The sequence below is a fragment of the Mercenaria mercenaria genome, chromosome 3, assembly GCF_021730395.1.
Source record: "Mercenaria mercenaria strain notata chromosome 3, MADL_Memer_1, whole genome shotgun sequence".
Lineage (NCBI taxonomy): Eukaryota > Metazoa > Mollusca > Bivalvia > Venerida > Veneridae > Mercenaria > Mercenaria mercenaria.
Window position 1 is genome coordinate 2,617,369 of NC_069363.1, and position 72,089 is coordinate 2,689,457.

At 36.7% G+C, this 72,089-nt stretch overlaps 1 long non-coding RNA gene across 1 annotated transcript; it reads left to right on the forward strand.

The window, feature by feature from the left end:
- Positions 1 to 1,168: 1,168 nt before the first annotated feature.
- Positions 1,169 to 42,014, forward strand: LOC128546089 (uncharacterized). Its single transcript, XR_008370075.1, has 7 exons — positions 1,169 to 1,306; positions 1,550 to 1,692; positions 6,767 to 6,869; positions 24,287 to 24,389; positions 35,268 to 35,427; positions 38,508 to 38,686; positions 40,768 to 42,014. It is a non-coding gene; the product is annotated as an uncharacterized LOC128546089 (long non-coding RNA).
- Positions 42,015 to 72,089: the final 30,075 nt, after the last annotated feature.

Consider the following 72,089-nt stretch of genomic DNA (forward strand, 5'->3'; position numbering starts at 1 on the left):
CCACGTAGCTCAAAAAGTAGTTGTTTATAGATTCATTAAACCTTGCATGTGTCTTAATCTTGATACGAACTTGCACACCTCCTATTTTTCTTTGGTTCTTGCCCCTTTTTTTTTTAGAGTTATGGCCCTGAAATAGTCAAAAATGACATTTTCACCTTGTGAACGGCATCCTAGTAAAAAAAGTACTTTCATATAAATTGATGAACCTTGCATGAGTATATTATCAAGATATGAAACTTTGCGCCCTCTTTTTTTTATTGGTGGTTCCACCAATCTATTTTTAAACTTTTGGCCTGAATAGTAATTAAAAAAAATGCACATTTTCACCTAAGTTGTGCCTAGATCAAAACGTATTTGATGTAAATTCATGAAACTTGCTTGGTCCTTATCATTGATGTGACCTTGCACATTTGGCATTCTTTTGAGAATTTTTTAGCGTTTATTACGAGTTATGGCCCCTGAATTAGCCAAATTGTGGATTTTTGTTTGTGATGCTCAAAATAAGTATATGGTATAGAAAAATGGATTCCAATTTCATAATGTTTTTTTTTTTGAGGCTATACCCCATTAAGACTGCAAACATTTGATTGATTTACCTCTTATTGTGACAAATGTACCAGTGGAGGGGGCAACACCCTGTGTCCTACAGACACATTATAGTTGACTTTGCTCATGACTTTTTGACCTTTGTTTGCCTATACCAGTGTGGCCATTAGGGAGACATGCGTATTCTACAAAAGCATCGTCTAGTATTACCTTGGAGTTGCTCAAGTAATGTATGGTTTTCATGAAAGGGGATAATATTACTGTTCTTTAAACATATAAAAATGTATGTAAAATGGCTAAAATAGATATTGTATGAACATATATTGTATTTAGGTATTCATATCTTACATTGTATACCTATGGTTATGCACTTTACAGAAGTATGGATTTGATAGGAGTATTTGACAAGCCATTTTTTCAGTTGTATGGGATTAATTTTTGATATGAACTCCCTTGGATATGTAAAACTTAACCAAATTATTAAGAGTTTCAAGCAAAATACTGTTCTATTAAGATATAAAGAGCATATATTGGAAATATAAAAACTGACAGATACAGACGATTTTTAAAGTCAGGGATAAGTCTTTTTACAGTTGATGAGTGAAACTTCTGCTAATCAGCCTTGACCTAGTGAGAATTGGTGTTGTTGTCGTGGCAATGGAAATGAGGAAGAATTTTATAGGTCAGATCGTGATCGAGCACATTGAGAAAACTCCAGAAGGCTATAACAAAAATGGTTGAAGATGGGGTCAAAACTAAGGTAACATCATGCTTACTTATTTTGGGTATATAAATGTGTACAAGAGGGACTGGTGACAGTTGTCCCCCTGCCTCCATTTTTATGGGAAAATAAACATCCATGTAAACCTTGATAGAGAACAGTGTTATTAAAGACCACAATCATGTGACTGAATTACTATGAAAAGAAGTGCTAAAACACAAACAGAACTATTGACAGTACTGGTGATTTTTATCTTTTTTATGTATTTTGGTATGTTTATAGGGTACATTTGCTTTGAATCAGTTGCCATCTATCAGAGAAAAGGCCATTCTACTGGTTAAACTGATGGTACATATAGAGAAAAGATTCAGTGATGATCAGGAACTAAATGCACAAATTCTAAAACTTGTCATCTACATCTACAGGTAATAAATATACTTACGAAACACATCTTTCCTTCACATGCAACTTTTCAGTGTACAAAGGACAAAGTTCTGTTTTTCTCTCAGCCATGTTTATTATACCCCCACAAAACGAAGTTTGAGGGGGGTATGTAGGAGTGAGCTTGGCGGTCGGTCCGTTGGTTTTTGTGGTTTCCGGATGATAACTTATGAAAGGCTTGACCGATATGAATAATTTTTGGTACACAGATGTAACATCAGAAAATACAGGTCAAGTTCGAATTTGAGGTCAATAGGTCAAAGGTCAAGGTCACAGTGACCTTGAACAGTTGAACGGTTCGCCGGAGATAATTTGAGAATGCGTGGGCCTATGATCATATATTTTGGTCACAGGTGTAAACATCATGAAAATACAGGTCAAGTTCGCAACTTTGGGGGTCTGTTGGTCAAAGGTCAGGTCATAGTGACTCGGAACAGTTTAAATGGTTTCCGGATGATAACTTGAGAATGCTTGGGCTAGGGTAATAAATTTGGTACGCAAGTGTAACATCATGGAAATACATGTCAGTTCGACTTTGAGGTCCTTTAGGTCAAAGGTCAAGGTCACAGTGTGTAGGAACAGTTAAATGGGTTTCCGGATGATTAACTTGAAAACGCTTGGGCTAGGATCATAAGTTTGGTACACAGGTGTAAACATCCATGAAATACAGGTCAAGTTTTACATTGCGGTCAAAGGGTCAATTGTCACAGTGACTCGTAATATTAAAACAGTTTTCCAGTTGATAAAACTTGTAGAGCACTTTGGTCTAGGAATCATAAAAATTTTGTACATGGTGTAACATGGTAAAATACAGGTCAGGTTTGACTTTGAGGCGAGTAGATCAAAGGTCAAGGTCATAATAACACAAACAGTTAAATGGTTTCCAGTTGTTAACTTGAGACGCTTGGGCTAGGATCTGAAAATCTGATAGTAAGGTTGGTTATGGTTAGCAGATGACTCCTAATGATTTTGAGCCGGTCAGTAGGTCACAGGTTAAGGTCACTGTGGACTTGGAACATTTTAAAACGGATTTTTTGGACAATAACTTCGAAACGCTTGGACTAGGATCACGAAACTTAATAGGGAGGTTTGATCATGATCCAGCAGATTGACCTGTATTGATTTAGGTTCCAAAGGTCAATTGTCAAGAGTAAACCCTGAACATTTCAAACCTTTTCAGAAAAATAACTTGAGACGCTTGGGGCTTGTGGATCTTGAAACTTCATAGGGAGGGTATGATCATGAACAGAGTTGACCTCTATTGATTTTGAGGTCATTATGGTCATAAGGGTCAAGCAAGTTCAGCTTTGACACTGGCTTAGTTCTGTGCAAGACATTTGTGGGGGTTTAATTTGTTCATTGCGGGTGACAAACTCTAGTTTATGACTGGTTTGTGTGAGAGCACAAGTCCGTACAAATATATATATTACATTAGAGACATTTTTGTTATGGATTTGGTTAATCTTTGTATGTATTTTGCATTTATGAAATGGCTTGCCATTAACAGTCAAACTATGCCCGGTCCATGCAATACTTTTGACTATTGACTGTTATGTCAGGCATATTATTTGTTTTTATTCATGGACATCAGAAGGTAAATTTATATTACTTTTTTTATTAGTTTTGTTTCTTGGAAATTTTGGTTTTACTGAAGATGGTCAGTAGCGACACTATTGACTGATGAGTATTATAAGGCGTCCTTTAGTAATTAATGTGTATAGCTTGTCTCTGTTCAAACACTCTTGCGCTAAAATGCGTCATGTAACATGCAGTTACGTTCAAAGCTTTTTGTTGTGGACGAAGAAAGAGCGCTTCTATATTTTATCTACTGTTTTAGATTAATGGTAGGGCTGGGACGATTTCGTAATTTTGAAACTGGTTAATCATTTGTATGAAATCGAATCAAACCGGTTAATCGGCCCCCATATTGAAAATGCTGTTTTCTTTCCTGATGACTGTATCAGGGTATTTCCAGCAGCCGACTACATTAGGAACTTACGGACATTATCGTTTGCAAGTAGTGTGATAATTAATAAGTCGTATTTTGGTGTATTTCATTTTAAATTTATCATGACAGGCAAATCAGAGACTATTGATTATGTTGATTGATGTGTTTTAGCGGAAATATAATGCAGGTCTATGGGCTGGTCAATGAAATGTATAAAGATAAGATACGATTCGTGATGTTTATTGTTTGAGAGCGATTACCGGTTTTGCAAATTTGAATCCGATTTCACTTACTAATCGAATCAGATCCGTTTAACGGAGTAATCATCCCAGTCCTAATTATGGCCATATTAGAATTGAAATAATTTATAGCAAAGAGTGTTTTAACACTATTTATACACTTGGGCGTTAATACATTGTACAAATAATTTCACTCGGGCTGTGCCCTCGTGCAATTATTACGCCTGACGTACAACTGCGCATCGTGCATAAATAGTGTTAAAGCACACTTTTGCTGTTAATTATTTCTTAAATATATTTATTATGCATACTGTTAAAGACTAAAGATAAGCTATCTCGTTTTTACTTTACATTATTATTGAGTTACATTGTAATGTATGTTGATTTCAGTTCATGTTAATTATTGTTTAATCAAAATGCCTTAGTTGTTTTGTAAGCATTATGGGAGACATACGTTCACTTTTTATTATGCCCCCCTTTGAAAAAGGAGGGGTATATTGTTTTGCAAATGTCGGTCAGTCGGTCGGCCGGTCGGAATGTAGACCTATCCGTTTCCGGATGATAACTCAAGAACGCTTGGGCCTAGGATCATGAAAGTTGATAGGGAGGTTGGTCATCACCAGCAGATGACCCCTCTTGATTTTGAGGTCTGTATGTCAAAGGTCAAGGACGCAGTGACCCTGAATATTAAAACGGTTTCCGGATGATAACTCAAGAACTCTTGGGCCTAGGATCATGAAAGTTGATAGGGAGGTTGTTAATGACCAGCAGATGACCCCTATTGATTTTGAGGTCAGTATATTAAAGGTCAAGGTCACAGTGACCCTGAACAGTAAAACAGTTTCCGGATGATAACTCAAGAACGCTTAGGCCTAGGGTCACGAAAGTTAATAGGGAGGTTGGTCATGACCAGCAGGTGACCCCTATTGATTTTGAGGTCAGTATGTCAAAGGTCAAGGTCACAGTGACCAGGAACAGTAAAATGGTTTCCAGGCAATAACTCAAGAACGCTTGGGCCTAGTGTCAGGAAAATTGATAGTTAGGTTGGCCATGACCAGCAGATGACCCCTATTGATTTTGAGGTCATTAGGTCAAAGGTCAAGGTCACATTGGCCAGGAACAATTAAATGGTTTCTGATCTTCTTGTCCAAAACCATAGGGCCTAGGGCTTTGATATTTGGTATGTAGCAAAATCTAGTGGTTCTCTACCAGGATTGTTCAGATTATTTCCCTGGGGTCAAATATGGCCCCAGGCCTAGGGTCACATGGTTTATATAGACTTATATAGGAAAAAACTTTGAAAAACCTCTTGTCCAAAACCACAGGGCCTAGGGCTTTGATATTTTGTCTATGAAATCATCTAGTGATCCTCTACTAAGATTATTGAAATTATTCCCCTAGGGTCAAATATGGCTCCGCCCTGGGGGTCACATGGTTTACATATACTCATATAGGGAAAAACTTTGAAAATCTTCTTGTCCAAACCACAAAGTCTAAGGCTTTGGCATTTTGTAATGTAGCATCATTTAGTGGTTCTCTACCAAGTTTGTTCAAGTTATCCCTCTTGGGTCAAATATGACCCTGCCTCAGAGGTCAAATGGTTCATATAGACTTATATAGGGAAAAACTTAGAATCTTCATGTCCATAACTTACATCATTCAAATTTGGACCACATGTATAGTTTTGAGTGGCAAGATGAACCGTGACATGAGTTGAACTTGATCTTGACCTAGTGACCTACTTTCACATTTCTGTACCTACAGCCATCAAATCCTAGAGACCTACTAACTTTCACATTTCTGTACCTACAGCCTTCAAATTTGGACCACATGCATAGGTTTGTGTACTGAAAAAAACTTTGACCTTGTTATTGACCTAGTGACCTACTTTCACATTTTTGAAGGTACAGGCTTCAAATTTGGACCACATGCATAGTTTTTGTTCCAAAATAAAATTTGACCTTGATTTTGACCTAGTGACCTACTTTTACATTTCTCAAGCTACAGCCTTCAAATTTGAACCACAAGCGTAGTATTGTGTACTGAAATGAACTTTGATCTTGAGATTGACCTAGTGACCTACTTTCATATTTCTGAAGGTATAGGCTTCAAATTTGGACCACTTGCATAGTTTTGTGTTCCGAAATAAAATTTTACCTTGATTTTGACCTAGTGACCTACTTTCACATTTCTCAAGCTACAGCCTTCAAATTTGAACCACATGCATAGTTTTGTGTACCGAAATGAACTTTGATCTTGAGATTGACCTAGTGACCTACTTTCACATTTTTGAAGGTACAGGCTTCAAATTTTGACTGCATGCATATTTTTGTGTTCTGAATTGAAATTTTACATTGATTTTTATCTATTACCTACTTTCACATTTCTCAAGCTACAGCCTCCAAATTTGAAGCACATGCATAGTTCTGTCTACCAAAATTAACTTTACCTTGAAATTGATCTAGTGACCTGCTTTCACATTTCTCAAGCCACAGCTTTCAAATTTGGACCACATACACATTGTTTTGTACCTAAATGAAATTTGACCTTGATTTTGACCTTGAGCTAGTCTTGAAATTTGGAACATTCAAAAATGGCTCAGTGGATGGCTCCAAGATCAATCTGTAATCTCTTGTTAGGTTAATGGTTAAAGGTCAAGGTCAGATTAAACCAGAATGTAGAACTTCTGTTTACAGTGAGCATACAATTTCTGTTCCTTGTGCAATTACTGATTGCATCAAGGGGGGCATTTCGTGTTTGACAAGCTCTTGTTATTCTTTGACATAAAGTTTTTGGTATGATTTTAATATATGTAAATGCCCTCATTCTCAAGATTGTATAGATTTGAACGGTATTTTGTATACTTTTCAGGGACGAAGGCCCAAGTGGGACAGAGTTGACAACAAAATTAGAACAGGCTTTCCTGGCCGGTCTCAGATGATGGCAACCAGTCATCCGAGGGAAATTTGTAGAGGTGAGTTTAATAATTTATATATTGGTCATAAGATAATGGATTTTGAATCATGCTGTATAAGTATGCTGCTTTGCAGAATAGCAGAATGATACGGTCTTAGTTGATTTTGACTAAAATACCATGTCCTTCTGAAATGCCTGGCAAAAAGTAAAACTTGTTCATGTTATGTCATTTACTTGTCAGGATAAACCAAGTTAGGGTTCGAGACCCAATATGAATAACACTCTTAAAGGTTAATACATTTTAATCTGCATGATACAAGTGCAACTACAATACTGAATACTTGACAATGGAACATGCCTATTATATAACACAGTAACAATAACTCAATGTCCTAATAGTGTTGCTGATACAGCGTTGTTGTGTCCCTTGGTATGTATATAATCCAGTTACACAACACCCCTTTTCCAAAGTCTGAAAGTTACTGTCGATCTTTAACTCGAGGTTTGTCTGTAACATCATGGTAAAACATAATTGAAATGTCACATCATACATTCCACTGTTATTGCTAACCTAAGCTAAATTAAATCAATAATTGTAAACTGCCTAAAACAATTACAAGTTTAAACGATTTGGCGGTTTGGAAATTCTCCAGACCTTGTAACAACACTATTTGAACTTTTAGCATTTGATGTGTTTTGATTAGGAGACAGTTGCGACTCTGATTGTTCGTTAGACACTGGTAACTGGAATGGGATATCAATTTCTTTATCAAAGCTTACTGTTTTGTTCAGTTTAACTAAATGTCTACGATTTCTTGAAATAATACTTTTAGGAGTTTCTACAACAAATGATCTTGGTCGTAAATCTTCTTTTATTATTTTACCCTCAATATTCATGCCTTTCACAAATACCCCATCCCCTTGCTTCAGTGGAGGAAGGTACTGAGCGTGTCTAGACCTGTCGTAATTTTCTTTTGAGTAATTACGGTAATTCTTTTCTTTCTGCTGTATCTCTCTAGAATTTACCGGTTTCGGATCAAGCTTTTGTGGCGCTTGAGGGAGTGTAGGTTTAATCTGACGCCCGAATAACAATTGACTTGGCGAAAGCCCATTTTGCAACGGAGTAGCCCGATATGTTAACAAAGCGAGATACGGATCATCACACGCGTTCAGCAGACGTTTGACAGTCTGTACAGCACGTTCAGCTTCTGAATTACCCATAGGGTACCTCGGACTTGAGGTTATGTGCTCGATACCGTAATCAGCACAAAACTTGTTGAAAGTATCCGAAGCATATTGCGGACCTCCGTCTGTGACTATAGTGTTGCATAGTCCATGACGTGACAAGATTGATTTAAGATGCGCAACAACAGTCGCAGACGACAGTGAACTGAGTTTAGCTATTTCAATGTAGCGAGAATAATAATCTATCACCAGCAAATATGTGCAACCGCGCCACTGAAACAAATCTGAACCTAACTTAGACCAACACCTGTCTGGAAAAGGTGTAGCAATCAATGGCTCTCTTTTTTCGTTTTGCATTTTAGTGCAAGTATCACACCCTTTAACAAGATTTTCAATGTCTTTGCTTATTCCTCGCCACCAAACAGATTCTTTTGCCCTTGATCTACATTTATTGATCCCTTGGTGGGCGTCATGTAACCTAGCCAAAATATCTGTTTTCAATTCAGATGGAATAATAAGCCTGTCATTTCTCATTAACAACCCATTGTTTACAGTAATTTCACCTTGAAATTTCCAATATAATTTTGAAATTTCACATGACTCTGATTCAGGCCACCCATTTTGAGTAAATTCAATTAATTTTTGACAGACATAGTCTGACATTTGCTTTGACCTTATTTCCTGCAGTCTTTTGTCTGTGGCTGGCAAACTTTTAAGTACTAAATCAACATACATTTGAGTTTCAGTGCAGTTTTTGCCTATTCTCCAATGTCAAACTGTCACACGTTGGATGTCTACTAAGTAGGTCAGGTATGATTAACTCTTTACCAGGCATATGTGAAATTGTGTACGAAAATTGCATGAGTCTCAGTCTGAAACGTTGTATTCGTACTGGTAATTCACTCAAGTCCTTTTGTCCCAGAAGTGGTACTAATGGTTTATGGTCAGTAACTATAGTAAAGGATTTCCCTATTAAGAAGTCCTTATGCTTTTCACATCCATATGTGACCCCTAGAGCTTCTTTCTCTATGGTTGAATACTTTTGTTCTGTTGGAGTTAAAGCCCTTGAAGCATATGAAACTGGCTTGAATTCACATTGTCTTGTTTCTGGAGCACTACACAACCAATTGCGTAATTGGAGCTGTCCGTCATGACAGTAGTCTCTCTGTTTGGGTCATACAGTGCAAGAACAGGTGTTTCTGTCAAAATACACTTGATCGTATCAAATGCTTCCTGTTGGTCACTACCCCAGTAAAATTGATTTTTACTACTCAGCAAATCTCTAATTGGCTTTGAATACTCAGCTAGAAGTGGGGAAAACTTTCCTAGCTGTGTGACCATGTCCATGAAACTTCGAACGCTGTGCACATCCTTAGGAGGTGCCAAGTCCCTAATAGCCTTGACTTTGTCAGGGTCTACAGCTATGCCATCTTGGCCAACCATATGTCCAACAAACTTTACCTGAGTTTTCTTGAACACACATTTGTCTTGGTTAAGAGTCAAGTTTGCTTGTTCTAGCCTAGTTAAGACAGTCTCTAGTCTTGAGTCATGCTCTTCACTTGTCCGTCCATAAACTAGAATATCGTCAGTCTGGCATAAAACACCGTCTATGCCTTCAAGGATTTGCGACATTTGCTTCTGAAAATATTCAGAACTGCTGCTAAGCCCCATAGGCAGTCGTTTAAATGCGAACACTATCAAATGGCGTTATGAATGTTTGTGAGTAACTGACTCTCTGGTGCAAGATTTATTTGCCAAAACCCGACTATGGCGTCCAGCTTGCTGAAATACTTTGCACCCGCCATCCGACCCAAACTTTGATCTATAATGGGCAAGGGATAATTTTCACAGCGTACATTTTTATTCAACTGTGTAAGGTCAACACATATTGTAACGTTTGAATCGCTTTTTGGTACACAGACTATGCCTGCACACCAGTCAGTGCTTTGATCGACTTGAAAATGACGCCCGACTTTTCCATTCTTTCAAGTTCAGCTTTTACTTTTGGAAGCAATGGAATAGGTACACGCCGCGGGTACTGCTAGAGCAATGGTTTCGCCCCTTCATTAAGGGAAATACGGTATTCTCCATCTAACTGTCTTAGCTCCCTAAACAAATCTAGGATGGGTGCGCTTAACATGAATCTACAGAAGTAACTTCATCAATGTTAAGCTTGACCAAATTTAAACCGATAATTGCCGGTCTACCCAATAGACTACGATCAATGCCACGCACAACATATATTTCTTCTACTGAGTACTTGTTTTGGCTTGATAACGTTTCGGTAAAAGAACCAAATAGGTTTTTGTTTGTTTTCTTTAATTTTGGACTTCCTAGAGATAAGTATACAGTTTCAGGTATCACCGTAACATCAGCCCCAGTGTCTATCTTAAAACAGACTAACAAATGTCTCACCTTTAGTTTGGCTCTCCATTGACCATCTCCTGTTTCTATTGTTCCCAGATAATCACTTTTTTCTGCGAGTTCATTTAGTGTTTTAGTTCTGCAGCACACAGAGAAATGACCATCTTTCCACATTTGAGACAGTTTTTCCCTTTTGCGGGGCATTTTCCCTGAATATGCGTCCGGTTACACCTAGTACATTGATTTTGTCTTTTAGGCATCGGAGTCCTACGTTGTTTCTTTTTTGTTGGATTTTGCTTCGGCGCCCGATATTCTCCCAAAGACTGTTTTGGTCTGGCTCCGCGGCTGGACCTCGTCCGCTGACCCTCGCTCTTTATCGTGCTGATCTTTGACCTGTCGTTTTACGATTTCACTTTGTCTAGCCATTTGAACTGCCTTTTCAAGTGTGAGTTCTGATTCTAATTGCATTTCTCAGATAAATTTGTATTAGTCTGCCTATATATCCAAAAAAGAGGCTAGAAATTGCCTTTGATGGCATTTTTTTGTTAATGCCGACAGCCACATTCATTGTTAACTTTATAAAAAATGGAAACTTTTCAGGGGGGCTGTTGCCTTCTAAGGGTCATAGAAAGGTCACTGCACAAGGTCAAAGGTCAATAAGTGCATTTTTGTTATTAACTTCAGATTTTTCGCCATTTTTGCTACATTCTAATACAAAACTTGTCATTTTTTGGTGATAATCATGAATCTGAGAAGTAAATAAATTACTTCAAATAGATTTATTGCATTTGAGACTGGCAAAATTCAAAACGACTAAGGTTATTTCTATAGAATAAGCTTAAATTTTCGTACGTTCTGATAGTTTGTTCATTATGGAAATTATCTTTCTCATGTTTCTAAAACTTCCGTTTTCAGGCTAACAATTTTCCATAAAGGCTGGTTGGTTACCTGTATGATTGTCTGTATGAACAGTACAGGTGAAAGAAATCTATGGCGCGTATTTTATAAAGACTAGTACAGTCAAACTTCGTTTGCTCGAATTCGGATTATCCAATTATCTAATTTGGGTCAAACTCAGTGGTCAGGTCTATATAATGTATATTTCACGTTTGCTTCTACTACTAATATCTTGAACACATTTTGCTTGTCCCATCGAGCTCTAGCAAACATATTTTGACTGTACTAACTGTTGAAGATCTAAAGTTTCCTTCGGAAGCATAGAACTCAAGGACGTAAAAATAGCAAACTCGGTTTGATTAAGTCTGGTTTGTGAGATGTGCAAGCTTTATCTAAAATGATCTATGCTGTCAATCAAAACTCTGTTCCAGTGGTGTACGCTTGTGCTATAGCTAATTTCTTGAATGTGTGGGCGTTTAGAAATACTACCTATGTATCATATGTGTAAATATTAATATTAGATAACGCAAATGTTATGTTTTTTTGTGTGTGTTTAATTTTTTATATATTTTTTCATTCCATTAACATGGAAATGGTACTTTTCATATTTTTGAATCAGGCAAAAAAATATTTCTTTGCACGTTAACATTAGGCTATTATTATAGAATATGGTAACCGCTCTTCAAGTGTTTCCACTATCTACAATTTTGTAACTATTTGTTTATGTTTGTTCTATAGATGTCATAACTTCAAAAAAGGCTTAATAATTGTCAGTGAATTTGAAAGTAAATCGAATGTTATTAGTATGATCTTTATGACTGTGAATATAGGAGCAAAGCATGTTTGTTTTCCTGTTACAACACCTGTAGATTTCCGAGTGACTGGTTGGTGATAGAACCGAGTAGAGCAAGCTTACAAATGTATCACAAAGGAATCTACTGATGTTATAAGATAAACAAATGTGAGCTTACGCTATTGTAGCCTTAAACGTGTAAAAATAAATGTATTGTCAATTAGATTCGGTGCGGAATGCTAGAATGAACTACCCTTACATAGAAATAACTTCTAACCCTTATATAAAAAATGAATATACCCCATAACACTTCGCAAGCTATACGTCTTAGCCTGGCATATTCAATCGGCATTATATGTTTATCATAAACCCATCGTTTTGAATTTCAGATCTCTTCTTCATGCTCTTTTCATCCTGCAGGAAGTTATTTTTACGCATTGTATATCTCTTGGTAACTATCGAACCACCATCATTTTGAATAGCTGAACCAGCAACTGTCAGTAATCATGAACATATCGGAGGGAGGGTATAACTTCAATATTTCAATGAGTGAGCCTCAATGTTACTATTATAAAAGATTCTAAATCAACCTTCTGATGTTTTTATACCTTTATTTTTACATTTTTATTTGTAAAATATCTGAATGACTAATGTTTCAGTGTCAAGACACAAGCTTTGTTTTCACAATGTTATCAAGGACATCCTGTCTGAATCCAAGTGTCAGATCTGTAAATTGTTACAATTGTTACTCCCAAATAAATGTCACAGAATGAATGCAACTTGGTGCTGGTCTGTATGCGATAGGTACTGCCATCTGCGGGATTAATCAATTTTGTCTTTAATGTGGTGTCATTAATAACGTCACAAACTTGATAAAAAATTGACATGTTCATATTGAAAATATAGACGGATGTTCGATTAGAACTAAACAGAGTTGAACATTCAGAATATAATAATTTGAATTTCATTGAATTAATAGGATCAAAGTGTACTACGGTGATTTGGAAATTCCTAATTATGTGACTTTTAATTTAATGGTTACCTTATTGTTACCCGTACAGTTTAATGAATTTACATCAGGCTATGATCGTTTTTATGTTATATTATAATAAGATAATCATTTAACATTGTGTAAAACATTCATTCAAATCTGTCAAAATTTGGCGATGAAGGGAATAAAGTGTGGAGTTAGAAAAGTTGTTGAGTATATTATTAATATACGCACTATTTTGCTACCTTTAATAACATAGAAGTCTTTTTTAAAAGTTTAGTTTTGCCCTTGACATGTCTGTGACCTTGAAATAACATTGAAATAACCCTTGGATACGACAGTTCTAAAAATATTTCTCTACTTCATCCACATATAAAGATTAGCAAAAAAGTCAAGTAATACACACTGCCATCGTATGCCACTTTTCCCAGATATATATAATTCTATATAATAGTATATATATTGTATATATATATTTTATATATTTTCATCAGTTTTATTTATTAAATACTAAAGGGCATTGAGACACAATATTTAAACCAATTTAGATGGCATATGAAAATAAAACGAATGCATAGCGGCATAGTTTATTTGTAAATGCACTTATTTGACCTTTGACCCCATTGTACTGTAATTAGGAACCCTAGAAGGCGACAGCCCCTTTTAAATTTCATGTTCGATCCTAAGGCACACTTTTATACTAATATCCGAGCATTAACAAAAAATGCCATCAGAAGTCACATTTTCTCAATATATTGGCAGACTATATCTAATATTCCAATCACAATTTTGTCCCTTATTTGCTCATTTTTGGTGTCTCCTGGAAATGCACAATTTTCTGACAATTCGTAAAGTGTTCGTATGAATGACTCAACGGTCTCTCCTTGATTTTGTCGTCTTGAATGAAATTTTGCACGTTCATGTATAACATTTTTCTTTGGATTGAAATGTTTATCAAATTCGTCCAAGAATTTTTCAAATTTCTTGCTATCATCAGCTGATAGATTGAAGGATTTCAACAGATTGACTGCATTTTGACCCATTGTATAAATTAATGTAGCCACCTGGATCTCTCCATCATCCTTATGCAGTTTTGATGCAGTTCGATAGAATGAAAATCTTTGTTTCCACTCATTCCATTTGCTCGGATTCGTAAAATCGAAATTTTCTGGAGGTGATAATTTCGCCATTATTCCAACAATTTAATGTTGCACTCTGTTATAAACAATTTAATGTTAATCCATATTAATTTACAATTTAATGTAAGTCCACTTTGCGTCAGTTTTTAACTTCTGACACCATGTTATGTCATTTACTTGTCAGGATAAACCAAGTTAGGGTTCGAGACCCAATATGAATAACACTCTTAAAGGTTAATACATTTTAATCTGCATGATACAAGTGCAACTACAATACTGAATACTTGACAATGGAACATGCCTATTATATAACACAGTAACAATAACTCAATGTCCTAATAGTGTTGCTGATACAGCGTTGTTGTGTCCCTTGGCATGTATATAATCCAGTTACACAACAGTTCATTTAGACTAAGAATGAATAGGCTGAAGTTGAATGAAGTAAGAAAAGATTTATGGACTAAAAATGATAGTTGAGATAACATAAATTTTGACTGTGATTTGTTACTCGACTGTTTATTTTATGAAACTGTCATACTGTTGAGTAGGGAAAAAGTAGAAATTATCTTTACAAACCTTTCTTTGCATATCTGTTGTTACCATACAACAAAGAAGTTGACTTTTATTCTCTCTTTTTATTGACCTGCCATTGATTAACAGGCACTGACCGACTTTTCTGTCATACAGACTTGCCCTGCTGTTTTTAATCCCCCGCCGTGGCGGAGGGATTATAGGAATGGTCTGCGTCCGTCCTTCCGTCCGTCCGTCCTTCCGTCCGTAACAAATTCGTGTCCGGTCCATATCTCCTAAACCCCTTGAAGGATTTTCATGAAACTTGGGTCAAATGATCACCTCATCAAGACGATGTGCAGAACCCATGAGTCAGCCTTGTCAGTTCAAGGTCAAGGTCACAACTTACAGTCAAAGATTTGAACCTTCCATTTTGTGTCCGCTCTATATCTCCTAAACCCCTTGAAGGAATTTTATAAAACTTGGGTCAAATGATCACCTCATCAAGACGATGTGCAGAACCCATGAGTCAGCCATGCCGGCTCAAGGTCAAGGTCACAACTGAAGGTCAAAGGTTTGAGCCTTCAATTTTGTGTCCGCTCTATATCTCTTAAACCCCTTGAAGGAATTTTATAAAACTTGGGTCAAATGATCAACTCATCAAGACGATGTGCAGAACCCATGAGTCAGTCATGCTGGCTCTAGGTCAAGGTCACAACTTACAGTCAAAGATTTGAACCTTCCATTTTGTGTCCGCTCTATATCTCCTAAACCCCTTGAAGGATTTTCATCAAACTTGGGTCAAATGATCACCTCATCAAGGCGATGTGCAGAACTTATGAGTCAGCCATGTCGGCTCAAGGTCAAGGTCACAACTGAAGGTCAAAGGTTTGAGCCTTCCATTTCGTGTCCGCTCTATATCTCCTAAACCCCTTGAAGGAATTTTATAAAACTTGGGTCAAATGATTACCTCATCAGAACAATGTGCAGAAATTATGAGTCAACCATGCCAGCTCAAGGTCAAGGTCACAACATAGGGTCGAAGGTTTGAGCCTTCCATTTGGTGTCCACTCTGTATCTCCTTAACCCCTTGAAGGATTTTCATCAAACTTTGGTCAAATGATCTCCTCATCAAGAACTCATGAGTCAGCCATGTCAACTCAAGGTCAAGGTCACAACTGAAGGTCAAAGGTTTCAGCTCTGTATCTCCTAAACTCCTTGAAGGATTTTCATGAAACTTTGGTCAAATGATCACCTCATCAAGACGTTGTGCAGATTTCATGAGTCAGCCATGTCAGTTCAAGGTCAAGGTCACAGCTAAAATCAAAGGTTTTACCCTTTCACTATCCATAGCAGTGGTGGGGGATTTAGCTGTCTTTCAGACTGCCTTGTTTAAATTTGAAATGGCATTAATTTTGCATTTATATATTAAATGTTCATTACATGGAGATAACGTGTTGTTTTTCTTGGTTTTTTTTCTTGTTAATTAAAAGTAACAGACTTTTGGGTGAAACTTTATAAAATACATGTTTCTTATCTGTGAAATGCATTTGAGACCACTGGGATGAAGGGGCTATTGGAATCATTAGGTCAATGTCACTATTTGAAGAGAATTTTCTTTCAAACATTACAAGCATAAATGGTTATGACACAGCCCTATTTCTTAACAGATCTTACCATCACACTTGCACCAGATTTTAATTCTTCATAAAATCATTTGGATCGATGCAGAAATGAAAGTACAAACGTGGGAATCATTTTTTTTTTATTGATCAAGGCATTATAACTCTGACTCTGCTAGACTTTTTAGTCTGATTTGCCTTATAATCACTTCTGATCTATTTCTTAAGATCATTTCATATTGTATATAAATATGATTAGGATTCCTATAGATATCAAGATACATGTAATGTACTAGATCTAACAAGGTGATATGTAACAAATTGTGTTAACCTGAAGGGCCAATAACTCTTGACTTACAGTATACATGTGTAGCCCAGAATCAAACTTGGCTGAGATTTTAAGATTACATGTATTTTATTTTGTTATGTATGTATATAGATGAAATAGGAATAAATTAACTAAATTATTTGCCCTATATATTTCCAGAAGGTAGTTAGTTACCTGTGATAAACACACAATGGTGTAAATTAATGAAAGATCCAAGTAATAGAGTTTTAGATGCACAGAAACATACCGTAGAAGTGGTAAAGTTAGCAAGGTGGAAATTTTGGCAAATTGTAAAATTTTGCTAATATTTGTAATTAAAATTATAATGTACCATAACAATGTGCTACCATTACATAAGTCAGGAAATCAGAAATTTACTAAAATTTGCGCACGCTAAACATGGATTTCGAAATTCGCTAACATTTTGACACTCAGAAATACAAGGTCGTTCAATAAATAATGCTACTCCATGTGTAGTTCCTTAACCGGTGGTTATTTTTCAATTCGGTTTTCAGCACATTGTAAAGCAATTTTTTGAGAACAAAGTAACATCAGAATAAAAAAATCATTAAAGCCAAATTATAAAAATAATTATTTGAATGAGGTGTACACGCTGATTTACTGGAGCATATCAAAAAAATAATTATAACAGGTTTGACCTGGGCATCCAGGTCTCAGAATAATAGAATAACTTTTAAAATCTCAAAATTCTATCATTTTGTTATGAGATACAGCAATTTGTGATGAGTTTGAGTTTGTTTTTAAATACCTATTACATTTTACAAGACAACTAAAACACATCTTAACTCGAGGTTAATTCCATCTGGAATGAGTCTCGAGAGCAATTAATCTTAAGCTGTAAGAACTTAGTTTCACAATCGAGAATAAAGAAATAAGTATAAACTTAAAGTACAAGAATTTCTTCAACAATCAACATCACACCTGACAAAATTGCAGAGGCTTATTGTACTCGACTCCTCATTTTTCGAGTAAAAATGTGCAACCATTTAATACAGTAAAACACTAAATTGCATGTTGCTATAATGGAAAAATGTTTCATTGTAGCAACCTGCAGCCCACAAAATATATACATGTACATTAAATTGTGGGTTTCGGGCTGCAGGTCGCGGGCTGATACAATAGAAATTTTGTCAGCAATAGCATTAATGAATTTAACACACCAACATGTATGCTACTTATTTTTTTATTTACCCGAGCTAAACGGTAGTCAATATTGCAATATTAGTGGACATAAACAGTTTCAAACACTAATACTGTGTTCAGACTACGTTTTTAATCCTATATTAACTTGGGTTTATTTTTTAAACTCGTTTGCGTCCACACTATATGTGGTTTAAACCGTGAATTATGTAAAGGTCAAGTGGTTTCTGTAATGTAGCATTAAAACTACCTCGGGAGGTGGTTTTAATACCATATTAAAAAGTAATACTACATTATTTTACAAGTGTGAACGCAAATGTGAGTTATAACTGGTTCTACAATCCCAAATCCACAGATCTTACCTTTTGGCAGAAGAATACCATGTGTTTCTCTTTTGTATCAAACAATTGATGCTGTGGCTGGCAAAAGTAATTGGAGTGTTGATGAAACACAAACATTAAATTGCGACATGGAGTCATGCTGATCCTCAAAATGGACTATTGATGGAATGAACAGAAATTCTTAGATGAACACAGAAGTTTAAACATTGATGACTCCTTCTTGTTTCTGTTAGCCTCCTTCTTTGTAACCTTTTTTGCATATTGAAAAATATTTGTTAACTTCCAGTATTACATGTATATATTTAAACCACATTTCTTTGCCTAGTGTGGATGCAAACTAGATTATATTTTGATGGATTTTAAAGGTCAAATACCAATTATAGCCAATTAGTGCCTGATAAAAATAAAACAGATCTGCTAGTATAATCACAAATATTAAATTATTTATGTTACAAGTTTAAATATCTAAATTTTATCTGACTTGCATAAATTCCTCTTGTTTATTTTAAATTAAATGTTGCTGAAATAACTCAATAGAATGGGACTGAAAGGTTCTCATAATAAATCTGTCGACAAATTTTGAAAATGATCTAAGGCCAAGTAAAAAAATTTGTTAAGTAAAACAATATAAGTATTAAAAGTAGTCAAAACTACAAAAACTTTTTAAAACAAGTCACTTTATTTTTAACCAACGTTTTGGCTACATTAGCCTTCTTCAGGGTTTAAAAATCTACTCCATGACTCCACTCCAATTTTAAGTAAAACAACAAAAACATCAAATTTCAATAATAAAAAAAACACTGATGAGGAGTGTTATATTTGTTCACTGATAAAGGTTATGAAAAATATTGCATATTATTTTACCCAACCCATCAAAGAATACATCAAGTAGTAATTAGAACATGCTCCTACAGTTGTTCAGTTGGAACTTAGTTTTGGAAACTTGGTTATTACTTTTTACCAGTATTTTATACTGTGGTCTATTTGAATATGTTCCCATGGGTTGACCGCCTTTTGATTTGTGTTTACAACTGTTCTCAGATAAATAAAACTGTATTTCATTATCTATGTGATGCTTTAAAATCTTTTCAAAAACAATGTGATAAAGTATACTGACAATTAACAATTTGACCAAGCCCTCTGTTCCGTGTACCTACACTCATTGTAAGACAAAAACATTATTATGTTGAATAGTTATAAAAATATCAATAGATAAATATTATTGATAAAACAAATTTGACTCCACTCCATGACTCCACTCCAATTTTGACTCCACTCCATGACTCTACTCCAATTTTGACTCCACTCCACGACTCCACTCCATGACTCCACTCCATATTTTGTAGTATGCCGAAAAATTGAACGTGTTAGCTGCAGTAGTATTGTTTCACTATAAATCTATGTCAGTTTGGAGATGAGTTCAACCACTATTGTCTTTACAGATTTAAAACATATACATGTCAGTCATAGCATATTATGGCATGGAGATTATTAGTCCCCTACTGGTTGAAAACCAGTTACGGGGCCTATAAGAATGCTCTTTTCCATCCGTTTGTCCATCCGTTAGTCCGCAATTTCGTGTACAATCCATAACTCTGTCGTCCATGAAGGGATTTTAATATTACTTGGCACAAATGTTCCCCAATTTTAATATTACTTGGCACAAATGTTCCTCATGATGAGACGATGTGTCATGCGCAAAACCTGGACCCCTAGCTCAAAGGTCAAGGTCACAATTGGAGGTCAAAGACAAGCAGGGTTTTTTTCCTGTCTGGTCCATAACTCTGCCATCCATGAAGAGATTTTAATATTACTTGGCACAAATGTACCTCTTAATAAGATGATATGTCTTGCACAATGTTCAGACCCCTAGCTCAAAGGTCAAGGTCACACTTGGCAGTCAAACGTTAACATGGCATGAACAGGGTCTGTTTCGTGTTTGTCCTTAACTCTGTCATTCGTTAAGGGATTTTAATATCACTTGGCACAAATGTTCCCCATGATGAGGCAAGGTGTTGTGTGCAAATCCCAAACCCCTGGCTCAAAGGTCAAGGTCTGATCCAGAACTCTGTCATCTACGAAGGGATTTAATATTACTTGGCATAAATGTTCCCCATGTTGAGACGACATGTAGTATGCAACACCCAGAATCCTAGCTTAAAGGTCAAGGTCACACTTGGAGATCAAAGGTCAATGGGATTTTTTTTCTGTCTGGTCCATAACTTTGTCATGCAAAACAGGATTTAAATGTCAGTTTGCACAAGTATTCCCCTGCACAAGACAGTGTGTCATGCACAAAACACAGGCCCTTAGCTGCAAGGTCAAGGTAACACTTGGAAGTCAAATGCCAAAAAGGCTTTTTTCCTGTCCAGTCTGTTACTCAACAAACCTTAATGGGATTTTTAGCTCACCTGTCATGAAGTGACAAGGTGAGCTATTGTGACCGCTTGACGTCCGTCGTGGGTATGCGTCATCCGTCGTCCATCAACAATTTCTAAAAAAATCTTCTTCTTGAAAACCACTGGGCAGAACTACACCAAACTTCACAGGAATGATCCTTGGGTGGTCCCCTTTCAAAATTGTTCAAAGAATTGAATTCCATGCAGAACTCTGGTTGCCATGGCAACCGAAAGGAAAAACTTTAAAAATCTTCTTGTCCAAAACTGCAGGGCCTAGGGCTTTGATATTTGGTGTGTAGCATGATCTAGTGGTCCTCTACCAAAATTGTTCAAATTATCCCCCTAGGGTCAAATATGGCCCCGGCCCGGGGTTCACATGGTTTATATAGGGAAAATTTTGAAAATCTTCTTGTACAAAACCACATGGCCTAGGGCTTTGATATCTGGTGTGTAGCATGATCTAGTGGTCCTCTACCAAAATTGTTCAAATTATCCCCCTAGGGTCAAATATGGCCCCGGCCCGGGGTCACATGGTTTATATAGGGAAAATTTTGAAAATCTTCTTGTACAAAACCACATGGCCTAGGGCTTTGATATTTGGTATGTAGCATCATCTAGTGGTCCTCTACCAAGATTATTCAAATTATCCCCCTAGGGTCAAATATGGCCCCACCCCAGGGGTCCCAAGTTTTACATAGACTTATATAGGAAAAAAAGTTTAAAATCTTCTTGTCTGAAACCAGAACACTTAGACCTTTGATATTTGGTTTGTAGCATTTTCTTATGGTCCTCAACCAAAATTGTTCAAATTGTACCCCTTGGTTGAAAAGAGGACCTGCCCTGGGGGTCCCAAGTTTTATATAGACTTATATAGGAAAAAGCTTTAAAAATCTTCTTGTCTGAAACCATACGACCTAGGCTTTTGATATTTGGTATGATGCATTGTCTAGTAGTCCTCTACCAAAATTGTTCAAATTATGCCCCTGGGGTTAAAAGAGGCCCCGCCCTGGAGTCACTTAGTTTAGTATTTGAGTTATATAGGAAAAATACTTAAAAAAATCATCTGATCCTATTTCCATGACTGTTTAATTATAATTACCTGATGACCCCAAGTAATATGATGTCACTTGACTGTGACCTTGACCTACTGACCTACTTTCTTGTTTTTTAAGATACAGCCTTGGAATTTTGATGACATACACAGTTTTGCACACAAATCGTAAAACTGAATTTCATTGACCATGAATATGACCTACTGACTTTCTTAATATTTTATCATCAGTTTAACATTTGAAACATGTAGCTCATATTACTCAGGTGAGTGATCCAGGGTCATCATGACCCTCTTGTTTCATCTCAGCTTGAGGATTTGAACACTTTTATTTTTATTTTCTCCTACTCCCAAGATCCTGGCTAAAATCTCCCAAGAACCAGAAAATAAAAAAAATTCTGGCCTTATATTGCGACTTAATTAATAAAGATATTTTTATCAGATTTGCTTTATAAGATACTCTAACCTTTTGCCAAATAAAGAAATTGAAAAGTATTTTTCAAAAAAGCAAACAGTGCAGACCATGATCATGATATTGTGCGTAATATAACAGAATCTTGCTTTTTTTTAAGAAATTCATTTTGATTTTATTAATAAAGATAGTTCAATCAAATTTGCTTTATAACATACTCTAACTTTTTGCCAAATAAACAAATCAAACTAAATATTAAAAACATACTTCAATTGGTTATTTAAATTAAAGGGTTGTTTATTCAATCAATTGTTGATTATACTACTATTTCTCAAATTGGCACTCAGGCATCATTAAGGATTTTTATTGGCGTAACAGTGTTGCTGATAAGATGCCAAAATTTTGGCACTTAGCAAAGGCGTGAAGTTTAGGCGTGAAGTTTAATGATTATTTCATCAAAAAATCACATATGTTATATTACAGTTCCTTTGATTTAGCTGCCTGTTAATTACTGAATACTCCTTAAATTTTCAGACAAAAAATAGTTTTAAAAATGAAATGCATTATTAATTTCTTATTTTTACGATTGTAAATTGTATTGTAATATATTTTATTCGTATCATAAGCATAAGTCAGTGCGGCATAATTGTTGATCCATTATTTATACATCATTATCAAAATTTTACGAAAATATAATTTTGGTGTCTTGAGGTAGTCTTGACAATACAAAGGATCAGTACTCCTTATCGATTAATTTTAACACTTCATTGATTCTCATCGACTTGTGTGCACTCGCCGTGACTTAATTTGCTGATCAAAAAATTGTCGAGGCATGTCTACAGGATATAGAGCGGGATTACGCAGGAGATCAAAGGCAGGAGGCACATTTTAAGGACAGCGTGGTGGCAGTTATAAAGGGTAGGGCAGGGCGCCCCACTGCGTCGCTCTAGAAATAACACTACCTATTGATTTTGAGGTCCGAACTTGACATTGGTTACATCTGTGACAAGGCGGTATTTTAGGGGTATAATTTGTCATTCCTGTAACAACTCTAGTTTTATGGACCAAACATTATTACTGCTGTAGGCTTCTATATAGTTTCTTCAGTTCACTGAAACAGTGTTGTACAAGGAAAGTTCTCTTAAACCCATTGGTTAAAAAAAAATAGAATTTTATAAAAAGAAGCATTTTTAGCTCGACTATTCATAGAATAGTAGAGCTATTGGACTCGCCCATGCGTCGGCGTCCGCGTCCGCATCGGCGTCCGCGTCCCGATTTTGGTTAAGGTTTTGTATGTAAGCTGGTATCTCAGTAACTGCTTGTGGGAATGGATTGAAACTTCACACACTTATTCACTGTGACAAACTGACTTACATTGCACAGGTTCCATAACTCTATTTTGCTTTTTTACAAAATTATGCCCCTTTTTCGACTTAGAAATTTTTGGTTAAGGTTTTGTATGTAAGCTGGTAACTCAGTAACCACTTGTGGGAATGGATTGAAACTTCACACACTTATTCACTGTGATGAACTGACCTACATTGCACAGGTTCCATAACTCTATTTTGCTTTTTTTTTTTTTTACAAAATTATGCCCCTTTTTCGACTTAGAAATTTTTGGTTAAGGTTTTGTATGTAAGCTAGTATCTCAGTACTTACTAATGGGAATGGAATGAAACTTCACATACTTGTTCACTGTCATGATCTGACATGCACTAAGCAAGTCCCATAACTCTACTTTTTTTTTTCAAAATTATGCCTCTTTTTCGACTTAGCAGTTTTTGGTTAAATTTTTGTATGTAATCTGATATCTCAGTATCCACTAATTGGAATGGATTGAAACTTCACACACTTGTTCACTGTCATGATCTAACATGCACTGTGAAGGTCCCATAACTCTACTTGGCATTTTTACAAAATTATGCCCCTTTGACTTAGCAGTTTTTGGTTAAGTTTTTGTATGTAAGCTGGTATCTCAGTATCCACAAATTGGAAAGGATTGAAACTTCACACACTTGTTCACTGTCATGATATGACATGCTTTACAGAGGTTCAATACCTCTACTTTGCATTTTACAAAATTATGCCCCTTTTTCAACTTTTGTATTCATTCAATTGACAAGGCTGTTGAATAGTCGCACGTTGCTGTCCTCTGACAGCTCTTTTTATAACTGATGCTCTTTTGGTTGAACTTTTACCACTGTTTTCTATTAATGAATAGCGAAGTTACAATTTGGGAGTGAAACAGATAAATTGAATGGGTTTAAACTTGATACTTTCAGATGAAAGGAGATTGAGATAGGGGATTGGGTATCAGCATTACAAGACATGTGTATGATCCAGAGCTCGACCTCAGCTGCTTTGCCATTTTACTCCCCACTAGAAGTAAGTTATTTTATGTTGTTCAAAGAAGCCGGTGATATTAAAGTTGTATTTAGAGAGATCTGGAGTAATTTCGGTATTGAAAATAAACTGCTCATGTTAAGAATATAATTCTTTTGAAATATGAAGTTTTGCGGGTTAGGGAATACTTAAAATCTTCTATTTTGGACATAAAATATTTACAAATTGAAATGTATATAGATTGGAGTAAGTTTTTCTACTGGAGCTTGGTCCATTCTTTGCCAAATTTAAGCCGTGATCAAACCACAATAAATCATACACAGCTCTGAAATACAAAGGTTCAGAAACCCAACAACTATTGTAACAGTGATTATTTTGTGACAGTGTCTAAGCAGTCTGGTAAAGAACTTGCCTATGTATTCCAAAAGTGTCGATAAATGACAAGTGTCACGTAAAATATAGTCGATAAAATTTTGTCAGCAAGCTTGAACTTGCCCAGATTTGTTCAAATTTTGACCTTTGCACCTTTCAGGAGAACTTAGAGCAGCTTGTTTGATGTTGATTAAAGTTGGTCTGTAGCATGATTGTAAGATCCTGTCCCATATTTGTTGAAAGGATGCACTTTGCCTCTTTTAAGAGCCACTAAAGCTAAAAATAGAAATGCATTTAAAACTTCTCATGAACCGCCTTATGGATCTTCATCATATTTGCTTTGTATTAGCAGTGTAAGGTCCTCTTCCAAATTTGTTCAAAAATTTGTGAAAACGGTTTCAGTTCAGTCAGTATCAAAGGCTTGGCTTGCAGTCATCAAACTTCATAAGATGAATTAGACCCTCTTCCTACATGGCTCTTGAAATCTTGTATAAACGAACTTCTCCCAATATTGACGAAAATTGTTAACATCTCTCTAGAAACTGCAATCGTGCCAGAATCATTTAAAACATCACGAATAAGACCATTGTTAAAAAAGCCAAGTCTTGACCAAAACACACTCAAGAATTACAGACCTGTTTCCAATCTGCCATTCCTCTCAAAAATCCTTGAAAGTGGTAAACAGAAGAATTGAGGAACATTTGACGAACAATTACATGAAATAAACCAGTCAGCATACAGAAAATTTCATTCAACTGAAACCGCATTGTTAAAAGTTCAGAACGACATTCTCGAATCCCTAAAGCTGACGTCACAGTACTTGTGTTGTTGGACCTGTGGGCTGCATTCCGACACCTTTGACCGTAACACCCTTCTTCACAGACTCGAATTTAACTTTGAATTCGCCGATAAACCCCTTCAATGGGTGGCATCATATCTAACAGACCGCTACCAAACAGTATGCATCGATGGCAAACTCACTGAACCAGTCCTTATGAAATTCAGTGTTCCTCAAGGATCTGTTCTAGGCCCAAAATTCTACACGATGTACACAAAGCCGGTCGGGTCCATCTGTAGAAACCACGGTCTAAACCACCACTTTTATGCAGATGACTCCCAACTCTATCTATCGTTTAAACCAGTTGACCAAGAATCAAAGGCAGCCACAATCACACGAGTTGAAAAATGCTTAAAAGAAATCATCTCATGGATGAATTCAAACATGTTTAAATTGAATGCAGACAAAACTGAAGTAATTCTTTTTTCGAGTCAAAAACACTCCAAACATGTTGAAAATCTAGAACTTAAAGTTGGCGAATCGAGCATAAGACCATCAAAAACTGTTTGAAACCTTGGTGCTACGCTTGATTCGAACATGCACATGGACCATCATGTTAATTCTGTGACTCGAACATGCTACGGCCAAATACAACACATTGGTCATATTCGACCATATTTGACAACTGAAGCCACAAAAACCCTTATAAACTCGTTTGTGACCTCACGATTAGATTACTGCAATGCTCTTTTGTATGGCGTGCCAAAATCAACAACGAGCAAACTGCAAAATGTCCAAAACACAGCTGCACGTCTTATTACGAAAACAACCCGTTTTGAACATATAACACCAGTCCTTAAAGATCTTCATTGGCTTCAAATACAAGATAGAATCAAACACAAAATTCTCATTCAAACATTCAAGGCCTTGCAAGCACAGTTGCCAGTGTATATTAGAGACTTACTGGAGGTGTACGTGCCAACTAGAAATCTGAGGTCAGCAAGTGCAGCAACAACCCTTGTGCCACAAAAAAGTCGACTGGTTACCTATGGGGATAGAAGTTTCAGGGTTGCCGCCGCAAAACTATGGAACTCTCTCCCTGACAATCTCAGAAAAGATTCATCACTTAATTCATTCAAAAGAGCTCTCAAAACACACCTTTTCAAAATTTTCTACAACACATAGATACCAACTGTGACTGTTTCTACCCATAATAAGTATGCCATTGTTATTTTTGTAATACAGAACTACGGCAAGTCATTCGTAGCTGACTAAGATCTCTTAACTGTACAATTCATCATGTAATTAACTAAATTGACAATTCATCTTTTATTTCATCATGTCACATTTTTTAGGGTTATGACGTTCTATGTGTGTGTTTTTTGCAAGACTTGAGTTTTACTTGAAGTGTGTGGTATTTCTATCTAACACAGTATATGATGGCACCATTTACCTGGAGGTCGAACCACTATATGCGGCCCGTCTGGGCGTGCCAGGTGTTTAAAGCACTGGTATTGGCAATTGGGGTGGGACGACCTCAGGGGGAGGGGTGCAGTCATGGTTGTTTGTTACAATAAGGCGATAAATATTATCATTGTTCATTTATGATATTGTTGTAATGACTATTATTATGTCTCCCCCAGGAGACATATTGTTTTTGCCCTGTCCGTCCATCTGTCTGTCCATCCGTACGTCACACTTCATTTCCGAGCAATAACTGGAGAACCATTTGACCTAGAACCTTCAAACTTCATAGGGTTGTAGGGCTGCTAGAGTAGACGACCCCTATTGTTTTTGGGGTCACTCCATCAAAGGTCAAGGTCACAGGGGCTTGAACATTGAAAACCATTTCCGATCAATAACTAGAGAACCACTTGACCCAGAATGTTGAAACTTCATAGGATGATTGGTCATGAAGAGTAGATGACCCCTATTGATTTTGGGGTCACTCCGTCAAAGGTCAAGGTCACAGGGGCATGAACATTGAAAACCATTTCCGATCAATAACTAGAGAATCACTTGACCCAGAATGTTGAAACTTCATAGGATGATTGGTCATGAAGAGTAGATGACCCCTATTGATTTTGGGGTCACTCCGTCAAAGGTCAAGGTCACAGGAGCCTGAATATTGAAAACCATTTCCAATCAATAACTAGAGAACCACTTGACCCAGAATGTTGAAACTTAATAGGATGATTGGTCATAAAGAGTAGACGACCCCTATTGTTCTTGGGGTCACTCCGTCAAAGGTCAAGGTCACAGGGGCCTGAACATTGAAAACCATTTCTGATCAATAACTAGAGAACCACTTGACCCAGAATGTTGAAACTTCATAGGATGATTGTACATGCAAAGTAGATGACCCCTATCGATTTTGGGGTCACTCCATTAAAGGTCAAGGTCACAGGGGCCTGAACATTGAAAACCATTTCCGGTCAGTAACTTGAGAACCACTTGACCCAGAATGATGAAACTTCGTAGGATGATTGGTCATGCAGAGTAGATGAACACTAACGATTTTAGGGTTACTCTGTTAAAGGTCAAGGCCACAGGGGCCTGAACATGGAAAACCATTTCCAATCAATAACTGGAGAACCTCTCGACCCAGAATGTTGAAACTTCATAGGATGATTGTTCACGCAGAGTAAATGACCCTTATTGTTTTTGGGGTCACTCCGTTAAAGGTCAAGGTCACAGGGGCCTGAACATTGATAACCAGTTCCGATCAATAACTTGAGAACCACTTGACCCAGAATGTTGAAACTTCATAGGATGATTGAACATGCAGAGTAGATGACCCCTATTGATTTTGGGGTCAGTCTAGTAAAGGTCAAGGTCACAGTGGCCTGTTCATGTAAAATCATTTTTTGGAAATAACTTGAGAACCACTTGACCTACAATGTTGAAACTTAATAGGATGATTGGACATGCAGAGTAGATGACCCCTATTTATTTTGAGGTCACTTGATCAAAGGTCAAGGTCACAGGAGCCTGAACAGTGACTTGAGAACCACTAGGCCACTAGTGTTGAAATTTAGCGAGATGACTGGACATGCCAAGTAGATGATCCCTATTGCAGCCAACCATCAGTGTCTCTTTGACTTTCGCTCATGACCCCTATTGACTTCGTGCCTATAGGACTTTGCATTGGGGGAGACATGCGTTTTTTTACAAAAGCATTTTCTAGTTTTTTATTATTATGTACAACACCATTTATAAAAAAGGCATTTAATCAAATTGTTCAGTTTCAGTTTTGTGATTACATATGTCATGTTTTGTTATTTTCCTACATATCTGCGATGTGTCACATGTTTAATTGTAAAGCACCTTTGAACGTATATTCCGTATGAAAAGGACGCTCAACAAATCTGGTATAATAATAATAATAATTAACTTGTTATGAAGAGCTAATTGTTTAATAAGTTGTTCTTTAATGTAGTTATTGTCCCTGACAACTCCACTCGCTATCTCCTCCCATCTGCCAGCTTGCATACCTTTCTTTATACTGAAAAAAAAACAACATACACACATTTTCCCTTCTTCTTTAGAAACAGTTTGTTCTTATATGCCATTTCAGGCCCCAGGGCAATAATTTGAACAATTATGGTAGAGAGTCAAACTTGATTTCTCAAGCCAAATATCAAGGCTCCAGCTATTGCGATAATTCAGAGAAGCAGATTTTTAGAGCTATATGTTTAATGAACTGGAACCATTTGTACAACTTTGAAACAGGGCCACTAAGAGATCATTTGTGTAAAGTTTCTTGAAAATCCATTCTGAGGTTTTGGAGATGTTGTTGAAAGAAATTGTTGACGACATATGGATGCACACACACACACACACACACACACACACAAAGAATACCGCGTGATAAAAATGGCTCAGGTAGCTAAATAAAATGTTTGAAGCTACATGAAATAGGAAAGATTAATTTAAGATATTTTAAAACATTCCTGTTGCCATTGTTGCTTATAACTTTAAGATACCATAAGATACAAAGTTAAGTGTTTAATTCGCTCAAATATTAAACATTATATTTCATTTAGGTCATAAAGAAAATGGCACTGAAGCTGTCAAAACCTGATTGAAATCCCTTTGATTTTATCTCTTTCCTTTGCTGAAAAATAAAATGCTGGCTGGCGTCACTACAATTCAAGAAGTGCCCTTGGTAAGCAGTGTATCAGAGTCTGCATAGTACACCAATGGCAGACTACTCTGCCGCTCTCAGGCCATAGGTAGCCCGGATGGACGAGTGTGTTTCTGTTCAAGGTGAATATTTTGAGAGACTGATGTCAGTAATATGCTTAAATACAGGTTTTTCTTCATTAAGATATAAACCCTCATCATGCTGGACAGGATTGATATTGCCCATGCGACCAGTTCAGATCATGATCAGCCTGCACATCCGTGCAGTCTGATCATGATCTGCACTGTTCGCCATTCAGTCAGTATATTTTTTGTATGCACCCCTTTTAAAGGTTAATGGTTCTGTCCAAATTGAAAAATGGACAAGTTCATTATAGAAATTTAGCGTTAAAGTGTTAATGTACTAAACTGTGATAATATACTAGCTGATACCACCTTTAGGCTATAATGTTTATATAAAAATTATTTCAATGCTAATTTAACAAACACATAATTATGACCCCCATGATAGCCTGTGAGAGCTAAATGGATATACTTCTGTACTCTGTGACCTTTGACCAAGTGACCTCAGAAGCAACAAGGGTAATCTACTGACCACAGGAAACCATTCTATAGAAACTAATATATGGGAAGAGCTTTTTTACAGAATTTATGAAATAAACAACTAATTTTGATACATTGTCTGATCAGGATAATTTTTGTTTTATAGCAAGTAATACGGATATTGTCAAGTATTCAGCCAAAATCTGCTTTCAAATTTTATATCATTGACTGTTCTAACTCTATAACAAGTAATTAAGAACTTTTAGCTGTTCTGTATGTTCCTTTGGTGGTGCTCTACCAAAATTGTTCAAACAGTTTTACTTGATTGCATGCACATAGTGGCCGTCAGAGCTAAAAATAGAAAAATCTTGAAGCAATATCTCCTCCTAAACCGCTTTTTGGATTTTGAAATATTTTCACATAAATGTCCTTATGTAACATTCTACCAAGATTGTATAAATTATTTCGATTTGTCAAAAAAATAGCCATATAGTTTAAATTTTAAAAATCTTCCTGTGTGAAACTGCTGGACCAACTTTAAAATAATTTCACACAAATTGTCCTTGTGTGAACTTCTACCAAGATGCTTCGTCAAAAAACATGACCTCAGGGGGCGTGGTAACTTTTACCTATATGTATATAGTGGAAACTTAAAAAATCTTTTTTTATGAAAGTGCTGACCTGATTTTAAAATGATTTTACACAAACGGTCCTTGTGTGATCTTCTACCAAGATTGTTCAAATTATTGAGATTCAGTTAAAAACATAGCCACCTGAGAGGGAATGGTTACTTTCCCTATATGTAAATAGTGGAAACTATAAAAATCTTGTTACACGAAACTGCTGGCCTGATTTTGAAATTAATTTACACAAATGGCCCTTAGGTGACTTTCTATAAAGAGTATTCAGTTTATTAATCCCCCGCCACAAATGGTGGGGGGTTATAGGAATGGTCTCCTTCCGTCCGTCTGTCCTTTCGTCTGTCCGTAACACTTTTGTGTCCGCTCTGTATCTCCTAAACCCCTTGAAGGATTTTCATGAAACTTGGGTCAAATGATCACCTCATCAAGACGATGCGCAGAACCCATGAGTCAGCCTTGTCGGCTCAAGGTCAAGATCACAGCTCAAGGTCAAAGGTTTGAGCCTTCCATTTTATGGTGTCCGCTCTATATTTCCTAAACCCCTTGAAGGAATTTTATAAAACTTGGGTCAAATGATCACCTCATCAAGACGATATGCGGAACCCATGAAGCAGCCATGCCAGCTCAAGGTCAAGGTCACAACACAAGGTCAAAGGTTTTAGTTTTCCTTTCGTGTCCGTTCTAATTATCTCCTAAACCCCTCGAAGGAATTTTATAAAACTTAGGTCAAATGATCACCTCATCAAAACAAAAAGGTCACAACTTAAGGTCAAATGTTTGAGCCTTCCATTTTGTGTCCACTCTGCATCTCATAAACCCTTTTAAGGATTTTCATCAAACTTGGGTCAAATGATCACCTCACCAAGAACTCAGGAGTCAGCCATGTCAACTCAAGGTCAAGGTCACAATTCAAGGTCAAGGGTTTGAGTTCTGTATCTCCTAAACCCCTTGAGGGAAACTTTGGTCAAATGATCACCTCATCAAGACATTGTGCAGAATTCATGAGTCAGCCATGTCAATTCAAGGTCAAGGTCACAGCTTAAGGTCAGAGGTTTACCCTTTCACTATCCATAGCAGTGGCGGGGGATTTAGCTGTCTTTCAGACTGCCTTGTTCTGATTCATTTAAAATCATGGCCGCCAGATAGCATGGTCACTTTCCCTATATGTATATATTCGAAACTTCAAAAACATTCTTGTCAGAAACAACAGGCTTAATGCAGGCTTAATTTTAACATTCTTGGATATTTTGCGTGCAGTATCAGGGTTTGACTGTCTGCTGTAGTTAACCTGATGAAGGAAATTCTTAATACCGAAACCGGTAGTTAAATTAAATAACAGTCTTAAACTTTACTGGTGTTCAGTCTTGTTATTCTCCCCTCCCACCTTTGTACTTTAGTTTTGTCTGCTGTAATTGTTCACAGTATTGCCCTAGGTTCAAGCTTGTCCGGCTTTCACAGGTCAAACTGCTGGCGGGATTTCAACGAAACTCGTCGCACCGACACATGATAGGTCATATGGCGACTTTCCAGCTTTAATGGTGGAGGAAGACCCCAGGTGCCCCTCCGTGCAGTACCTAGCCTAGTTTTGCATATCGCTGTCAGGTTCCGCTTTGCTGCACAAAATAGTCACTGGAACTAAAAATAGAAAAACCTTGTCTGGCTTTCACAGGTCAAACTGCTGGTCTGAGTTCGACGAAACCACAAGAGTGATCAGTACCAAACCTAGTTGTGCATATCGCCGACATGTTCTGCTTCGCTGCACATAATGGCCGCCAGAGCTAAAGGTATACATACGGGGGAGACATATGTTTTTGTGACAAAAAACCTTCTAGTTACTAAATACATTTGACTCGGATTATCCACATTGGAGTCATTAAATGTTTCTTAAAAGTGCTATATATCACTTTCCAGCATAGGAAAAGTCGAGCATGCTGTCTCCTGTGACAACACTTGTTACTGATATTAATTGATTAATGAAATTTTATGATAGGTCTCACTGATAGTGTAAAGTTTTTGAATTCTTACGTATTTCTCAGTAGGAGTCAACAACTTCTAAAAACTGGCTTTTATACCCCCACCAAACATGTTGAGGGGGGCTATATAGGAGTACGTTTGGCATGTCCCGTCCAGTCCCATCCCGAAATCTATATGCCTGGAAGGATTTTTATTTAATTTCACATTATTATTCCTCAAGACCAGATGATGTGTTGAACACATCACCTATGCCTGATGGTCAAAGGTCAAGGTCAAAGGTTAGATATTTGGTTTTTGCTCCATAACTTCTATGTGCCTGGAAGGGTTTTATTACTATATGGATTTGATTCAAACTTAAAGTAGATGTTCCACCTTATCACCCACATCATATGACACAAGGTGCATAACTCTGACACCTATTTATAATGAATTATGCCCCCTTTTACTTAGAATTTAAGGTTAATTTTGATGCATTTTCTTTATATCTCAGTTATTACGAAATGCATTTGATTCAAACTTGAAGTAATTGTTCCACATCATCGCCCACATCATATGGCACAAGGTGCATAACTCTTGCACCAATATTTCCTGAATTATGCCCCCTTTTTACTTAGGATTATACTAATATAGTATTTTTATACACTTTATCTGTACCTCTCTTATTATTTGATATTTTTAACACAGACTCGAGCTGTTGTGTTATATTCTTCCACCTTTGGTGTCATTAACCTTTACCCTGCTGAATTTCTAAAATGGACTGGTCTATCTTTCAGTTTGGGCAGTACCATTTATTATTCAAAGGGGTGTTCACTGAAAATTTACTGACTGAATAGCGAACAGTGCAGACTGTGATCAGCCAGCATGGATATGCAGACTGATCTTGGTCTGCTCTGGTCGCAAAGGCAGAATCACTTGCCAGCAGCAGGCTAAAAGTTAAACACTCCAGTGACAATTCTTGACAGATTTAAATGTTTTTGGTACACGGGTGTAACATCATAAAATACAGGCCAAGTTCGATTTAAATTGCACCTTCTTGTGGCCATGTCTTTCTATAGATGCCATTCTTCTGTGACAAGACCATATTGTGGGGGTATTCGTCACTCCTGTGACAGTTCTAGTTATATTTGAAGTATTTAATGCACTGGAAGGAAAGGGTCTGAGCTAGGTTGTCAGGAAATGGTTTGGTAAACCATTGAACAAATCAGAAGAGATGTCAGATTGGGAAAGAACAGCTCTGCGTGCTGAGCAAATTAGATATACAGATAGGAACAATTTGATATTAGTGTGCAATACAGGTTTATCACTTTAGGTATATGATATATGAAACCTGTTGCTTTAAAAATTAGAAGTTTTGATGCATGTTCATCTGGAGGCATATCAATTTATAGGATAGAATTTGGTAGGTAAAAGTCTGCCTATTCAAAAGTAAAATAGTAATAAAAACTCTACTGCATGTACTGCTTTAACTATATTTCCAGTATTGTATCTATAGTATTTGCTGTGAAAACACACTTGTCTTTTAAACAATCCTGCAAGTCACCCATTTTAGTTCATCTTAGCAAGAACTGTTCAAGGAGAGCTATTGTGATCACTCTGTGTCCAACATCAGTCATCTGTCCTAGCATCCACAATTTTACTTTTTACACTCGAAGTTGCATTAGTGACCCAATCTTCATGAAACTTTGTCTGAATGTTGCCCACAGTAAAGTTTTACATGACTTGAAACTGGGTCATCTAGGGTTAAAAAGACCAATTAAAAGAAAAACATTGTTTACAATCATTAGAGGCTACATTTTCTGCATAGTCTTCATAAATCTTTGTCAGAGTATTTATCTATATTCAATCTAGATCAAGGTCAAAACTGGGTCACATGAGTTAAAAAAATAGGTCACTAGGTTTAATCATATAAAAACATTATAAACTCTCTAGAAGTCACATTTTCAACCTGGTCATCTCAAAACTTTGTCAGAATATTTGTCTCTATGAAATCTAAATCGAGTTTAATAGTGAAATGACAGGAGTTTAAAAGCTAGGTTATAAGGTACACCTATTGTCAGCAAATTTTGTGTTTAGGTAGGACAGATGTTGGAAATACATTTGGGGATCACATTGGTCAAGGTCACTATTACTTAAAATGGAAAATTGTTTCTGCTGAATTCTGCTGCAGTGGGCTAAAGTGTTAATCTAGTGTACCTTTTATAATGTAATTGAACAGGTCAGTGTTCTAATCCTGGTCTGGACTTCACACTGCCTAAAGGTCAGTGTCAAACTAATGACTCAAATCAAGAATTATATATGGCAATGACACATCTATGTTTGTTGTATCTGTACTTCTTATAACAGGACATGGCCTTTTTTAAACAGAATTTGTTGGATTGATGCAAAGTTTAAAACCCTGGTGTTTGTGAAATTTCTATGTTTCTTGTAAAAAATACATTGGAATAAACAATTTGTGTTTTTCTTCAGCCTTCAAGACAGAATCCAATAGCAGGTGAATCCAGGATCTCCAAAGTCGCTTAATGTGGTTGTATACATGATGTTACAGGGACTGGGTGAGCAGTTGTGAAGTTGTGGTGTAGATGTGTTCATTACTGAGCCTTATGCTGACCATGATAGAGCTGTACAGGTAAACATCATGGCTCCAAATTTATAAACCTTGTGTTTGGGCACAAATTTCAAGACTCTAGAAGCCTACCCATTAGTGCAGTAAGTCAAGTGTGAATATTTAAATTGGGATGACGTAGGTTTGAAACAGAGGCAAGGTGTGTGCTTCGCATGATAATTGGCTGAAGACATTACATCTAAGGTCATTTGGCCTCTGCTGTATGTTAATGTGGGAAAGTTGTCAGATTGTTGCAGAGAACAGCTGATTTTAATGAAAACATCTATAACAACTCTGCTAAGTGTGTTTTCCAGCTCAGAAATGAAACCGGTTAAAATATAACTTGAACAGTTCTATACAGGAACCACTGAAACAGGTTGAAATATAACTGAAACAGTTCTGTACAGGAACCACTGAAACACGTTGAAATATAACTGAAACAGTTCTGTACAGGAACCACTGAAACAGGTTGAAATATAACTGAAACAGTTCTGTACAGGAACCACTGAAACAGGTTGAAATATAACTGAAACAGTTCTGTACAGGAACAACACACGTTGAAATATAACTGAAACAGTTCTATACAGGAACCACTGGAACAGGTTGAAATATAACTTAAGCAGTTCTGTACAGGAACCACTGAAACACGTTGAAATATAACTGAAACAGTTCTGTACAGGAACCACTGAAACAGGTTGAAATATAACTGAAACAGTTCTGTACAGGAACCACTGAAACAGGTTGAAATATAACTGAAACAGTTCTGTACAGGAACCACTGTAACAGGTTGAAATATAACTGAAACAGTTCTGTACAGGAACCACTGTAACAGGTTGAAATATAACTGGAACAGTTCTGTACAGGAACCACTGTAACAGGTTGAAATATAACTGAAACAGTTCTGTACAGGAACCACTGTAACAGGTTGAAATATAACTGAAACAGTTCTGTACAGGAACCACTGTAACAGGTTGAAATATAACTGGAACAGTTCTGTACAGGAACCACTGAAACACGTTGAAATATAACTGGAACAGTTCTGTACAGGAACCACTGAAACACGTTGAAATATAACTGGAACAGTTCTGTACAGGAACCACTGAAACACGTTGAAATATAACTTAAACAGTTCTATACAGGAACCACTGATCCTTTGTGTTAAATTGTCTTAGCAGCATGATTCTATCATTTATCTTTGACTTAAACCCAGTTGAAATATTACATATTAGCTCACCTGAAAACAAAGTGCTCAGGGAGCTATTGTGATACCTCTGCATCTATCGTCTTGACTTATGCACTCTTAACAATGTGGAGATAACAATTTTTGCCTAATTTAAATGAAACTTTGTCAGAATATTTCCCTCAGTAACATCTCAGACAAGTTTTAAACTGGGTCATCTGGGATTAAAAAAAATCGGTCACTGGGTCTAACCATTGAAAAAACTTTGTTGACTCTTTAGAGGCCACATTTCCTACTTGATCTTTATAAAACTTTGTAAGAGTATTTGTGTCTGCACAGTCAAGATCACTTTAAAACTAGATTACCATAGTTCAAATTAAAAAAGTAACTATGTCAAGTCATAGAAAAACGTAAAAGCTCTAGAGCCCACACTTTCTACTTTATTATCATAAATCTTTGTCAGCATGTCTGTCTTGATGAAGTCTAAGTAATATTTGAAACTGATTCAAAACAAAGGTCACTATGTAAGATAATAAAAAAAGATTGTTAAAATTTTAGAGGCCTCATCTTGTACCTGAACTTCATAAAACTTTGTCAGAATGTAAATCAAGTTTGAAACTGTATTATCTAAGGTTATAAAACTAGGTCAAATCAGAAACCTTTTTATGCTGAAGAGGCCACATTGTCTACCTGATCTTGAAACATTGGTATATGATCAAAGAAATGGTCAAACTATTTGTTAAATGAAATCTAAGCAAAGTTAAATACTAGGTTATCTGGGGTAAGATACAGGGCCTTCGGGTGAACGATACAGGACCTTCACATGAACGATACAGGGCTTTCAGGTTAACGATACAGGGCCTTCAGGCTAATGATACAGGGCTTTCTGGTGAGCGATACAGGGCTTTCAGGTTAATGATACAGGGCTTTCGGGTGAACGATACAGGGCATTTGGGTTAATGATACAGGGCCTACAGGTGAATGCTACAGGGCCTTTAGGCTAATGATACAGGGCTTTCTGGGGAACGATACAGGGCTTTCAGGTTAATGATACAAGGCTTTCGGGTGAACGATACAGGGCTTTCAGGTTAATGATACAGGGCCTTCAGGTGAATGATACAGGGCCTTCAGGTTAATGATACAGTGCTTTCGAGTGAACGATACAGGGCCTTCAGGTTAATGATACAGGGCTTTTGGGTGAACAGTACAGGACCTTCAGGTGAATGATACAGGGTCTTCAGGTTAATGATACAGGGCTTTCAGGTGAATGATACAGGACCTTCAGATGAATGATACAGGGCCTTCAGGGCCCTCTTGTTTAAATAACTGCCAGACACTGTTTAAACTTGACGAGGATCTATATTGTTGCTTTAAAGTGAACATTTACTGATATCCACCACGAAGGACAACAGATTTGTACTAAAAAATGGAATGCCTTATGATAGGGTAAGGGCTTAATTGACTCGTGCTTAAGATGACAGGTCATTGATTTTGATAACTAGCATGAAAATACTGCTGCATCTGTGCCAGAAAATGGATTTTTATCAGCTAATATTTGTTGTGCTGCATAAATTACATGTCAGCTCTAAGCACTAAAAAGTCAAACCCAGATTTGTTCTAGGGCAAAACACACAGGCACTTAAAACAGAATGGAGACATTTAGCTGTTACAGTAATCATTGAATTATTTGTGGGCAATGTTGACATTACTGGGACAATAAAATTACAGATAGACAAGTCAAACCCAGTGTGTTAATGTTTATGCTGAATATTTAATATCCAAATCTTTACTAGGCTAATAATCAAGAAATTTGGGGAGTTGTGGTCTGGTGGTTAAGATTTTGGCAGCTCAACCTGGAGGTTGTGTATTTGAGCTTTGCTGGTGTCACAACCACTTTATATGATGCAATTACTTGTTTTTCCAGGAAGCAAACTCTGGAGTGATCCAAATAAGTTTCAGACTTCCATTACAATGGAGCTTGCGTCAGGTTGGATACAAATGTATTACAATGTAATGTGTAAAACAGCAGGAGACCAGGTTGTGGAAGTCCGCAACCATTTCAACATCACAGTACAACAACAAGATATTTATAGCAGGTGCTAGGTAAGAATTTCTTAGAGAGTTGTTTTCAATATTTTCTTGACTAAGTAAAATCTCACCAACAGTGGTTTGACATAAGTTTTGTAGCGAAAGATTACCATCATACAGGCATATTTTACACCCTGAAAATTTTAAGGGGATGATATAATTGCTGCTTTGCTCATCAGTCAGTCCCAACATTCTTGTCTGGACTTTTCAGGAAGCTGGAATACAGCAAAACTTCACAGACAGCTCCACTACTAAGAAGTGTTATGCACTTTGTCAGTTATGGCCCTTCAATGGTCATTTTCAAGTAAATTTGTTCAGACTACTAGTACTACTTCTATACCATTGATGGGTTTTGAATGAAAATCTTTATAGGAATAATTGATGTGAAACCTTTTTATGCTTAGTTGGCCAAATGTCAAGATCGCAGCAACCTTGATACTAAAAACAGTTTCCAATTTATAGCTGAAATATGCTTTGACCTGCAGGTGTCAGACTTCCTAGGATGATTGCTTGTGGTCAGTAGATGACCCCTACTGTTGTTTGGTAGTCAGTAGGTCAAAGTCACAGTGACCTTGAGACCAAAAATGGTTTCTAACCTTTGACCTGGAAATCTGTTAACATTTAAGAAATGAAATGATTTTTCTTGGTGTTCATGCGAAATGAATGACAGAATAGGATTGGCAAATCCATGAATTGCTAATTTGCCGATCCTATTCTGTGGTTCATTTTGCATGAACACCGAAAAAAACAGTTTCATTTCATATATTTACATTACATTGTATATTTCCTTTCCATTTGTAAACAAGATAACATTATAAATTGCACATATTTTGTGGCATTTAACATTACAATCAGCTTCCGGCAATTCTGTTCACCACAAAGAAAACTGCGACGTCATCTAAGGAATGTTCTCCCTGACTATACGTGGACATCGTCAAAACAGCGGTTGATTATCACTAAGCAGCGGTCACATAAATTTTGTGCCTTTCCTCTTGCTGTTCATACAAAATGAACGTCATAATTTTCAATGGAAAAGAATAGGGGGAATGGAAATATTTATATCTGAAGAGCACTAGTGTTTACACAAAGCCTGTCTCCCTGTCTGTTGACCATGGGTTTCCTTTTGATAACGCACAAATGCTTTGGCTTTGGCAAGGTGTCAAACTTCAAAGGATGGTTTTTTGTGGTCAGTAGATAAAACCTATCATTTTGGGGGTAAGTTGGTCAAAGGACAAAGGTCATAGTGATGAGGGGAGGCCATCTTAGGGGCGTGCGGGTTTCACAAACACATCTTGAACATTAGACGTAAAGTGTACATAGATATTTTTGCACAGACTCCAAAACTGCCTGCAGGGTTTAAGGAAATGTCATTGGAAGCCTCACAGCCAAGAGATGTGCATATTATCAGATTGTTTTTGCGTGATCAGTTTAGACAGAGTTATAACCCTTTGATGTTGCTACATATAATATACAGTAGCACCATTCTTGTTTTTCTTTGTCTTGAGAATAACAGAGTCCAGTAGGGTGAAATTTGCAGTCAATGAAAAATATATTACATGGTGTACAGAGTTAATTTTTTGTTTCACAAGCTCTTGCAGAATTAGATCCCCATTGGTACATTTCTAAAACAACTTACGACAGACTTGTACATACAAAACAACATTTGTGAGCATCCGTCTATTCCACCGATCTTGTTGTGTGTGTTGTAAGGGGTTGGCATATGGGCAGGACATCGACAAGAATGAAACATAATTATATAGTATGTCGATGAATTGAAAAAAGGCAGAGTAGCAAATCACGTATTGATGTGTATTTCAAGCTATAAAATGTATGAGATTGAAACACCCACTTACACTGTAGTAAGATAATTGACTAATATTCATGAGATTGCAAGCTCTCAGGCAGGAAAATATATTCTCTGTGACAGTTTATCAAAGAATCAGCATCTGATATTTACACTCTACGGCTTATTCATCCTGGAAAGTTGTCAGTCTCTTACATGTAAAAAGTTGTTACTGGTTCAGAAGAATGAAATTCTGTTGTTTCCCTTAAAATTGTTGTAATATAGTATGCACATTAAACAGTTGTGTTTTCAGATGGAGATGTAGATATTAACCTGCTGCTTCCCTCTCAGGATACGGAGTTGCTATCTCAGCAGAAAGTTTACATGATCTTTAGTCAATCCACTGCAAATTCTGGCCAGCCTTACATGAAAATGTCCAACTACTGGAACTTGTGACTAATTTACCAAATAAATCAAAGGTGGAATCAGAGTTTACTGAATATTGAATAGACTGGTTTTCTGTCGCCATGCTGGGAAATGGTGCTGCAGTACAATCCGAAACTGTGCCACAGTCTATTTACAGTATAAGGGAAAAAACCTGGTCCAGATAACATATTGCCAGAATTCTTTATTTATGGTATTGAGAGTATTATTCATATTTTAGTAAAATTGTTTAATAGGCTTTTAGTACTGGGGAATATCCTGAAAGTTGGTGTGAATCTATTATAATTACACTACAGAAGAAGGGAGACGTAAATAATGTAGAGAACTATAGAGGCATCTCGTTACAGAATGTTTTGTGTAAAATATATTGTGGAATTCTTGTCTCGAGGTTAAATTTTTATGTACAAATGTATCATAAGATTTCGGAAAATCAAGCCGGATTTAAAACAGGTTATTCAACTGTTGATAATGCCTTTATTTTAAAGTCTGTTATAGATCGCATTTTAAAAAAAAAAGAGACAGAAACTGTATGTTGCTTTTGTGGATTTTCAAAAATGTTTTGACACTATAAATAGGCAGATTCTATGGAATATTTTAAAGGAAAATGGTATAAAAGGTAATTTGTTTAAAAGTTTTCAAAGTATGTATCATAATGTTAAGGCATGCGTTAGATGTAATGGTTCAAGAAGTGAATATATACAAAGTACGATCGGCTTAAAACAGGGCTGTTTAGCCAGTCCTATCTTGTTTTGTTTCTTTATAGATGAACTAGAACGATGTCTTTCAAATAATAACGTAGGTGGTATACAATTGCACCCAGATACTATTAAGTTATTTCTTTTAATGTTCGCAGATGATGTTGCATTATTAGCAGACACAGTGTATGGCCTTCAAAGGCAACTGAATATTTTGTCAGATTTTTGTGATACATTTAAATTAAAAGTAAATGAAGGCAAAACTAAAATTGTAGTCTTTAAAAATGGCGGCGTACTTGCGAGGAATGAAAAATGGAAATATAAAGATACTGAGATTGAAGTTGTAAATAAATTTGGTTATGTTGGATTGACATTTACTAGACAGTTATCTATGAATTGTATGGTTCATGACCTATGTGTTAAAGGGAAAAGATATTAATCTCTATTCTAAATTCACTATACAACTGTGGTCAATTGTCAAAATCTGTATTTTTTAAAATTTTTGATTGTAAAGTTTGTCCTCAATTGCTATACGGTTCTGAAATATGGGGCATATATAAGTTTTGATGAACTAGAACGTGCTCAGTATTACGCATGTAAAAGGTTTATGTGTGCTAAACAGAAAACATCTAATGTTGCAATTTTAGGAGACTGTGGTAGATACCCATTATACATAACAACATACAAAAGGTCAATTAAGTACTGGATGAAAATTCTGAAAATGCCCAATGATAGGTTTGTGAAGAAATGCTATAATATGATGCTAAATGATGATACGAATGGGCATGTAAACTGGGTAACTGCTGTTAAAAATTGTTTGATGAGTCATGGTTTTGGTCATGTATGGTTAAGTCAAAATGTGCAGTATGAGTCGGGCTTTTTAAAAATGTTTGAAAATAGGTTAAAGGATATTTATAAACAAGATTGGAATGTAAATTTAAACCTAAATGCTAAACTTGTGCATTATAAAGAATTTAAAAATGAGTTTGAATTTGAGCTATACCTGCATGTACTTAATTTGAGAAAGTTCAGATACGTTTATGTTAATTTTAGATTAGGTAGTATGGATTTAGAAATTGAGAAAGGAAGATATACTAATACCGCAAGAGAAAATAGAAAATGTAAACTATGCGATACCAATTCTGTTGAGGACGAGTACCATTTCCTGTTGCGCTGTGGATGTTATAGAGATCTCCGTGTACTACATATACCAAGCAAATATTATACTCGCCCAGATGTTAATAAATTTAATATTCTTATGTCTACAAGAAATGAAGAACTGATAAAATCAACAGCGGTATTTCTTTATTATGCATTTGAAAAAAGAAAGAAACTTTTACAAACTTTATTAGCGCAAGATATTTAGATGTTAGATTGATGGAGGTAAATACTTATGAAACAAATACCCATATTGCAACACTGTTATATTATATGTTTATATCTATATACGCACACTATACAGATTTTGAAAGCTTGTATATGTATATTGTATATACCTTGCATGGGCCGGAGGCCTTGAAGCAAATAAAGTATTGTCATTGTCATTGTCATTGTATAATGGACAAATTCTATTCAATTTGTGCAACTTGTGGAAAGGTATTCTGGAAAGTGATACATTTTGAACATGTTTGTGAACAGGTCTTACACGTTCTAGGAATGCAGTCCAGATTTCCAACAGTTTATGAGAAGTTGAATGAGAATTTCACTCGAAAAATGAAAAGAAATTCTTAAGAATGGAACTTAAGTGCTTAGTGTTTGATCCACATTTTACGTTACAAGTGTTTACTTGATTATTCTTTGTATATCGATAATACAATACCTTTTATGTTATATATCATTTTAAAGAATATTAAGGGTGGTATTAGAACATTTTTGTCACTTTTATGAAAGAAGTATTATGTTCAACAATCAAATTTAAAATATAACACACAGTAGACAAATAATGTTCTCTTGTACACTACGTTTCCTTTTTAATTAATCATATTCATTCTGCTTAAATTTTCTTTTGACACCAGAAATTTGACTGTATTTTTGTCATCTCCACCATCCGGTCACTCATCAAATATACTGCAGATGTTGGTTTGCCATGCTTTGACAAAGTACAGGAAAATAAATGGTGACAGTAATAACATTAACTCGGATAAATAAGTTTATCTTGACTGGCTTATGGTAGATGTTTTTCTTGTAATAATTCGATAATAATAATAATCACGGTCTAGCACGCATTCATTATTGGTAAGCAATTTAATTTTAAAGCATATAGTTACGGATGCAGTTTGTTATTGTTTTTTGCGATGTAATTCAAAACATTTTTTGCTGGTAAAGTTACGACGTAAAAAGCACTCCCCCGATTGGTCGAGTTTGCAGCAAGGTACACTCATCCTATCCAGAATTTAATTGGCTAATGCAAGCAGGCAAGTGCAATTTTACACTAATTTCAGGGGAAAAAGGCAGTTTCTACTTTTTATTGGTTTGAATTTGGAGAAAGGCATAAAAATTAATTGGCAGTAAAATTTACTTTATCAAAGCTATCTTAAAATTTAAAAGGTTCTTAACTACCATCTGTAGAAATATGTAATGCTGTTGTCAAGGTTATTCATAAATGAAGCTAAAATTAAAGAAATATGTTATGGATTTAGTAGATCAAGCACTAGTGCAAATTAGATTTTATTATTTTGTAAAATAAAAAGGAAACTTGATATTATTTTTTTCAGGTTTGACTCTACAATATTTCTAGTTGAGGTTTAGTTTCCCTCTAGAAGTATGCTTCTTTCAAGTTGAAAAAGCACATAAAGATGCAATGGTATTTTTCATCTTCATATTTGATGTACATTTCTTTCTTGATTTGATTTTTTTTTTCAAGTTTTATTATTTACTTCATTCTGAATTTAAAATGATGTTATATTCCTAACTGGTTTGGTTTTACCTTGCAGTGTCAAAGTTAAGGTATAATGGCAGCATTGTAGTTTTAAAGTTCAATGTGGGCCCTTTGTTGTCTCATTCCAAAATAATCACTCGTGAGTAGAACCACCAGCTTTCCAGAAGTCATCTAAAGAGCTTCTTCAGATAAAAGAACCTGCCCGGTAGTTTACAGGATTTTGAACCTACAGAAATGAAGGGCAAAGGATTCAATGTCAGTGACTGAAACTTGGTCATAGAGGACTCTCATTGTCATTTATAGCAAAAACAGTTAATAAACTATTGTCATTAAACTTGGTATGTATACAGCAAACTTATTTGGAAATCTAACTTGGGTATTGTCCATTCAATAATGTGAGTTGGGGAAGAGAAATTGCTATGAAACTTGGTAAGTACCATAGATACCCATGTATAATGCGCAGTTTTTTGACCCCCGGGACCACCCCCGAATCGTGGGTGCTCATAATACACAGGTATAGACAATTTTCCAACTTCAAAACAAGTTTGTTCACCATTTTGGTAAAGGGAAACTACTCTCCGCGCTTACTGTCAGCGCTAAAATCTAAGATTGCCATTATGTTCCGTAAAAGATCGAATGGTTTATTTTTCTTTCAAACAAAATTAATTTCATATCAATCTAAAAGTATTTTGATGAAAGAAATGTTAATAAATCACAAAAATCATGATAATAATTAAAGATCGAGAATTATCTTTAACCAAGATCAAACTGTGAACAACATAATTGACACGAGGTGACATGTTAATTGCCGGTAATTACTGGCTATTTGCTCGTGACAAAAAGACTATCACACCTTTTGATATTGGTTTGAATTGAGAAGCTCATGTCATTTTGAAAGATACCATTCCGAAATATTGAATCAGCTGCTGTTTATTTATTCAAAATAGTTAATTAAAAAGGTAAAACAACAAATAAAACAATATTTTACTGGTTTTATTTTCGAGAAAACAAAAATCGATAGTACTGCGAGACTGAGACTGCTCTCCGCCGCGGAAATAAGATTTATTACCGGTGTCGATGTAAACTCTACTTTCGTTTTCCATCCACCTCAAAATTGACCCAAAATGTTTTTTTCCCAGGATTTTGGGCCAAAATCGGGGGTGCCCATTATACACGGGTGCGCATTATACATGGGTTTCTACGGTAACTAATGACAAGGACAATTTTGGCATTACATTTGTGGTGTTTGGGTCAAGGTCACTTCTATCAGAAATAGACAATTTCTAGCAAAAAACTTGCATAATTATTCTGACTAAAATTGGTGTAAAGCAAGTTTGTGAGGAAACTTTATTACTAAGCTTTGGATTGTATTTGAGTCTGCTAGGCAAGGTCAATGTCACTATTACAAAAAAAAAAAACACTTTCCAGCTATATAATAACCAAAGTTTGAAATGACATATTCTGACCAGACTTGGTGTATAGCAAGCTTGTACGGAAACCAAAGTGTGGATTGCATTTTGAGGCTATTAGGCAAGTTCAATGTCACTGTTATTAAAAAATGGGAAAAAAAAACAAGTATGATCCAGTAACTGTATTTTAATATGACAAGCTTATGCTGAGAAAGTTTGAGATTTTATTTCAATTTCAGCTTAACTGTTACCTTACATAGAATGACAGTTTTCTACCAGTAAATAACTTAGATTGACATGTTCCACCAACATGGGTATAATGTAAGCTTGGACCTTGCATAGGATTGTATTTGGGCCAATAGGGGAAAAGGTCAAGGAATAGAAAAATAGTTTCCAGGTTATAAATTTAATACAAATTAACATATCACCAAAGTTGGTGTGTAACAAACTTGTGTTGGTTGTAGTTTGAGCTACAGTCTGCACACTTAGCTCAGTAGAAAGAGCTCGGATCTATGAATCAAAGGGTTATGAGTTTGCATATTTGTCCATGATGATTTGATAAAACATGTTGTGTCTGAAAACGTTCGTCCTCCACCACTGATGCATGTGGGGAAGTTGGCGCTTACTTGAGGAGAACAGGTTTGTACTGGTACAGAATCCAGCAACACTGGTTAATTGCTGCCATTACATGACTGAAATACTGGGAAATCATTTAATTTCTTGGTTCTGGTCAAAACGTCGGTTTCGTGGGGATATGAATTCATGGATTTCAACTTTTGAACATAAAATGAATAGGAATTTTACTTGTTTGTTGGGATTAAATTTCGTGGATTGCCTCAGCCATGAAATCCACGAAAATTAGTCCCTCCCAAATATTAATGATTTCACAGTACTATTGAAAAACAGTGTTAAACCCAAAACAAAGTTGGAGCTGCTAGGGTCAACTTCATTGTCACATAGAAAAGCAAAAACAATTTCACAATTTACATAAACATCTCCTCTAAGGCTACTGGTCAGAATTACACCAAACTTAGTCTGAAGCATCAGGGTAAGGTCTTCCAAGTTTGATCAAGTGGTTCAGCTTGACCCCTTTTAGGGGTTTCTAGAGCTAAAAAAAATTGTTTTAATCAACTTCTTTTCGTATGATACACTGGATTGATCTTCATCAAACTTGGTGTGTAACTTAAGTACAAGCTTCTCTCCCGATTTTGGAGACCAATGGGCTTGGATAGAATACTTTTAAACCACTTTTTTCATGACTTGATTGATACTTTTTGAAACTCTATCTGTAGCACTGACAAGGCCTTGTAATTATTTTTAATCCCCTGCGACAAGTGGTCGGGTTAAGAAATGGTCTTCCGTCCATCCGCCCGTAAGACTTTCATGTCTGCATCATATTTCCTAAACCCCATGAAGGATTTTCATGAAACTTGTATCAAATGATCACCTCATCAAGACGATGTACAGAACTCATGAGTCAGCCATGTCCGCTCAAGGACAAGGTCACAAATCAAGGTCAAAGGTTTCAGCCTTCCATTTTGTGTCAACTCTATATTTCCAAAACCTCTTGAAGGATTTTATAAAACTTGTGTTAAATGACCACCTCATCAAGGCGATGTGCAGAACTTATGAGTCAGCCATGATGGCTCATGGTCAAGGACACAACTCGGGGTCAAAGGTTTGAGCCTTCCATTTTGAGTCCACTCTATCTCCTAATCCCCTTAAAGGATTCATATGAAACCTGGGTCAAATGATCACCTATCCAAGGCGATATGCAGCTCATGAGTCAGCCATGCCGGCTCAAGGTCAAAGTCACAACTTAGGGTCAAAGGTTTGAGCCTTCCATTTTGTGTCCAGTGTATCTCCTAAGCCTTTTGAAGGATTTTCATCAAACTTGGGTCAAATGATCACCTCATCAAGAACTCATGAGTCAGCCATGTCAACTCGAGGTCAGGATCACAACTCAAGGTCAAAAGACAATAATCAGCATATATTTGATTATCTAAGCATTTTTATAATGGAAAACAATATATCTATTTGAAACATGCTCACAGAAATCAAAAGTACATGATTTTGTAAAGAAAGGAATACTTTCTGCCCTTCAGTAGACAAGGGGGGATACTTATTCTTATTCTAGACATGCTAGTTGCCATTTTGCTACTTGCCTCCTGCTAGTTGCCATTTGTTAGTTGCTACTTGCCTCTTGCTAGTTGCCATTTGTTAGTTGCTACTTGCCTCTTGCTACTTGCAATTTGTTAAAATTTTAAAAGTCTTATTGTCTAAAACCACAAGACCTAGGCCTTTGATATTTAGTATGTAGCATTACCTTGAGGTCCTCTACCAAACTTGTTCAAATTATGCCCCTGGGGTGAAAAGAGGCCCTGCCCTTGGGGTCTCAAATTTAACATAGAGTTATATAGGGAGAAAAATCTTCTTGTCTGAAAGTTCAAGGCCTAGGCCTTTGATATTTGGTAAGAGACATAACAAAATGTTTTTAATGGACAATGCGAATAAGAAAATACTGGAAGAACACTTCACACTAGAAAACTATGTGAAGAACTACAACTATGTAGGGGCTACTGGACTCTACTTAGTGGTGGAATTGGTTGATTGCTGGTAAGTTTTTGATATAGTAGATTGAATCATTACAAAGTTAATCCTTTATTGCGCCTCTTTAGAGAAGAGGGGATATATTGCTTTGCACTTGTCTGTCAGTTGGTATTGGGACCATTTCATTTTATTAATTTTTAGGTCAAACTACTTTGGTGTAGTTGTCAAAAGTAGAAGTAATTGTCTTGCAGAGATGACATTTATTAGTCCCCTACTGGTTGAAAACCAGTTTCGGGGACTATAGGAATGCGCTTTTCCGTCATTCCGTCCGTCTGTCCGCAATTTCGTGTCCGGTCCATAACTCTGTCATCCATGAAGGGATTTTAATATTACTTGGCACAAATGTTCCCCATGATGAGACGTGTCCTGCGCAAAACCCGGACCCCTAGCTCAAAGGTCAAGGTCACAATTGGAGGTCAAAGGTCAACAGGGCTTTTTTCCTGTCCGGTCCATAACTCTCCCATCCATGAAGGGATTTTAATATTACTTAGCACAAGTGTTTCCCATGATGAGACAACGTGTCATGCGCAAAACCCGGACCCCTAGCTCAAAGGTCAAGGTCACAATTGGAGGTCAAAGGTCAAGAGGGTTTTTTTCCTGTCCGGTCCATAACTCTCCCATCCATGAAGGGATTTTAATATTACTTGGCACAAATGTTCCCCATGATGAGACGATGTGTCATGCACAAAACCTAGACCCCTAGCTTAAAGGTCAAGGTCACAATTGGAGGTCAAAGGTCAACAGGGCTTTTTTCCTGTCCGGTCCATAACTCTGCCATCCATGAAGGGATTTTAATATTATTTCGCACAAATGTACCTCATAATAAGACGATGTGTCATGCACAACTTTCAGACCCCTAGCTCAAAGGTCAAGGTCACACTTAGCAGTCAAATGTATACATTGCATGAACAGGGTCTGTTTCGTGTCCGGTCCATAACTCTGACATTCATGAAGGGATTTTAATATTACTTGGCACAAATGTTCCCCATGATGAGACGACGTGTCATGCGCAAATCCTGGACCCTTAGATCAAAGGGCAAGGTCACAATTGGAGGTCAAAGGTCAATAAGGATTTTTTCCTGTCCGATCTAGAACTCTGTCATCCATCAAGGGATTACAATATTGCTTGGCATAAATGTTCACCATGATGAGATGACATGTCATGTGCAACACCCAGTACCCTAGCTTAAAGGTCAAGGTCACACTTTGAGATCAAAGGTCAGTAGGATTTTTAGCTCGACCTATGAAGTATAAGGAGAGCTATCCTACTCGCCCCGGCGTCGGCGTTTTTCCGCGTCCCCACCTTAGGAGAGCTATCTTACTCGCCCCGGCGTCGGCATCTTTCCACGTCCCCACCTCGGTTAAAGTTTTGGTGCACTTTCTCTTTTTTCAACATATCTCTGTAATTACTTGATGGATTTGATTCAAACTTGAAATACTTATTCCTCATCATCATCCACATCATTTGACATAAGGGCCATAACTCTGGCACCAATATTTCATGAATTATCCCCCCTTTTCACTTAGATTTTCAGGTAAAAGTTTTGATGCACTTTCACTCTATCTCTGTTATTACTGAATGGATTTGATTCAAACTTAAAATAGTTGTTCAACATCATCACCCACATCATATGACACAAGGTGCATAACTCTGGCACCATTTTTGTATGAATTATTCCCCCTTTTTACTTAGAATTTCAGGTTTAAGTTTTGGTGCACTTTCACTCTACCTCTGTTATTACTGAATGGATTTGATTCAAACTTAAAATAGTTGTTCAGCATCATCACCCACATCATATGACACAAGATGCATAACTCTGGCACCATTTTTCATGAATTATTACCCCTTTTTACTTAGAATTTCAGGTTAAAGTTTTGGTGCACTTTCACTCTACCTCTGTTATTACTGAATGGATTTGATTCAAACTTAAAATAGTTGTTCAGCATCATCACCCACATCATATGACACAAGATGCATACCTCTGGCACAATTTTTCATGAATTATTCCCCTTTTTACTTAGAATGCACTTTCACTCTATCTCTGTTATTACTGAATGGATCTGATTCAAACTTAAAATAGTTGTTCAACATCATTACCCTTATCATATGATGCAAGGTGCATAACTCTAGGACCAAGTTTTCATGAATTATTTCCCCTTTTTACTTAGAATTTCAGGTTAAAGTTTTATGCACTTTCACTCTGTCTCTGTTATTACTGAATGGATTTGATTCAAACTTAAAATAGTTGTTCAACATCATCACCCACACCATATGACACAAGGTGCATAACTCTGGCACCAATTTTTTATTAATTATTCACCCTTTTTACTTAGAATTTTAGGTTAAAGTTTTGATCCACTTTCACTCTGTCTCTGTTATTACTGAATGGATTTGATTCAAACTTAAAATAGTTGTTCAACATCATCACCCACACTATATGACACAAGCTGCACAACTCTGGCACCAATATTTAATGAATTATGTCCCTTTTTGCTTAAGATATACTTATATAGTGTTTGGATACATTTTATCTTTACCTCTCTTATTACTTTAAGTTGATATTTTTGACATAGACTCAGGCTATTGTGCAATATCTTCATCCACAATTGGAGTCATTAAACACTCCAGTGACAGCTCTAGTTTCCTCAGATGTACCCAGTTTCACTATCCAGCATCGAAATAGTCGAGCACGCTGTCTCCTGTGACAGCTCTTGTTTTCCTGTCCAGTCTATAACTTTGTCATACAAAACAGGATTTAGATATCAGTTGGCACAAATATTTCCCTGGATGAGACAACATGTTATGTGCAAAACCCAAGCCCAGGGTCTAATGTCAAGTTCACACTTTAGACCAAAGGTCAGACACAAGAATGACTTTGTCTGGAGCATATCTTCTTCATGCATGGAGGGATTTTGATGTAACTTGGCACAAATGTTCACCAACGTAAGACGGATTGTCATGTGTAAGAACCAGGTCCCTAGGTCTAAGGTCAAGGTCATATTTAGAGGTCAAAGGTCAAATTCAAGAATGACTTTGTCCAGAGCATTTCTTCTTCATGCATTGGAGGATTTTGATGTAACTTGGACCAAATGTTCACCACCATGAGGCACCCTTGTTTTTAGAATAATGTCCCTTTGTTAATACTATAAATAGATTTTATTGTAACTTTTTTATTATTGGCCATAGAGAAAAATCGAGACCACTTTTCTGTGGTACAACATGCATGTTACATCCAATTTTTAGGTGTATTTTGACCTATCTGTACCTGGTAAAGAGTTTCTTGTGGACTTATATTAGATAGATTTGTTTATTTTTTTTTATTTATTTTTTTTTTTTGAAGATTAATTTCCTTTTGTTGGTACTATAAATAACTTATATGATAACTTTTTTATAATCGGCAAAAACATTTCAATATGAAAACAACTGTGGGTTTTTATATATGCACATTTTAATCCAAGTGTGTTGTTATAACATATTGTATATATAGTACAATATTGTTTATACATCATTGACAGATATCAGTTAATTATGTTATACTGCAGTAGAGAAAATTAGGTGCCTTCCAGTAGGGGACTTTGTATTGCATGGCAATACTTCATTCACTTGTTTCTTTGAGGTCAGTAAGTCAATGTCATTGTGACCTTGAGTACAAAAAGCTTGTGTTCATGCTAACTTGAGAATGCTTAAGCCTTTCGTTTCTTCAAACTTGATGCTGTTTGCCGTGTTGACCAGTTTATTGCTTCTATTGATTTTGAAGCCAGGAAGTCAAAGGTCAAGGTCAGTGACCTTGGGTAAAAAAAGTTTGTCTTTCCAAGTACAAGAGCATGCTTGGGCCTACCTTCTGCAAACTTGACCTGCTGGTTGTTCATGACCATTAAATGAGAATGTTGAAAAAATTATTATTACCTCCCTTTTCCTATCTTGGTTGCACAACCAAGATAAATTGGAATTAATTTAATTCAGAAGCAAGATACAGTTTTAAAAACGGTGTTTTGGTTTCGACTGTTGAAATATACTGATATTTATCAAATGCAAAAGTGAAACTAGAAATTACAATCAATAAAAGATAAAAAACTATGTGTTAAATAATTCCTCAAAAAGGGGAATAATAAAATTTTATAGTGAATAACATACGCATTTGTATCAAAGATCTAACACCATGTTATGGGTCTTTTTGTCCCTTAAATTATTTTCTGACCGTATATACGTGAAGCAAAAATGTTGGTTATTAATGTGATTAACTTAATAGCATAATATTTATAGCACTTTCCTTTATATCAGTTTTTTAGATGAGGAAGAAGTACTGCCACTATCATTAACACCACAGGAAGCAAGTTCAGTTGTGCAAAATGAAAGAGCTGAAATAAAGGAAAGAGTGTCAGAACAAGAAAGGAAAAGTGAAACCACTTGTAGTAGTACTAGTGACACAACAACAGAACAATCTCCTGTGACAAAAGAAGTGGATCTTGGAAGATGTACCAATCTCCCTAAGAATGTTACGATGGAAGATGTTGAAGATTATATTATGCAGGAAAAACACAAAAAGGGACACGTTATTGATGCACATGGTTCAAATCTAGCAAACAGGTCATACTTCAGTTTGTTATAAAATTGGCAATGAAGTACTATGCTGACACCAAGAAAAAGGAAGGTGTTGACCTGGAAGTAATTGACAGTGCCTGGGGGCCATTTGTCCAGATTCCAGATGAGCATTTAAATGAATTCTTTGAACTCAGAGATTCTCTAGATGTTAGCAACATGTTGTACCTGAGTGTCCCCTACTGTATTTTCTAAAGGTTACAGAACTAAATCCTATAAATTTATGCGTTGTGTCCGAAAGCGTTGTAAGATTGGATTCCAAGGTGTATGATAAATTCAAAACATGGTATAGGAGGATGAAAGAAAACTACTGAAGTTTCACTTTAAGCTTTGCCTAGAAATATTGTTAAAGGCAGTTTGGCATTGCTTTTCATGTCACTGTTACTAAAAATAAGTTCAGTTATCTTCTTTATGTAGTGATCAAAGTCAGTGTTAACAGTCAGGTTTAAATTAATTTTTATTGTTGTCTGTCTTGTTTCACAGACGGTTCTTGTGTTTCTGTTTGTTTCAATTTCTTCTTTCTTTTAAACAGTTTTGTTTGCTATTGAAAAGGTATTTGCTATGGTTAGTGTCTGATTTTAAGTTGTTTTCTTTTCATTAATTATGAAGTTATTGAAAATTTATTTAGACTGTGAAAATGTTGTCACCATAATTATACATGTGCAATTCTTCGGTAAAGAACATGCTTTTGTTAAATATGTTTTATGCCCCAATCGGATATCAGGTTGGTTGTTTTTAATCTCAATTTCAGCTATGGTTACATTAAAATTAGTAAAATTTCCAAAAAATAATCACCAAAACATTTTTGTATACCCGTATACTCAAAAGCACTTTCTTTTAGCAGGATTTGATTTTTAAATAATCATTTATTATGCTCCCCTTAAGGGTTACAGGAACTCGACGAAACATTATTTAAAGCTTCATTACAAAGAGGGCAGGATACTTAGTTTCCAGCTCCATTTATGCAGCGGAGTTATGGCCCTATGATTATAATTTGATATAGTGTATATGGTGATACCACCGGTTATTTTTGTGCCCAGGCTAGTTCTCTGGACCAACTGGCAAAATTCAATGAAACTTTATGGGATGCTGTATCAGCTCTTTAAGGCATATGCAAGACCTATTGCCAAGCAATACTGACAAAGCTATGCTTCGAGGAGCATCCATCAGTTTTTCAATTGCCTTTATAGACCATCAGTTTAGACTGTTTGGTAGAAAATGCACAGGTCATCATTAATTATAGATGATTTTTCTGCCAAAATCATTAATTAATCACTGATAAATCATGTCCAGATTTGTAGAAAACTCAGCAATGCACGGAATGCAGCTTTGTTATGTTGTTAGCTCACCTGTCACATAGTGACAAGGTGAGCTTTTGTGATCACGCAGCGTCTGTTGTCTGTCTGTGCGTGCGTGCGTTCGTGCGTGCATAAACTTTTGCTTGTGACCACTCTAGAGGTCACATTTTTCACGGGATCTTTATGAAAGTTGGTCAGAATGTTCACCTTGATGATATCTAGGTCAAGTTCGAAACTGGGTCACGTGCGGTCAAAAACTAGGTCAGTAGGTCTAAAAATAGAAAAACCTTGTGACCTCTCTAGAGGCCATATATTTCAAATATCTTCATTGAAATTGGTCAGAATGTTCACCTTGATGATATCTAGGTCAAGTTCGAAACTGGGTCACGTGCCGTCAAAAACTAGGTCAGTAGGTCTAAAAATAGAAAAATCTTGTGACCTCTCTAGAGGCCATATATTTCACAAGATCTTCATGAAAATTGATCAGAATGGTCACCTTGATGATATATCAATCAAGTTCGAAACTGGGTCACGTGCCGTCAAAAACTAGGTCAGTAGGTCAAATAATAGAAAAACCTTGTGACCTCTCTAAAGGCCATATTTTTCATGGGATCTCTATGAAAGTTGGCCTGAATGTTCATCTTGATGATATCTAAGTCAAGTTCGAAACTGGGTCACGTGCGGTCAAAAACTAGGTCAGTAGGACTAAAAATAGAAAAACCTTGTGACCTCTCTAGAGGCCATATATTTCATGAGATCTTCATGAAAATTGGTCAGAACGTTCACCTTGATGATATCTAGGTCAAGTTCGAAAGTGGGTCACATGCCGTCAAAAACTAGGTCAATAGGTCAGACAATAGAAAAACCTTGTGACTTCTCTAAAGGCCATAATTTTCATGGGATCTGTATGAAAGTTGGTCTGAATGTTGATCTTGATGATATCTAGGTCAAGTTCGAAACTGGGTTATGTGCGGTCAAAAACTAGGTCAGTAGGTCTAAAAATAGAAAAACCTTGTGACCTCTCTAGAGGCCATACTTGTGAATGGATCTCCATAAAAATTGGTCAGAATGTTTATCTTGATGATATCTAGGTCAAGTTCGAAAGTGGGTCACGTGCCTTCAAAAAGTAGGTCAGTAGGTCAAATAATGAAAAAACGTTGTGACCTCTCTAGAGGCCATATTTTTCATGGGATCTGTATGAAAGTTGGTCTGAATGTTTATCTTGATGATATATCGGTCAAGTTTGAAACTGGGTCAACTGCAATCAAAAAGTAGGTCAGTAGGTCTTAAAATAGAAAAACCTTGTGACCTCTCTAGAGGCCTTACCCTTGAATGGATCTTCATGTAAATTGGTCAGAATGTTTACCTTGATGATATCTAGGTCAAGTTTGAAACTGGGTCACATGCCGTAAAAAACTAGGTCAGTAGGTCAAATAATAAAAAAAACCTTGTGACCTCTAGAAGGCCATACTTTTCATGGGATCTGTATGAAAGTTGGTCTGAATGTTCATCTTGATGATATCTAGGTCAAGTTTGAAACTGGGTCAATTGCGGTAAAAAACTAGGTCAGTAGGTTTAAAATTAGAAAAATCTTTTGACCTCTCTAGAGGCGATATTTTTCAATGGATCTTCAAGAAAATTGATCTGAATGTTCACCTTGATGATATCTAGGTCAGTTTCGAAACTGGGTCATGTGCGGTCAAAAACTAGGCCAGTAGGCATAAAAATAGAAAAACCTTGTGACCTCTCTAGAGGCCATATTCTACATGAGATCTTCATGAAAATTAGTGAGAATGTTCACCTTGATGAGGTAAAGTTCAAAACAGGGTCATGACCTTCGAAAACTAGGTCAATAGGTCAAATAATAGAAAAAACCTTGTGACCTCTCTAGAGACCATATTTTTCAATGGATCTTCATGAAAATTGGTCAGAATTTTTATCTTTATAATATCTAGGTGAAGTTCAAAACTGGGTCACATGAGATCAAAAACTAGGTCACTATGTCAAATTATAGAAAAAACGACGTCATACTCAAAACTGGGTCATGTGGGAACAGGTGAGCGATTCAGGACCATCATGGTCCTCTTGTTTTTCTTTACAGATGGGTTTGTTGTATATAACAGCTATTGATGGTTGAACAGTTTCGTATCTTACTAAATTTTGAAACAACACGTTTTCAATTTTGTATTTTAAACATTTTAAGATATTTGATTTGACCTAGTGACCTAGTTTTTGACCCCAGATGATCCATTTTCGAACTTGTTCTAGATTTCATCAAGGTAATCATTTTGACAAAATTCCATGAAGACGAGTTGAAAAATACAGCCTCTATTGCATTCACAAGCCTTTTTCTATGATTTGACCTAGTTTTTATCCCCAGATGACCCATTTTCGAACTTTGCCTAGATTTCATCAAGGTAATCATTCTGACCAAAATTCATGAAGATCAATTGAAAAATACAGCCTCTATCGCATACACAAGGTTTTTCTTTGATTTGACCTAGTGGCTTAGTTTTTAATCCCAGATAACCCATTTTCGAATTTTGCCTAGATTTCATCAAGGTAATCATTCTGACAAAATTTCATGAAGATCAGTTGAAAAATACAGCCTGTATCGCATGCACAAGCTAAATGTTGACAGACAGACGACGGACATCGAGCGATCACAAAAACTGCTCAGGTGAGCTAAAAACCCTTAAGAACAACAACAACAAAGAAAAAACAAGGACATATATCAAACAGGGAATGCCATGTTCCAAAACGAGTGAGTGAGTTGGGTTTTACGGCGAACCGACACAAAATGGTCATATATCTCTGAAATTCCAAAACGAAACCCACAGCACGCAGACGTGCACACAACAAACACACGCACACAAAGCAAACACGAGTACAAAACGAGCAAATAAAGGAACACAGTGGGGCACCACTTTGGAACGTCAGTTGCAAAAAAACAAACAAAAAAAACAAGGACATATATCAAACAGGGAATGCCATGTTCCAAAAACAAAGCCTCCATAAAACGAAACCCACAGCACGCAGACGTGCACACTATTAACATACACGCATGCAAAGCAAACACACGAGGACAACACGAACAAATAAAAGAACACAGTGGGTCACCGCCTTGGAACGGTCAGTGGCAAAAACACCACTGGGGAGCTTTAACCGGTTTATGGTGCGCACCCAATCTCACTCTTACCCCCACCATGTTCCAAAGACACGGGACAGTGTAAATAAAAGTAATCCCGCCAGGTGAATCTCTAACAAAAAGGCATGGCATGTAAAACACAAAAATGCTCGTGTATAAATATATAAACAAGAGGGTCATTGACCCTAAATCGCTCACCCGTGTATAAGGCTTAAAGTGTGTTTGTATAACGTAATGGTACAAGTATTGATAGGTTTCTTCTATGTTAGCCGTCACACACATTCTTTAACCTAGGGCAATAGTTAGACAGAACAACTCTGATATACTGTTGTGCAGTAAAAAAATCGTTAAAAATCAGTTATCACAAAAATGTATATTTTTTAAATATAGAAACTACAATAAGGATAAATTATTCAATAATTTTGTGTTGCTAAAAATTTAAATAATGAAAATTCTTTATGTTTTCATGACAGATGTCAAAACTTGATTGTTGTCTCAACTTTGACACATTAATTTTATGCTCTTGAGTCAAGAATGTGCTAAAAGGCTTCTTTTTAAAGATTTCATTCTAAATGTATTTATAATAAGGTCATTGTGATGGTCTGGATAATTTAAATGTTAAGACTTCCTGACTGATAAGGTTTTGATTGCTGTCAAAACTTGTTAATATTGTACATACTTTTAATTTTATTACCATGTACGCGTTCTTGAATTTGATTGGTTTAAACTGTTAATTACAGTCACAATAAGGGTAATTTTAATTGGTCAGTTATTATATATTGAGAGGAAATATATTTTCAACACAGCAGGTTTCTAGGAGAATAGATTTGGATTTTCAAGTGCAAACATTGTGGTTTTCCACTAAAACACAAGAATTGTTAATACTTAAATCTTTTATTGAATTTAAACTGTGTGATTTTCCACTGAAGAAAAAAAGAAGATAATCTGGAACTGTGTTTTATCATTTGGACATAATAAGTAGTGCCGTAATATCTGTAACTTTTCATCATTATTTAACGGCATAACAATACGCCAAAAATCAAGGCTCTAGCTTTATTGATTCAGAGAAGATTTTCAGTTTCTTATATAAAAGCCTGTGGTAAGTACATGTCACATACAGGGGCGTGGCCATTTTTGACCTTAGGGCAATAATTTGGTCAATTATGGGAGAGAGTTAAACCCTTATATCACACGCCAAATTTTTATACACGGGCATTTTTGTGTTTTACAAGCAATGCCTTTTTGCTTCCATTACGTGTGTTAGAGATTCACCTGGAGGGGATTACTTTTATTTACACTGTCCCGTGTCTTTGGAACATGGTGGTGGTAAGAGTGAGGTTGGGTGCGCACCATAAACCGGTTTAAGCTCCCCAGTGGTGTTTTTGCCACTGACCGTTCCAAGGCGGTGCCCCACTGTGTTCCTTTGTTCATTTTGTCCTCTTGTGTTGGCTTTGTGTGTGCGCGCGCGTGTGTGTATGTGTTTGTGGTGTGCACGTCTGCGTGCTGTGGGTTTCGTTTTGGGGAGGATGCGTTTTTGGTACGTGGCATTCCCTGTTTGATATTTGTCTTTGTTTTTTTTTGTAGTGTGCACGTCTGCATGCTGTGGGTTTCGTTTTGCGGAGGCTTTGTTTTTAGCTCGACTATTCATAGAATAGTGAGCTATTGCACTCGCCCATGCGTCGGCGTCCGCATCCGCGTCCCGATTTTGGTTAAGGTTTTGTATGTAAGCTGGTATCTCAGTAACCACTTGTGGGAATGGATTGAAACTTCACACACTTATTCACTGTGACAAACTTACTTACATTGCACAGGTTCCATAATTCTATTTTACAAAATTATGCCCCTTTTTCGACTTAGAAATTTTTGGTTAAGGTTTTGTATGTAAGCTGGTAACTCAGTAACCACTTGTGGGAATGGATTGAAACTTCACACACTTATTCATTGTGATGAACTGATCTACATTGCACAGGTTCCATAACTCTATTTTGCTTTTTTACAAAATTATGCCCCTTTTTCGACTTAGAAATTTTTGGTTAAGGTTTTGTATGTAAGCTGGTATCTCAGTACTTACTAATGGGAATGGATTGAAACTTCACATACTTGTTCACTATCATGATCTGACATGCACTAAGCAAGTCCCATAACTCTACTCTCTTTTTTTTCAAAATTATGCCCCTTTTTCGACTTAGCAGTTTTTGGTTAAATTTTTGTATGTAATCTGATATCTCAGTATCCACTAATTGGAATGGATTGAAACTTCACACACTTGTTCACTGTCATGATCTAACATGCACTGTGAAGGTCCATAACTCTACTTGGCATTTTTACAAAATTAGCCCCTTTGACTTAGCAGTTTTTTTGTTAAGTTTTTGTATGTAAGCTGGTATCTCAGTATCCACAAATTGGAAAGGATTGAAACTTCACACACTTGTTCACTGTCATGATAGACATGCAGTACAGAGGTTCAATACCTCTACTTTGCATTTTACAAAATTATGCCCCTTTTTCAACTTTTGTATTCATTCAATTGACAAGCTGTTGAATAGTCCAGCGTTGCTGTCCTCCGACAGCTCTTGTTGAAACATGGCATTCCCTGTTTGATATATGTCCTTTCGTTTCCATTGCGTGAGTTAGATTCACCTGGTGGAGATACTTTATTTAGACTGTCATGTGTCTTTGGAACATGGTGGGGGTAAGAGTGAGGTTGGGTGCACACCATAAACCGGTTTAATGGGGAGGCTGCGTTTTTGGAACATGGTATTCCCTGTTTGATATTTTCTTTGTTTTTAAACTTCCCAGTGGTGGTGTTGCCACTGACCGTTCCAAGGCGGTGCCTCACTATGTTCCTTTATTACAGAATCACGTATGCGAGTGTTTATTTTATTTATTTATTTGGGGTTTACGGCGCACCAACACAGTATAGTATGTGCTGGTAATGTGCACATCTGCGTGCTGAGTTTTGTTTTGGGGAGGCTGCGTTTTTGGAACATGGCATTTTATCCTTGTTCTTTTGCTGACTGTGGCTCACTGAAATTCACACAACGCTATTGGTTCCACATCTCATTTACATCGAAATAAAAAACATGAGGTATGGAATCAAAATTTGCATACCTGCTGGAATCAAAGAGTTACTGCAAAACCAAGTGTTAAGACCATATTAGTCGCCATATACGATCATGCAAGGGTAAGGCAGTGGTTCCAATTCTTTTCATACACAGATCGTCCCAGAACCACATGGGGCTAAAACAATTGTAGCACCGAAGAAGATTTGGTATATATGTACTGACTTAAGATAGCCAACATTTACAAAAAGAAGGAAGGAATGGAATTGATAAGTGTTTGTATCGATTTCATTTCCCAGTCGTTTGATTTTTTGTTTGTTTTGGGTTTGTCCTCTTGTGTAGGCTTTGTGTGTGCGCGTGTATGTGTGTGTATTCCTCTGTTTGTTCGTTTTGTCCTCGTGTGTTGGCTTTGTGTGTGTGCGCGTGTATGTGTGTGTGTTTTTGGTGTGCACGTCTGCGTGCTGTAGGTTTCGTTTTGGGGAGGCTGCGATTTTGGTACGTGGCATTCCCTGTTTGATATTTGTCTTTGTTTTTTAACGCCTTTTTTCAACAGCGCTGTAATTTCAGTTATGTAAAGACGGGCAGTTAACCAAACCAGTGTTCTGTACCAGTACACACCTGTTCTCCGCAAGTAACTGCTAACTGCCACACATGAATCCGAGGTGGGACGAATGATTTCAAACACAATGTATTTCATCAAATCGTCATGGAGAACATACGCCCCGCTCGGGGCGTTTGATTGTGATAATTCTTGCAGCAGTGACATGTTGCGCAGTAAGGTCTTGCACAATTTCTGTTTCCGATATCCCTGCAAGTTCAGGACAACGAATGAACCCCTTGTGGAAATCGGAGTACGGTGTGCAATATATTTATATGGATGATTTATAATTCTGTTATGCCAAGTAGAATTCTCACCTTCCGTGCCGTCGTAGTGTTTCAGTACTCCGTTTCTGTCCTTTGCACGAACCTGCTGTCAATTCCAGACCCAAGATACAGCTATAAGCCGTTTCCGTTTCGACATATTTCTGATACCTCAGTTGACTTTAAGCCCAACCGTCTCCCAAGGAGCTAGGAAAATCAATTTAGGCATCGTTTATTTTATACTACTCATTCGCGGGAATGCTTAGTGTTGCATTTTCCATTACTGCTCATGAACAGACTCGATCAGACCGAATCTGCAATTTTCAGTTTGCCTTGTTTTCGGTGCTTCCGAGGGATCTACTTTTCAGATTTTAGTTCTATAAACATCATAAATAACCCAGTAAATATAAATGCCTTTAAAGTATATGTACATCGTTATTAAAAATAAGTATGAAACTGGCCACAACTCTAGTGTGCGGGACATAAATATATTACAGGATCGAAGTTAAGTAACGTACGCAATCTACTTTTCGCCAGTTTTATTTCCGATTTCTATTCAAGTGACAACACTCATTTTCATGTTCGCTGGTTTTAATTAGTGCTTGTGTTTATCTTTATATTGTGTGGTCATGTTTTTGTCCTACGTAAGAGTGTGCATGCGCGAAATTTTACTACAGTTGCCCAAGGACCGCGCAACGTGTAAAAAAACAAAGACAAATATCAAACAGGGAATGCCACGTACCAAAATACGCAGCCTCCCCAAAACGAAACCCACAGCACGCAGACGTGCACACCACAAACACACATACACATACACGCGCACACAAAGCAAACACATGAGGACAAAACGAACAAACAAAGGAACACTGTACCGCCTCGGTAGCCTAGTGGTAGAGCGCCCGCTTCGAGTGCGGGAGGTCGTGGGTTCGATCCATGGCCGCGTCATACTAAAGACGTAAAAATGGTACTAGTAGCTTCCTCGCTTGGCGCTCAGCATTAAGAGGATAGTGCTAGGACTGGTCAGCCCGGTGTCATTATAGTGTAACTGGGTGGGTTATCATTTCTTGTGTCTACGGCGTGATATTCCAGTGAAGCAGCACTATAAAGTTGGGCATTGTGCTCACTGCTACAAGTAGACACCGTCATTTATATGACTGAAAAATTGTTGAAAAACACGCACGCACGCACGCACGCACATTTAAACGCTACAAATCGGGGATCTAAGTTATAAACCTACCAACTGGGAACTTCTTTATTTCTGCAGCTACAGTTATCATATTTTTATCAACTCTTATTCTTATCATTTTTAGCTCATCTGATTTTTTGAAAAAAAATGATGAGTTATTGTCATCACTTGAGCGGTTGTCGGCGTCGGCGTCGGCGTTGTCTGGTTAAGTTTTATGTTTAGGTCAGCTTTTCTCCTAAACTATCAAAGCTATTGCTTTGAAACTTGGAATACTTGTTCACCATCATAAGCTGACCCTGTATAGCAAGAAACATAACTCCATCTTGCTTTTTGCAAGACTTATGGCCCCTTTTGTACTTAGAAAATATCAGATTTCTTGGTTAAGTTTTATGTTTAGGTCAACTTTTCTCCTAAACTATCAAAGCTATTGCTTTGAAACTTGGAATACTTGTTCACCATCATAAGCAGACCCTGTACATCAAGAAACATAACTCCATCTTGCTTTTTGCAAGAATTATTGCCCCTTTTGGACTTAGAAAATCAGTTTTCTTGGTTAAGTTTTATGTTTAGGTCAGCTTTTATCCTAAACTATCAAAGCTATTCCTTTAAAACTTGCAACACTTGTTCACCATCATAAGTTGACCCTGTACAGCAAGAAATATAACTCCATCCTGCTTTTTGCAAGATTTATGGCCCCTTTTGGACTTAGAAAATATCAGATTTCTTGGTTAAGTTTTATGTTTAGGTCAACTTTTTCTCTTAAACTATCGAAGCTATTGCTTTAAAACTTGCAACTCTTGTTCACCATCATAAGCTGACCCTGTACAGCAAGCAACATAACTCCATCCTGCTTTTTGCAATAATTATTGCCCTTTTTGGACTTAGAAAAATCATTTTCTTGGTTGAATATTATGTTTAAGTCAACTTTTCTCATAAACTATCAAAGCTATTGCTTTAAAACTTGCAACAGTTTTTCACCATCATAAGTGGACACTGTACATCAAGAAACATAACTCTATCCTGCTTTTTGCAAGAGTGATGGCTCTTTTTAGACTTAGAAAATCATGCGTAGGACAATATTTCTATTATACAAAAAAAATCAGATGAGCGTCAGCACCCGCAAGGCGGTGCTCTTGTTAAATTATCCGAGCCTTTAGATTAAAGCTATCTTCATTTGCTAAGCAATGAGTTTTTCCCATTCAAAACGGGGAATCTGGTGTTTCAACCAAATACGGTAAATGTGTAACAAACCGGGTGTTTGCGTATTGACGAAATGTGGAACTTTGGAACTTTCATCTCAGTGTTGTTATATTTTCTGATCCTTCGGGATCATTGATTTCAACTCATTTAGATTTGAAGATTGAGTACTGCTTAAGCCGGTGCCAGAGGGCGTGGGCAGTGTTGCATTTTCCATTACTGCTCATGAACAGACTCAATCAAACCGAATCTGCAATTTTCACTGTTTGCCTTGTTCTCGGTGCTTCCGAGGGATCTACTTTTCAGATTTTATTTGTGTTTTAATTTGTTTGTTTTGGGTTTAACGCCGTTTTTCAACAGTATTTCAGTCATGTAACGGCGGGCAGTTAACCTAACCAGTGTTCCTGGATACTGTACCAGTACAAACCTGTTCTCCGCAAGTAACTGCCAACTTCCCCACATGAATCAGAGGTGGAGGACTAATGATTTCAGACACAATGTCGTTTATCAAATATTCACGGAGAACATACGCCCCGTCCGAGGATCGAACTCACGACCCCGCGATCCGTAGACCAACGCTCTTACCTACTGAGCTAAGCGGGCGGGTTTTGTGTTTCAACAAAACGCGGAATGAGTGTGAAGACTAAATTTTAGAGGTACAAGTGTATTACTAAAATGGTGCGTGTGTATAGTTGAAACGAGGAACTAGCTATTAAAATGGTGTATGCGGAAGCACCTGTTACATAACATATATATGAGTAAGTCAATCGAGGGATTTAATTTGATTTGATGGGTTTAACGCCATTTTAAACAGTATTTCAATTATGTCAAGCGGGCAGTTTACCTAACAATCGTTCCTGGAAAGATCCACTACTAGTACCCATCCTCCGCAAGAAACTTCCTTATATGAAGAGACTCGGTCGGTTGCAGGGATCGATCCCATGCCCCTTAATCAGTGAGAGATTACAGTGATTTTAAGTCAGCGACTCTAACCACCTGAACACAGAGACGGTTTGTAAGTACATGTAGTACGCCAATCCTTCGACATTCAATCAAAGTTGTCTATGTCAGATGTTAACAATAAAATAACTGTTTATGAAAAGACATAGAACAACCGAAGAACGAACCAGATGCATGATGCAGAGACATAATATTATAGCACAAAACAGTATCAGGTATCAATTTCATGTTTCAATCACTTTGAATTGCTTAAAAGAATTGTTGAATTCGATATTAAGGGGACGCATACTTTGAAATTAGAAAAAAATGGGTGGGGTATTATAAAATTTACCTGCAAAAAAGTACAAGGTTTTGGTAAATGAAATGAATACTGTTTCAACTGTTATAAGTACACAAAGGATTGCTCACTAAAATAAAATGAGAAAAACTGAAACAAGAAAGTTATTGTTGAATTACATAAGACTTCTTGTGTACATTCAAAGTCAACAATTAAAACTTTTTGGTGCGAAAATAATAGTGCTTCACTTTGTCCAAACATTTATCAATGTTCTACAGATTCTAATTTAAAGAAAGAATGTGAAATAAGTTCACTGTATTGCTTTTCATTTCGCATATGTGAGCTAAAACACATTATTTAGTTTGTTTACAAAGTAGTGCATAAGAAAAGATACGGTGGTCAAGGAATGCCACATTCCAAAACTAAAAGAGTATATTCCCCTTAACACATTAAACATTTATTGTTACAGAAGTCTAATGGCTTACAATAAAGGCCTAAAAATGTTGACATTATTAATTTTTAACTTGGTATTCATGAACTACAATGCACTTAAATATCAAACACATTCAACAAACTTTTGAAAATGTATTGTCTTAAAAATCCCTAAAATAAGGTATGAAATTTGGTTGAGAGGTCCAATCAATGTGTATATGTGCAAAAGTAACATTCTTATCTTGTTCACAAAACTTACTTATACATAGCAGGAATGTTAATTGTTCAAAACTGGACGAATATACAGTTATCCTCACTTTAATGTCATTTATAATTTGTCCTTGAATTCTCCACCATACTTTTCATAACTGTTTTCACGAGTTGCACGAGAATGCTGTCATTCACGTAAAAAAATGGGGTCAAGTAAGTTGTAAATGCAATATCATCTAAACGTAATTAATGGATTATGCAGTTCAAGATAAACATTATCTCATAACGTAACGAACATGTATAATGTTGTAACAACAACTTAACTTACACTGATTTAAGTAGCAGTCGGTTTATAAGTGACTTTATTGATTCATTTTGTGTTTTGTTATTGTTGTCAAAAAGTATAACGGAAGTGCCTCACAACTGAAGCGGAAACCAGTTTGATGCGCAAAGTAGTCCACTGTAAGTAATATTTTTTGACAAATGTCCACAGAAATTAATAATTTTCTAATATTAAAGACGAATATCTGAATATGATTCATCATTTGATAAGAAATTGTAATCATCGACATGGTTTTTTTTTAATCGTACACGTGCTTACACCTAAGTTGTCACCCGTTGTTTATTAGAGTTACCTTTCGTCCGTCGCAGTAATACATTTGCAGTGAATCGCCGAGAAGTCGTGGGAAAATTAAAAACCATGTAAACAAACTAAAATTAACCACCTTTTCAAGACGAATTTCAAGTGATCGACATTATGCATTTAACCCGCATGACCTGTGTAGCATCTTAGATATCTGTTCTAAGGTATACATTGTGTAGAATGTGTTGTTATGCCCTTGCAATGCTAATCCCACTCTGATTTTTTTGTTTACATTTTTTATCAATGAGAAATATGGCGTCCATCCCGAGATGAACTGACGTGGCGTTAAATTTTTACATGTTTAAGCAAACCTGGTGTGTTAGAAAGAAAATCTCATCCCTTCAACATTATTTGGAACACTGTTATTGTAAAAAACCTGTTTTTTCCTTATACAAAAGCTTAATATTTTGTGTTGAATGTACTTTCACAAAGACCTCTGTTTTCCTATTACATTCATAGTACCACATCCTTATCCACAAAATACTGAATATTACAGGTGTCCATCAGTATTATATCAGTTTAGGAATATATTTTTTATTTTCCCACCATCGATTTCTTGAATATGCACCCCTTCCGCATTGCTGTATGAACTGTGAATGTAGCAATATGCGTCCCCTTAAGTAATATTGTATATTGTAGTTCCTTCATGTTTTAACTAAAAAAATTCCATTAGGCATTCACAAAGCTGTGCTAAGCAGACAATTTTCCCCTCAATTCTGTCTAAATAAAAGAACTGATTTACAGACACAAAATTGTAGACCAACATGCTAAAATTTGCAGTTGTATTCTACTCGTTCCAAAGTATTAATAGTCAAAAACATTAGTGGTTCCTATAAAAATCATTCGGATTAAGGAAATCATGTATATTCAAGTACAACCAAAAGATTATAGACAACTTACTGAGATTATCTCCCAATCGGGGTAATATTCAGCATATTTTTCAGTTGTCGTGTTCCTACCTTTGAAATGTTTTATTATTATATATACATTGTATACATTATTAGGATTTAAACTCTAGTACCTTTTGCTATTTTTAAAATCATGATTAATTTCAAAAAGTAAGGTATTACAAAATGGTAAAAAGTGACGTTCCCAGAGTAGGATATGAACCCATGACCCTCGCTAAGAGTGAAGGCAAATTTATGTTAGAATTAAGACGAAAACAATAGAGTTATCGAGGTAATTAATTTGAATAAGATATCACATAACCTTAAATCAGGAAGAATAACAGTGACAAAGCATTTATTTTTTTATCCGATTATAGGCTAACGAAAACTTGATTTTCTTAGAAAAAATACTTTTGCGCATATTTGCAAAGTAAAATTTCAGGTTTGATATGTGGAAACAAGAATTAAATATAGAGGAATGGCTTCAATTAACCTCTGCAATGATAACAGTCCCTGATTTTTGCATGATAAATAACGATTGTTTTTATTTCATCAGCACTGTCAGTTCAATCACTAATCTTTTTCGCTCTTTGTTCCCCAAAAATACCACATTAAGTGCTACCGCAATATACATACGGTGTGATATATCATGGAATGTACAAAACTGATCCATCATCAAAATTTCTTAAAACGTTGTCCTGAAGTTGAAGAAAATATCATGTGCAGATAATTGTATGTCATATTCATATTTATAGTTGAAAGATAGGAATGCCAGTGGCAGGAAAAATTCTCCTTTTGGTTAATGAGCATATGTATTGTAAAAATTATCCTTGGTATGTCTGTAACGCACTGAGACTTTGAGATTTCATACTTTACACATATATATCAATGGCCTCGGCAAACAGAAACTTTCTTTTTGTGTTTTTCAACTTAATTATTTGTATAATTCTAAAAGCGATAATTTACAAAGATAAAACGCTTATTAAAATATAGCAAATCCCCGTGACGGTTCTGTAGAACTACATGTATAAGTATTAGAATATTGTGCTTGAGGTTGCAGGTTCTGGTGACTTTTTCTACATGATATATCTGTCCGTAACGTGAACATCTAGTTTTATTAAGTTGATATTTTTTGCATGAGAATATAAGCTAAATATTGTTTTGCTGTGGTTTTCCATGTGTTTAGTTGATCTGTCACGATCTCCATATTTTGACAAATGTTAATAAACCCGTGCAGCCGTAGCATTATAATTTTATTAGAACCATCGTAAACTACAATTATTTTGGACATGTACAACACACTTCGTAGTCGATGCTTTGTTGAAACATTTTTGTAACATGAATTTCTATACATGGCGATCGCTGAACAAAACCCGCGCGAAATTAGCATGAAAATTCCGTGTTAAGATAATTGCACGAGTTAGCTATGATCTAGGCTTGTTTAAACAGTATTAACAACGTACTGGAGTCAGATCCTTGTATCCTTTTCTTCGATGTGCAGTAGATAATATCAATCAGATACTAATGTTATGATTTATGTGGTCTCTAAATTTGACAAATACTTCATAAATAAAACTGTGTTAAAATATCTCGGCTTTGCAGTATTTATTACTCTTGACATAGATAATTGCATTACTAGTTGACAGCTGATTATATAAACATCGTAGGAGGTAATGAACAAATGCAGCCGTTTTTCAAATGCAGCACAGTAATTTGAGATGTATTAGTATCTACTTTACTTTTGGGAGACCAAAAACTGCTAAACTGTTGAAGTGGTTAGAGTTATGCAACTTATTTCTTTCAATAACCAAAAGGAAGCCTCGAGAGAGACATGCAAACTTTGACCTTTTAACAATAATAAGCACCTATGTCAGCTGAAGATTAATAAACCCGAGACCCTAAATTAAACGTTATTAAAATGCAACATATTCAATGTAAAAATCAACTTTGTACTCGAAGTAACCGCTATTTGGCGGAGACAAATATAAGTTAGTGCGAATATTTACAAAATACATGAAATAAAAAATAGCTTAAAAAAATATAATTATTGCATGTTGTTTGTGGTTATCATTTTTATACAACCTTCAGTTTTCCAGTTACCATGGCAATCAGACTTTGGGTTACAAAGTTTGGATAACCTCTATCACCCTAACCCAGTCCTATATGAAGGTCTCACCACGTGGCAAATGTTCCCTAGTTAATGTGACATCACCCTGACTCCAGATAGGCCTTTGTATCTGAATGCACTAGGAATCATGGGTTAGTTGGACTTTGACTGTTTCCAGTAAACACTAACCCATGTTCCTAGTCATCTTGTACAAAGGCTACATTAACCTTTGCATAGGAACTAACTAGGAACCATGGGTTAGTTGGACTTTGCGTTTTCCAGCCATTGACTAAGCTTTATGGCCTTCATATAATAACCCTAACACAAACCCATATTTCTAGTCATCACATACAAAGGCTAATACAGTAACCCTTTGGGATAGCCTTTGTATGTGATGACTACAAATATGGATTAGGTTATCGGTTCCTAGCAATTACCGTGCAAAGGCCTCTGGACTTGCATTTTCTTTTCGAAAGTTCGAGATCGCTCCGATACAGTATGTGTAGTACATTAAATCGCCGGCTCTGTAAGCGGTACGGACTGTCCACACGCGCATTACATTGCCAACATTTAATGCCCACACAATGCTGCAGTTATGGAAGAATAATATTCATTTACAGTGAGGAAATAAAGAAGAAATAAGAAAAAGAAAGAAAGAAATGATTGCATTGATAGTTTACCCGTATACAACCCGTTGGGTACTGGTTGCAGTTACAATAAGCGTTGTAACCGCAACCAGTATTCACTCCTTGACCGCAATGAGGCCGGTTTTGTTGCAAGAGGAAATAAATAATTTCATTAACAATTGGTCAATTTAAGTAATAAATAATTTCATTGAAGAGAAATCAGTTAAATAACTATCACAGAAAAGTATCACAGAAAGAGTACCTATCACAGATATGCTTAATAAATAAATCAACTTGTACTTCTTTTTACTATAACCTGATTATTTTGTATCTTTTATTTGGTCACTAGCCAATTACTTTATTTACACAATTAGACAGTGATAAAATAATACAGAAAGAAAACAAAATTACACGACTAGTGGTTTTATAATACAATGTAATACATAATACATACAAGGAAATTTATACAAATATCTTACTATAATGTGATTATTATTTTTTTTTTTGGTAACTAGCCAATTATTTACATCATTAGACAGTGATTAGAGAAATACAGAAAGAGTAGAGAAATACAGAAACATTAGAGAAATACAGAAAGAAATTTTTTTTGAACGACTCGTTGTTTTATGTTGATACATTACATACAATTACAGAAAAAATACCCCCAGAGTGCAGCCAGGCCAAGGAGGCGAGGCAGTCTTCATCTCCAAGGCACTGACTACAAATGGGGGTCATTCTCATCAGATACATAAAGAAACCCTAACCCATAGGAGGCAGAGCTTTGCTGACGGGCGGCGGCAGAGCGCATGCGCTTCTGAGCCTCAACCCAGACCTTGTCCCTGATCTGATAAACCGATAACGCCGTCCACCTCTCGCGGACGCCGTCCATTGGCCGAAGTTTTTTTCTGATGCCGGAAATTGTCGGCTTACGGCAGGTAGCAACCGCCAGTTCAATTTCGACTGCCCAGTCCTGATTGAACTGGGCCAGTCCCTCTGCAGACCAGCGGCGCCTGGTCCTCATTTTGCCACCGGGTCCTGATACTCTCGTCATACCGCTAAATATGCTAGAAGTGTCAGCTTCATCGTCAGAGGGGGGCGGGGGTGGGGGGCTTACTGGGCTCTGACTGAACGGCCACCGCTGGGTGTTGGTGAGCAACCCAGTTGAGTACCCTAACGTCCGGTTCGTGCCTACAGATAGGCGCTACTTGAACAGGTACAGGTGGGGATGGTTCCCTGGCGATAGGCGGTGCTGGAATAGGAGCCTCAAACACCTGATATGCCTCCCTCAGACGAGGGCTACTGCCCTCCGGGGGCAAGTCAATACTTCTAGATTTAAGGGATGTCGCAGAGGACCATCCCTCCGACGGCACGGGCGTGTCTATCAGGGGACGGTTGCAATGCTACAGCATGATATTCGGCATCTATATTAGTGGGAAAGGGCGGAGGGGCAAACTCCGCCAAAGGCGGAGGAAGGGGAGCCTCTTCGTCATCAGACTTGGGACCTGGTGCAGTCGCGCTTAACGCTGCCGGTCTAGCTGGCACCGGAATTTTGGCTGCCGATCTAGCTGGCACCTGAGGAGGGGCATACTCTTTCTCGATAAAGCGCGGAGGCACAAAATCCGCCAACGGCGGAGGAAGCGGAGCCTCTTCCCCATCAGACTGGACCTGGTGCAGTAACGCTTGAGGCTGCCGGAATTTCGGCAAACTCAGCCTCTATGCGTGGTGGAGTTGTCCCTCTGCGACTACTGGACTCCATGATGTTGCGAAGTTGCACTGTTGTTCGCGGAGCAGACCCTACGTCGTAATAAAGCTTTTAAGTCTGGCTACAATGGCGTAGATGCTTACAAGAAGCGTCTTTAAGTTCAGGGTGATCCCTTGCGATTTTCGTTGCCCATCGCTTGCGATTCATTGTTGAGTTATAGGTTCCGTACCTCTGGGCCATACCAGTCTCCGCCCACGCCCTATTAAATTCACGAGATGCACGGCTCGTGGAGAAGGGTGTACCCCATGGATACAAAGGGGTGAAAGGGGTAATTGGCATCAGGGAATTCGCCTAATACAAAGTGGCAAACAGCCACCAGGGCGTTGTAGGGCGTTGTATTCTT